The sequence below is a fragment of the Neovison vison genome, chromosome 7 (assembly GCF_020171115.1).
Source record: "Neovison vison isolate M4711 chromosome 7, ASM_NN_V1, whole genome shotgun sequence".
Lineage (NCBI taxonomy): Eukaryota > Metazoa > Chordata > Mammalia > Carnivora > Mustelidae > Neogale > Neogale vison.
The window spans coordinates 152,104,257-152,176,345 of NC_058097.1; the positions used below are offsets into that span (position 1 = coordinate 152,104,257).

At 39.6% G+C, this 72,089-nt stretch overlaps 4 protein-coding genes and 1 pseudogene across 5 annotated transcripts; 1 reads left to right on the forward strand and 4 right to left on the reverse strand.

Moving 5' to 3' along the window:
• Nucleotides 1-3,579: 3,579 nt before the first annotated feature.
• LOC122912651 (olfactory receptor 52R1-like) lies at nucleotides 3,580-21,352 on the reverse strand. 2 transcript variants are annotated; one of them, XM_044258682.1, is made up of 5 exons: nucleotides 21,144-21,352; nucleotides 7,136-7,325; nucleotides 6,710-6,924; nucleotides 6,414-6,472; nucleotides 3,580-4,710 (listed from the first exon to the last, which is right to left on the reverse strand). In XM_044258682.1, the coding sequence occupies exon 5, from the start codon at nucleotides 4,559-4,561 to the stop codon at nucleotides 3,722-3,724; it is 840 nt and encodes a 279-aa protein (XP_044114617.1). In that variant the 5' UTR covers nucleotides 4,562-4,710; nucleotides 6,414-6,472; nucleotides 6,710-6,924; nucleotides 7,136-7,325; nucleotides 21,144-21,352; the 3' UTR covers nucleotides 3,580-3,721. The 2 variants fall into 2 exon arrangements, with proteins under 2 accessions (XP_044114617.1, XP_044114616.1); XM_044258681.1 differs by lacking the exon at nucleotides 6,710-6,924.
• A 5,163-nt stretch (nucleotides 21,353-26,515) lies between these two features.
• Nucleotides 26,516-27,460, reverse strand: LOC122914111 (olfactory receptor 52R1-like). The gene has a single exon (XM_044260748.1). It carries the CDS (start codon nucleotides 27,458-27,460, stop codon nucleotides 26,516-26,518), a length of 945 nt encoding a protein of 314 aa, XP_044116683.1.
• A 5,523-nt stretch (nucleotides 27,461-32,983) lies between these two features.
• On the reverse strand, nucleotides 32,984-33,858 carry LOC122913508 (annotated as a pseudogene).
• An 18,384-nt stretch (nucleotides 33,859-52,242) lies between these two features.
• Nucleotides 52,243-53,196, reverse strand: LOC122914112 (olfactory receptor 52R1-like). Its single transcript, XM_044260749.1, has one exon. It carries the CDS (start codon nucleotides 53,185-53,187, stop codon nucleotides 52,243-52,245), a length of 945 nt encoding a protein of 314 aa, XP_044116684.1. The 5' UTR covers nucleotides 53,188-53,196.
• Nucleotides 53,197-70,306: 17,110 nt separating this feature from the next.
• Nucleotides 70,307-71,257, forward strand: LOC122914113 (olfactory receptor 51F2-like). The gene has a single exon (XM_044260750.1). The coding sequence runs from the start codon at nucleotides 70,307-70,309 to the stop codon at nucleotides 71,255-71,257; it is 951 nt and encodes a 316-aa protein (XP_044116685.1).
• Nucleotides 71,258-72,089: the final 832 nt, after the last annotated feature.

Sequence of the window (72,089 nt, forward strand, 5' to 3'; positions counted from 1 at the left end):
AATAATGCAATGCTTTAAGACTGAAAAGAGTGGTACTTCATTTGGGTGGGATGAGGCTGAAATGGACCTGCACTTGCCATCTTGTGGTCAGCAGTGGAATTGTTGTGACACTGGTACTAGGCACCTGTAAACATTTAATCCTTCATTCCTGAAGTGGATTTTTTGTTGTTGTTGTTGTTGTTTTGTTTGTTTTTTCTTTGTAGTGAGCCTGGTTTGGGGATAGAATAATGAGCACCAAAAACTAATGATGTATTTTATGGTGACTAACATAACACAATCCAAAAGGATTAAAAAAAAAAAGAAAGAAAAAGAAAAAGACAAGAGGAAAAGCACCTGTGCTATACTTTTATAGAAGTTATATTCCAGACAGAGGAACAGATGGCAAATAAGTAATTTAAATAATTGCACATTGTGTTTAGAAGGGGAGGAAATAAAATATTTGTGTTGAATGAAAATTATGGGGGGAGAACTGGTTGAGATTCATAGGTTAAGAAACTCCTTCACTTATTTGTGGAGCATAACAAATAGCATGGAGGACATGGGGAGTTAGAGAGGAGAAGGGAGTTGGGGGAAATTGGAAGGGGGGGTGAACCATGAGAGACTATGGACTTTGAAAAACAATCTGAGAGGTTTGAAGGGGTGGGGGGTGGGAGCTCGGGGTACCATGTGGTGGGTATTATAAAGGGCACGGATTGCATGGAGCACTGGGTGTAATGCAAAAATAATGAATACTGTTATGCTGAAAATTAAAAAAAAATAAAAAAAGAAACACCTCACCCATAAGGAGGCTATTAGTTGAGATGTAAAGGATGTCGAGAGGAATATAGAATGTTCTGGAAAATAACAACTGGGAGAAGTTGGAAGATTTAAAGTAAAGCTGTAGACAGATGAGAAATGGATATGTTTGCAAGAAGGTTAAAAGGGTTGAAGCAAAAGAAAAAGGTAACAATTGGTATGGTATCAATACCTCAATAGGTACACTGAAAAAATAGAATATACTACTCAGCAATAATAGGAAATGACCTACTTATCTTACATGCAACAATAGGGCTCAATCTGAAAAACTATACTGAGTGAAAGACACCAGACTCAATATATTGTTTATTCCTTCATTCATAAATGCGCTAGTGAGAGAAAAGTCATTCTTTAGTGAAAGATGTCAGAATAGGGTTTGCCTGGTTGGGATGGAGAAGGGGATGATTGACTCCAGGGAGGCAAGAGAACCTTTCATGAAGTGAGGGCAATGTCCTATGTCTTAATCAGGCTGGTAGCTACAGGGGCATGCATGTGTCAGGACTCTTCAGAGTGTGTGTGAAAATATTTACATTTTATTGTCACAAGTTAAACAGCAACAGAGCTGATTTTAAAAAGAAAAAGAGACTCACAATTATTAACTGATTTGCCGATAAGAGATCACAGCTCCTTTACATCTCTAATATCTGGGAATCTTGAAAATGCTCCTTCAGAATACCCGTTCATTTTTGGGGAAACTTTTAGGCTGCGTTAGCTGTTTCTGCTGGGAGAAGCAAACATGTTCCCACTTCCTCTTCAAGCACCTTCATCTCATGTTGGTTTTAGTAACATTAGAGCCCAAGTTCTAAAACCTTCCTCACTATTGGCATTGACAACAGAGTGATGAAGGAGGATAAATACATAAATGCAGTAATTGTGATGGATGATTTTACCGTGTTTTTGGTGATGCTATCATGTGTATTTGCATATGTCCAAACTCATCAAAATGAATACATAAACATATGCACGTTTTTGTATAATACACCACAATAAAGTTGAAAAAAATTAGAAAAAATGTGGTTTTCTAAAACAGCCTAACATTTTATTTTTGCAAAGGAAATTAAATATTAACAAATACTCAATCTGCTTATGACTTTTCACTACTTTTAACCATACATTATAGCTATGTTCAGAAGAGAATCTCCTTTTCCATTTGTTTTCCAAAACTTCTTCACTCTGCAATACCTTGTCATCAGGAAATAGGCAATTTCTAGAAGGAGAGACCAACAAATGCTCCCTGTTGCAGTGTCAATACATGATTCTGGCTGCAATTTTCATGGAGATGTTCAGCTTTTCTAGAGTTCAAGCTTTTGCTTTGCTGTATTCTGAAGTCTTTCATCTTCTCAGATTGCCTACTCTATTCCCTTAGGCTTTTGCACTGAATTAACCTTTTCTGTACACTTCTGTTCTTGTCTGCATTATTTTTTTCTCATGTTAAAATGACACTCTCAGTCAAGGGTAATTTTACAGATATATGAAAGTGCAAAAAAGAAAACTAAAATACCATAAATTTCACTACTCTCTGTTATTGTTAGCGTTTCGATGTATTTCGAATCTTTTTCTATGTATATGTATTTCTTTTTAGAATTGGTTTCTGCCTTATGGACAGATGTCATTTTTCTTTTTTATTTAATATTTTATCTTGATCATTCTTCACATTTTTACATGCTCTTTGCAAATATATTAGTTACATGATACATGATATGCAATTGCTCATTCTTCATCCGGATCTTATACATCAATATGTGTAAGTTTCCCTGTTTTTGTTTTTATAAATAATGAATCTCTGCATGCCTTTGTCCTGTTCCCCCACCCCCTCAAATTCTACTTTTACAAAGAGATTCCAAGATGGGAAAAATACATGTATTTTATAACTGTTTTGGTGGAAAGTTGTAATCTGTTTCTTAAAAAAGCATAGGAACCTGGACTTCTCCTGGCAGGGTAAAAATCATTTTCACTGTAGTGGTCTGTGGAAGATGGCATTCTGTTAAAATCTTCACTAATTTGGGCACCTGGGTGGCTCAGTGGTTTAAAGCCTCTGCCTTCGGCTCGGGTCATGATCTCAGGGTCCTGGGATCGAGGCCCGCATCGGGCTTTCTGCGCAGTGGGGAGCCTGCTTCCCCCTCTCTCTCTATCTGCCTCTGTGCCTACTTGTGATTTCTGTCTGTCAAATAAATAAATAAAATCTTAAAAAAAATAAAATAAAATCTTCACTAATTTGAATGGTGGACATACTTTTTACAGTTTTCCTGTGATGATGAAGATTGGTCAACTCAGTATTTATGGCCAGTCACGTCTCTCAGAGAGCTCATGTTCTGGACATTGTGAAACATTTCCCTTTGTTCTGGAGGGTTGCTAACCTCTTGTTCACAGAGATGACTTACTATTATTATTATTATGTTCAGTTAACCAGCATATAGTCCATCATAAGTTTATGTTGTGGTGCTCAGTGATTCATTAGTTGCATATAAAGCCCAGTGCTCATCCCAGCATGTGCCCTCCTTAATACCCATCACTTTGTCACCATATTCCCCCACCTACCTCCCTTCTGTGTCCCTCAGTTAGGTTCCTGGAGTCCAGAGACTTTCATGGTTTGTCTCCCTTGATTTCTTTCCATTCAGTTTTCCCTCCCTTGCCCTGTGGTCCTCCACTCTATTCCTTATGTTCCACATATGAGTGAAACCATAATAATTGTCTTTCTCCACTTCATTTATTTCGCTTAACTTAGTCCCTTCCAGTTCCATCAATGTCAATGGTAGGTATTCATCCTTTCTGATAGATGAAGAATATTCCATTGTATATATGTACCGCATCTTGTTTATCCATTTTTCTCCCAGAGATGACTTTGTGCTAATATGTGAAGATCCCAGACCAGTGGGGTAGTGGGGTTGGTTGTGCCGTGGGGTTGGTTGCTGCCGTGACGTTTGGCTCAGGGATCTTTCCCACAACATCCTTGAATAACCCTGTCCCTGATCTGCTTGGTTCTAACTCCATAGATGATGGGGTTGAGCATGGGAGGTACCAGGAGGTAGAGATTAGCGAACATGACATGTACCACTCGGGGCACATGATGTCCAAAGCGGTGGGTGAGGAAGGTAAAGAGGGCTGGGATATAAAAAGCCAAGATGACACAGATATGGGAAGCACACGTGCCAAAAGCCTTGAGCCAGGCTTCCTCAGAGGGCAACCTCAGAACAGTTCTCGAAATCATCACATAAGATATACTAATGACAATTATGTCAAAGCCAATCACAGAGAAGGCCGCAAAGAGCCCATATGCATGGTTGACTCTAGTATCTGCACACACCAGCTTTAGCACAGCCATGTACTCACAGTATGACTGGGGAATGACATGGTTGGTGCAGAAGGGCATCCTGGACACCATGAAGCAGAAGGGACTCACCCACAGCAACCCTCTCATCATCACAGCTGCCCCCAATTTACCCACCACAGCTGGGGTCAGGACAGTAGAGTGGTGCAGTGGGAAGCAGATAGCCACATAACGGTCCAAGGCCATAGCCATGAGCAACCCAGACTCCACAGAAGAAAAGGCATGGATGAAGAACACCTGGATGAGGCAGGCATGGTACTCAATCTCATGAGCATGAAACCAGAGTATAGCCAGCATTTTAGGTTGGGTGGAAGAGGACAGGGCCAGGTCAGTGACAGCCAGCATGGCTAGGAACAGGTACATGGGCTCATGCAGAGTGTGGTCAGTTCGGACTACATGAAGGACAATGGTATTGCCAACTACAGCCACAAGATACATGGCACAGAGGGGGAAGGCAATCCAAAACTGGTAATTCTCAAGTCCTGGGATCCCAAGTAGGATGAAGGACACAGGATGCAAAGAGTTGTTCCTGAGGCCAGCATCACAGGATGGTTAATTTGTTCTCCATTGTGAAGGTAATCTACTCTCTGTAGGTGATAAGAGTCAAAAAGTAATTATTAATATTCTAAGTATTTGGAATGTTTCAAGTGAATCAAAGGGCATTAGGGCTTAATGGTAAACTGGAAGAATTTCAACTGTTTTAATAAAAAAAATTTTGCAACATAAAGTGATGTTCCTCTTTATTCCTCATTCATATTTATGTCATTCAAAATGGGATCAAAACATACTAACTGCTGGGACGCCTGGGTGGCTCAGTTGGTTGGACGACTGCCTTCCGCTCAGGGCGTGATCCTGGAGTCCCGGGATCGAGTCCCACATCAGGCTCCCAGGTCCATGGGGAGTCTGCTTCGCTCTCTGACCTTTTCCTCACTCATGCTCTCTCTCACTGTCTCTCTCTCTCAAATAAATAAATAAAATCTTAAAAAAAAAAAAACATACTAACTGCAAGTGTGATTTTTGTCAAAGAATCAAATTTTCCTTGAAAGTAGAATCTGCTATAGTAAAACTATCCTGATAATAATCAGTAATAATCAATATTGCCCTTCTATTCTTCAGAACTAACTGATTTGTTTAACCTTTCCCATAGGTTCTTTTCCCTCTGTTTAAGCCACTTAGGTGACTTTTCAGGATAGGAAGCTGGTTTGGAAAACACTTTGTCTTAAAGGCACATAGGAAGAAGTTATATGTGATGTTGAGTTAGCTTTGACTCTAGGAGTTATCCAGAGAATCTGGGTTGGAGGATAGGTCACTGATTATTGTACACGTATAATTAATTCTGTTATTGATTGTGTATGTCCTCTTAGATTAGGTGCCAGCAAGCTCATTTCTGTAAAAGTGTAGATCATACATATTTTAGGTTTTATGTGCTTTACAGTCTGTGTTGCAACTAGACAGTTTAGCCCCTGTAGCCTGAGAACAACCACAGTCAGTACAGCGATATGTGAGTGTGATTACTTCCAAATACAATTCTATTTGTGAAAACAGGGTGCAAGCTGGATTTTGTCTGCAGGCTATGGTTTTCTAAATCTTGTCATGATGATAGATTTTTATGAGATGATCCCTGAATAGTGCACCATCCTAGCAACTCTGTGCTTAGCACAGAATAGGGGTTTGAAAATATTTGCTGGATCAAATAACAAATAAATTGTTCAGTGGCAATAGCCTTTTTAACTAATGAGCCATATCTTAAAATTTTCTGATGAACTTTTTTTTTCTTTTTTTTTTCCAATTTATTTATTTTCAGAAAAACAGTATTCATTATTTTTTCACCACACCCAGTACTCCATGCAAGCTGTGCCCTCTATAATACCCACCACCTGGTACCCCAACCTCCCACCCCCCCGCCACTTCGAACCCCTCAGATTGTTTTTCAGAGTCCATAGTCTCTCATGGTTCATCTCCCCTTCCAATTTACCCAAAAGCACATACCCTCCCCAATGTCCATAACCCTACCCCCCTTCTCCCAACCCCCCTCCCCCCAGCAACCCACAGTTTGTTTCGTGAGATTAAGAGTCACTTATGGTTTGTCTCCCTCCCTATCCCATCTTGTTTCACTGCTTAGGCACCATGGCCGCAAGAGAGTTATACATCGTTCTCATACCATGGTCTGCTGTGCTGGCCAGTGAAAGACCTGAATGTCTTCCTCTACCTCTACTTGTTTTACATGGTGCTCTTCTTTGATCCCTCTGGTGACTAACATCTACCAAGGATTGATGACACAAAAGCTTACCTGATCCTTACTAGGCACCTTTTCACTATTTCATCTCAGCTGATGGAGCCTTTGAGTCTCTGCCATAACAGAAACACACAGATAAGAAGAGTCTTTTCAGATCTCCTATAACAAATCAGTTGTTGGGACTAACGAATGTTTCATTCCACCAGACCTAATGGTTCCTATAAAGGGTTTCTTTGTGATCCCAAAGAAACCTAGCCTCTTTCTGATTTTCCCTAGCTTTATAACATTATGAGAGAAATGGGGCTCAGATTTTATAATCTTGCTCTTCACTGAAAAAATTACTATCCTACCTTGATAATAGGTGTAGGTTTGCTCAAAACAAATACTCCTATCCAGGGTATAGTGGAAATTCAGACAAACACATTATCTGGAGTCCCAGGCTCTCATTTAACCCTTCTTGCCTGGCTTGTTCTTCCATTTATATGTGTTCTTTGAACCAGAGTCTTCTGCGTCCTGAATGTCACTCTCCAGTTGTGAGGACATGGTCACTGAGGCTCATGGGCATCTGGAAAACATCCTTAGATCATCCTCATTCTTGCACTGGGCACTGGTGAAGATGCCGGCTAAACATACAATTTCTCAAAGTGCACAATAATCTCTTTGAGAAATTGTGGAAGACATGGCTATTTTTGTAAATATAACACCAGAAGCATTTACTCTGTATTGTTTTTAACTCTCATAAAGTTTCTTCCGATGAGCCTTAATGAAGAACTCACCTGTTCGCCATATTCCTTTTGCAGTGGTGACTCTTCTCAGGTGGTGACCTGGGGTCCAAGTCTGAAGTAGGGGATGAGAGCTCTTGACAGGTGCCTTTTTTCTTCTTTATACCAACATCTCCTTGGACTCTGGTGTCCTCACTCTCAGCAATTCCCTTGCCTCTTTTCCACTTAGAATTACTCATTCAGCCTGGAAGAGTGAAGGTTACAAGTCATGTAGAATGGACAGGAACTTAACCAATCCTGGATCATTATGTGAAGTATATAAAGTTTTCAATCATATTTTGGAGGGAGGTACAAGTTATCAACTTCCTTCTGGGTGGAATGAGTGATATGTGTATTCCCTCAAGAGTAGGAATAAAAGAGAAATAGAATTTCCCTTCTTGCCTAGCATTCCTTCCCCTTTCCCTGCTTTTATTCATGCCCCTGCCCTGTGTGGACTAGAAATCTTGTGAGGCTATTAGGTACTAAAAAATAAATTAAGTCATATTTTTCAACCTTATAGGTAGGGTGATCACACACTGGATGTCAGAGTCAATTTTTCTGTTCTCCAAAGTATAATCTACTTGTGAGTACTTGGCATAGATTTGAGTTCAGGTAATATTATTACAAGATTGATGTTCTCAGGACACCTTGGAGGCTCAGGCAATTAAGCATCTGCTTTTGGTTCAGGGCATGATCCCAGGGTTCTGTGATCAAGTCTGGCATCAGGAAACTTGCTCAGCGGCCAGCCTGTTTCTCCCGCTGCCTACCGCTTCCTCTGCTTGTGCTCTCTCTCTCTCTCTGACAAATGAATAAATAAAATATTAAAAAAAAGATTGATGTTCTCATAATGATAGAGTTCAAGTTTGAATTCAGTGCCGGTACCACTGGCTCTGTTAGCCTTCAATTACTCCAATCATTATGTAGATATTGTTATGTCTATTAGTTTAATCATGTTGCTGAGGCCTGAAGTGGTAAAGGATAAAATGGGCTGAGGTCTTGCTAAAGAATTGTTTCAGGGATATTTAGACAGTTTTCTCGCTTTGGGGTATCTAAAACCAAGGCATAGAGCAATGATGTTGGAGCAAGGGAGGTTCAGATCCAGAGTATTCATGGAGGGATTGTGTGTGGAGGCAGCCTTCCTACTTTTCTAAAATTTCTCTGAAGGACGCAGTGAGTAGTGAATCTTCTCTCCACCTGAGAAGAAAATCCAGCCATCAGGGATCTCTGGATCTGGAGTCCTCAGTAAGTCAGGTCATTCCTTACAGTGTATTGTCCTGTCTCCCAGTTTCTTGGAGCTTCTGTGAGTCCTACTGTTCTCTAGAGAGGCAGAGATGATTAGGGCACAGGGAAACCACTCACCTTGAGCTCTGCTTCATCTCTGACCATGAGCAGCTCTAACTGGCTCCTGTGATTCAGCTTTTAGCAGAGCCTGTGGATTAGGACCCATTTAAGGACCTGCTTAAGCTTGGCCTTTCCCTTCCCAAAGCATTGATTCACCCTCTCCTTTCAGGCCCCCTGCCTCAATCTCTGGTTTCCTCTGAGACTACAGACTAAAGCTGGAAACATTAACCCCTTATTTGCCTATCTCCTCTGTATACACAAAGTCTGGGGATTTGAGTGCATGGGCAAGAATGTGTGTGGTTAAGAATACCCAATTGTGAACTTATCTGTATGCCCGTTTTCTTTGTTAGTCAAGAGTATTTACAAGTGAAGGGATATTTTATAGAATGTGAGAGTGTGTGGATATGTTTGTTGATGTGTGTATTTGAGAGATGTGTTAATAGACACATGTGTGCAAAGACTGGATTTGAATGTGAATGGTATGTGTGTATAACCTTGCATGTTTGTGAGGTGTGAGTAACCATTTGCATTAAGTATCCCTAATTATTGGAATAACTTGGCTCTGTAAGTACAAGGGCACTGCATACACGTGCTTTGTGAAGGCATATGCTGTGCTACAAAGCTGATAGTTTGAAAAGATACATCAGTGTATATATAGTTGGGTATGTATAGGCTAAATGTGTTGGTTTGAGGAGGTATTGAGAGGGTTCTGAGCCCCTCCCATTTCTTATCAGGAGAGGCAGGAGGACTTCCAGATTGAAGTCTTGTCATAGTTCTTTTTGAAATTTGCTGAAGCTGTGAATCATGGAACACTCATCAAAAACTAATGACGTACTGTATTGTGACTAACATAACATAATAAAAAATATTACAGCACATTAAAAAATAAACAAAATACTGCAATATAATCATTAAATTTCTTTTACACTAAAAAAAAACCCAGACAAACAAACAAACAAACAAAAACCCCCCAAATTTGGTGAAGCTAGAAGGCCCTCCTCATTGAGCCTGAACAGTTAAGCTTATGCAGAACTTCCTCTTACTCCCCATGTAAGTCCTTGCTGGTACTCTCTTCCTTTTTCTCAGCCTTCCCTGATGCATGACATGTCAAATGAAGATTTGAGAAAATTACGTATTTAAAAACAGAAAGTAAGGATTCATTTGTAGAGTTCAGACTTCAGAAACTATGCTTCACACAATCCACAACCCAACATATATTTATAGGGGAACAACTCACACAAAAATTTACCATGACTATTAAGTTTATAGTAATCTGTTTATGGTGAATTGCCATTGTCATGTTCACAAAGGTCAGGATTTATTTTAAGATAACACCATAACAAAAATCTGGGATAGAACTGTTTTTGTTAGGGAGTCCAGGTTTACAGACACAAAGTTTTATTTTGGGGATGAGGTTAATACTGTAATTTTGGATTTGTCTCTTCAATTCTTTTTTCTTTGTCTTCTTGCAGCTTTCATAAGTTAAACATTTGGTATTAATAAAGTAGAAAAAATGTGCCAGGCTCACCTCCTCTCCTTCTTCTTCCTCTTTTTCCTCCTTCTCCCCCTTCCCATCTTGTCCCTATCCCATCTTTCTTTCCTACCTTCCCCTTGTTTTCCTTTTCTTTCTTGTCCTTCTCTTCTCTATGTCCCCTCCTTCCTAGTCATCATTATAGTCATCGTTGTCATCTTCCTCTTTCTCTACTCCTTTTTCTCCTTCTCCTTTTTCTTCCTCTTTCTCTTCCCCTCCTTCTCCTTCTCTTCCTCCTTCTTCTCCTTTTTCTTCCTCTTCCTCCTCTCCTCCTTTTCCTTCTCCTTCTCCACTACTTCCTCCTCCTCCCCATCCTCTGCCTCCTCCACCTCCACATTCTCCCCCTTCCCCTTCTCCTCCTTCTTCCTCTTGCTCTCCCCCCTCTTCTCTCTCCTTCTCCTCCTTCTTCTTCACTGGAAGAACTTTTCTCCCAAAATGAAATGTGACATCTTGGGATATGACCCGAGTTTCCTCATCTCTTGCATCTTCCACAGTCCCTAATGCCATGGTGGCATGACATCCAATCTCCTGTGGACATTACTTGTTAGGCCAACCCCAGTTTTTCAAGTTTAAGTGGGCATAGCTTACTGAAATGAGTGTGCAAGAGGCAGATCAGTCCTTTCCTAATTTACCCTCCTAAATTTCCTAAAGTTCTTCTCATGGTTTGTGTCTTTGAAAAGCTGGTCTCTCTGTAGGATGAATTAAGGACTTCAGCACCTGGTTCACAGCCCTTCTCTAAACTCCAGGCTCCAGTAGAACGTTCAAAGATTTGTGAGCTGTAATGAGAGGCTAGTTAAGGTTGGTTGCTATAGTCTTCTAGCTACATCATTTGATTTGTGTTTTGTAATGTTGTGAAGGGAGAGACAGAGAAAATGTTTGGAAAATTAGTTTTGATGGAAGAAGATGTTGTTGAGAATCATGGGACTCTTTGGTGTAACTATGTCAAAAGCTCACCCACATTCATACCTCATAGCTCCTATCTACTTAGTTGTATTAACCTTTAACTCTATTGTAGACATTCAATCACACATGGACATGGCCTGAAAGCTGCCAAAACTCAGTCCCTGAATTCCTGAGAATCTCACTCTAACTATACCACCATATCTGTGTAGGGTTTTTCACCTCATTCCAGGTTTTTTTTAAAATTTATTTTTTATTTATTTTCAGCATAACAGTATTCATTATTTTTGCACCACACCCAGTGCTCCATGCAATCCATGCCCTCCATAATACCTCCCACTTGGTACCCCAACCTCACACCCCCCCCACCACTTAAAAACCCTCAGATTGTTTTTCAGCGTCCATAGTCTCTCATGGTTCACCTCCCCTTCCAATTTCCCTCAACTCCCTTCTCCTCTCTAACTCCCCATTTCCTCCATGCTATTTGTTATGCTCCACAAATAAGAGAAACCATATGATAATTGACTCTCTCTGCTTGACTGATTTCACTCAGCATAATCTCTTCCAGTCCCGTCCATGTTGCTACAAAAGTTGGGTATTCATCCTTTCTGATGGAGGCATAATCCTCCATAGTGTATATGGACCACATCTTCCTTATCCATTCGTCCATTGAAGGGCATCTTGGTTCTTTCCATAGTTTCGCAACCGTGGCCATTGCTGCAATAAACATTGGGGTATAGATGGCCCTTCTTTTCACGACATCATATCTTTGGGGTAAATACCCAGTAGTGCAATGGCAGGGTCCTAGGGAAGTTCTATTTTTAATTTCTTGAGGAATCTCCACACTGTTCTCCAAAGAGGCTGCACCAACTTGCATTCCCACCAACAGTGTAAGAGGGTTCCCCTTTCTCCACATCCCCTCAAACACATGTTGTTTCCTGTCTTGCTAATTTTGGCCATTCTAAGTGGTGTAAAGTGGTATCTCAATGTGTTTTTATTTTCCAATTTATTTATTTTCAGAAAAACATTATTCATTATTTTTTCACCACACCCAGTGCTCCATGCAAGCCGTGCCCTCTCTAATACCCACCACCTGGTACCCCAACCTCCCACCCCCCGCCACTTCAAACCCCTCAGATTGTTTTTCAGAGTCCATAGTCTCTCATGGTTCACCTCCCCTTCCAATTTACCCAAATTCCCTTCTTCTCTCTAATGCCCCTTGTCCTCTATGCTATTTGTTATGCTCCACAAATAAGTGAAACCATATGAAAATTGAGTCTCTCTGCTTGACTTAAGTCAATGTGGTTTTAATTTGAATCTCCCTGAAGGCTAGTGATGATGAACATTTTTTCATGTGTCTGATAGCCATTTGTATGTCTTCATTGGAGAAGTGTCTGTTCATATCTTCTGCCCATTTTTTGATATGATTGTCTGTTTTGTGTGTGTTGAGTTTGAGGAGTTCTTTATAGATCCCGGATATCAACCTTTTGTCTGTACTGTCGTTAGCAAATATCTACTCCCATTTTGTGGGTTGCCTCTTTGTTTTGTTGACTGTTTCCTTTGCTGTGCAGAAGCTTTTGATTTTGATGAAGTCCCAAATGATTATTTTTGCTTTTGTTTCCTTTGCCTTTGGAGACATATCTTGAAAGAGGTTGCTGTGGCTGATATTGAAGAGATTACTGCCTATGTTTTCCTCTAGAATTCTGATGGATTCCTGCCTCACATTGAGGTCTTTTATCCATTTTGAGTTTATCTTTGTGTACAGTGTAAGAGAATGGTCGAATTTCATTCTTCTACATATAGCTGTCCAGTTTTCCCAGCACCATTTATTGAAGAGACTGCTTTTTTCCCCACTGTATATTTTTTCCTGTTTGGTTGAAGATTATTTGCCCATAGAGTTGAGGGTCCACATCTGGGCTCTCTACTCTGTTCCATTGGTCTATGTATCTGTTTTTATGCCAGTACCATGGTGTCTTGGTGATCTTAGCTTTGTAGTAAAGCTTGAAATCCAGTAATGTGATGCCCCCCCATTTTATTTTTGTTTTTCAACATTTCCTTAGTGATTCGGGGTCTCTTCTGATTCCATACAAATTTTGGATTATTTGCTCCAGCTCTTTGAAGAATACCAGTGGAATTTTGATTGGAATGGCATTAAAAGTATAGATTGCTCTAGGCAGTATAGACATTTTAACAATGTTTACTCTTCTGATCCAGGAGCATGGAATGGTCTTCCATCTTTTTGTGTCTTCTTCAATTTCTTTCATGAGTGTTCTGTAGTTCATCAAGTACAGATCCTTTACCTCTTGGTTAGGTTTATTCCCAGGTATCTTATGGTTCTTGGTGCTATAGTAAATGGAATCGATTCTCTAATTTCCCTTTCTGTATTTTCATTGTTAGTGTATAAGAAAGTCACTGATTTCTGTACATTGACTGACATTCAAAATGGATGGAGTGATAAAGACCTCTGAGGCTTAAAAAACTATGCAACCACCAAGCTGATACTGCAGGAAATGTTAATGGGGGTTCTATAAAAGAGGAAAAATCCTAAGAATAGCATTGAACATAAGTATAGAGACAATCTACAGAAAGAAATACTTCAAAGGCAGCATGATGTTAATAAAAATGTATCTATCAATAATCACTCTCAATGTGAATGGCCTAAATGTGCCCATAAAATGACACAGGGTTGCAGATTGGATAAAACAACAGGACCCATCCATATGTTGTCTACAAGAGACCCATTTTGAACCTAAAGATACACCCAGACTGAAGGTGAAGGGATGGAGAAGCATCTTTCATGTCAATGGGCCTCAAAAGAAGGCTGGGGTAGCAATTCTCATATCAGATAAATTAGATTTTAAACTAAAGACTGTAGTCAGAGATACAGAAGGACACTACATCATTCTTAAAGGGAATATCCACCAAGATGATCTAACAATTGTAAATATCTATGCCCCCAATATGGGAGCAGTCAATTACATAAGAAAACAGTTAAGCAAGATAAAGAGTCATATTGATATGAATACATTAATAGTAGGAAATCTTAACACGCCTCTCTCAGAAATAGACAGATCATTGAAGCAGAAAATCAATAAAGAAACAAGAGCATTGAATGACACACTGGACCAGATGGGCCTCATAGATATATACAGAACATTACACCCTAAAACAACAGAATACTCATTCTTCTCAAGTGCACATGGAACCTTCTCAAGAATAGACCCATACTGGGTCACAAATCAGGACTCAACCGATACCAAAAGGCTGAGATTATTCCCTGCATATTCTCAGATCACAATGCTTTGAAACTGGAGCTCAATCACAAGGAAAAGTTCAGAAGGAACTCAAACTAAAGACCACCTTGATTAAGAATGCTTGGATCAACCAGGACATCAAGGAAGAACTGAAACAAGTCATGGAAACCAATGAGAATGAAGACCCTTCAGTCCAAAATCTATGGGATACAGCAAAGGCGGTCCTAAGGGGGAAATATATAGCCGTCTAAGCCTCTCTCAAAAAAAATTGAAAATTCCAGAACACAGCAGCTGTCTCTACACCTTAAAGAACTGGAGAATCAACAACAAGTCAAACCAACTCCACACATAAGAAGGGAAATAATCAAGATTAGAGCTGAGATCAATGAGGTAGAAACCAGAGATACAGGAGAACGTATCAATGAAACTAGAAGCTGGTTTTTTGAAAGAATCAATAAGATTGATAAACCATTGGGCACTCTAATTCAAAAGAAAAGAGAGAAAGCCCAAATTCTTAAAATTATGAATGAAAAGGGAGAGATCACAACTAACACCTAGGAAGTCGAAACAATCATCAGAAGTTATTATCAACAGTTATATGCCAATAAGCTTAGCAACCTAGATGAAATGGATGCATTCCTGGAAAACTATAAACTCCCAAAATTGAACCAGGAAGAAATTGACAACCTGAATAGACCGATATCTGGTAAGGAGATTGAAGCAGTGATCAAAAATCTCCTAAAAAATAAGAGCCCAGGACCTGACGGATTCCCTGGGGAACTCTACCAAACTTTCAAAGAAGCAATAACACCTATTCTCCCGAAGCTGTTTCAAAAAATTGAAGCAGAAGGAAAACTTCCAGACTCTTTCTATGAAGCCAGCATTACCCTGATCCCCAAACTAGGCAAAGACCACATCAAAAAGGAGAATTTCAGACCAATATCACTGATGAATATGGATGCAAACATTCTTAACAAGATCCTAGCAAACAGGATCCAACAAATTATCCACCATGACCAGGTGGGATTCATCCCTGGGCTACAAGGATCGTTCAACATTCGCAAATCAATCAATGTGATAGAACAAATTAATATGAGAAGAGAGAAACACATGGTCCTCTCGATCAATGCAGAAAAAGCATTTGACAAAATCCAGCATCCGTTCCTAATTAAAAGGCTTCAAAGTATAGGGATGGGGGAACATTTCTGAACTTCATCAAATCTATCTGTGAAAGACCCACAGCAAATATCATCCTCAATGGGAAAAAGCTTGCAGCCTTCCTGTTGAGATCAGGAACATGACAAGGATGCCCACTCTCACCACTCTTCTTCAACATAGTATTAGAAGTCCTAGTAACAGCAATCAGAGAACGAAGAGAAATAAAAGGTATCCAAATTGGCAATGAAGAAGTCAAACTCTTTCTCTTCTCATTTGACATGATTCTTTATATGGAAAACCCTAAAGACTCCACCCCCAAAATACTAGAACTCATACAGCAATTCAGCAACGTGGCAGGATACAAAGTCATTCCATGTTTTTCACATTATCAATTGCTTCAAACCATATATATGTATTTTTTCCAATCCTTTCAGTCCTCTTTTCTTTTATAGTACTTTTCTGGGAAACCTAGTCCTCATAGTTCATCATTTCAACCATATCCATGTGAGTAATCTCAACAACTATCTATCCATCACAACTACTACTCCCAGTGTAATTGTCTCCTGCTACCCCCTTACTACTGACCAACCTCTAGAGGAGTAACACAAATGATCAGATTGGAGCCATTGGAAGTTCATGGTGACTGACTTTACCTGAGCTTTCAAAACAGCTCCAACTATTTTCACATTTCTCTCACTTTCATTGTGCTGAGACATGGTGTTAGGAAACTATAATAATGGACCTCCCTGACTAAGTATACTGTTCAGACTCTGTCCCCTAATTATAGTAAAAATCTTTTATTACTTTCTGCATCTCTTCAGGAAGCAGCACTTCCCACCGTGATGCTGAAGTGGAAACCTCCTTCTATTTTGACTTTAAAAGGTGTAAGAAACACCAGATGGCTTTTTCCTGCCTCATTTCTTACTCACCTGAACAAGGTGCTCTCACTGCCAGTCCCTCCACCACGCAGGGTTCATTACCACATTCAAATAAGGAAATCAAATCTGTGTAAAGGGGAAATAATTGGGTCTATGCTGTGCTTCCTCAAACTTCAGGGAGAATCTTGCTGATGTAAACATTGTAGTGAAGGTCCTAGATACTGCAAAAAGTGACAATGTATGTGCACTGACTGGACAATTGTTAAGAGTTGAATTGCTCCCTCCCCTCCAAATTCATATGTTGAAGTTGTAATCCCCAGTACCTCAGAGTATGACCTTATTTGGAAATAGGGTCATTAAAGATGTAGTTAGTTAAGATGTAGTCATGGTGGAGTAGAGTGGGTCTTACTCCAATATGACTGGTGTCCATATGAAAAGGGCAAATTTGGACATGGGGACATAATCAGAGATGGAATGCCATGAGGACATGAAGGCAGACTCTAGATGATGTGCCTACAAGTCACACTTTCCAGTAAACCAGCAGAAGGCAGGAGAGAGGCACTGAGTAGATTCACCTTCATAGCCAAGAGAAGAAACCAACCTGGCTGATACTTTAATCCCAGCCTTCTAAGCTCCAGAACTATGATACAGTATATTTCTGTTGTTTAAGCTTTTCAGTTTGTGGTACTTTGTGGCAACTTAATACAACAATAAATATATTTCTTATCCATTATCTTAAGTCTTCATCTGTAAATAATTATATTCCATATGAGCCATGGATTTCTAAATTTAATTTTCTTTTCTTTTCTTTTTTATTTTTTAATATTTTATTTATTTGCCAGAGACACAGAGAGAGAGAGAGAGAGGGAACACAAGCAGGGGGCACGGGAGAGGGAGAAGCAGGCTTCCCACCAAACAGGGAGCCCAATGTGCGCCTTGATCCCAGGACCCTGGGATCCTGACCTAAGTCGAAGACAGATGCTTAATGACTGAAGCACCCACTCATTTTAATAAAAAACTACAATTTTAATAATTTTTTTTATCTAGACAGGAATTTTACAGTGTCTTGCATATCTTAGGCATGGTCTTGTATTTATGTAGGTAGATCAATACATTACTGAATAAATGATAAAGAAAGTAAAAATAGCTCCAAGCATAGTAAATTTTCAATGGAGATCCATGCAATTCAGGGACAGAAAAAATGTCATGGCACTAAACTAATTTTAAAACAGAATGAATCTGAACTCTTACTTCCATGTGAAAAATCATTATTTGAATTGTAATACTAGCCTAAATTTGAGAGCTGAAAGTATAAAGATTCTAAAAGAAGAAATAGAATAATATTGTCATGAACTTGAGGAATGCAAAGATTTCTTAGTCTACAAAAATCGTAGCCATAAAAGAAGGAACTCGATGATAAACTTCATCAAAGTAAAAAAATCAATTTGAAAAGATAGCATTATAAATTTGAAAAGGCAAGTCACAGGTGGAGAAAGTATTCATGATGCATATAACTGAAAAATAAAGTCCCACAATCAATTAATGGAAAGACAAGTAACTCATTAAAATTTTTTGCAAATGATTTAAACATTTAACATTTAACATTTAAACATTAAACAAGTACTTCACAAGCACTTCATGAAAGGCAGTAGATGAATGGTAATACAAACATGAAAATGTGCTCTACGTTTATTTCATGAGGAAATAAAAAATCAAATCAGAATGAGATGCCAATACCAACTTCTTAATATAAATAAAGTCAAATACTTTAATAACAGTAAGCAGTGTTGAAATTGGGGCACCTGGGTGGCTCAGACGGTTAAACGTCTGCCTTTGCCTCAGCTAATGATCTCAGGGTCCTGGGATAGAGCCCTGTGTTGGCATCCTTCCTCAGCAAGAATCTGTTTCTGTTCCCACTCCTGCTTTCTCTGTTTCTTTCTCTCTCATACACTCTGTCAAGTAAACCTATAAAATATTTTTTTAAATTATGTTATGTTAGTCACCATAAAATACATCATCAGTTTTGATGCAGTAATCCAAGATTCATTGTTTATGCACCACACCCAGTGCTCCATGCAATATGTGCCCTCCTTAATACCCACCACCAGGTTCAGCCATCCCAACTCTCTCCCCTCCAAAACTCTCAGTTTGTTTCTCGGAGTCGACAGTCTCTCATGTTTTGTCTCCCCTTCCAATTTCCCCCAATTCACTTTTCCTTCCCCTCTATTGTCCTCCACATTGTTTCTTATGCTCAACAAGTAAGTGAAACCATATGATAATTCACTTTCTTGACTTGACTTATTTCACTCAACATGATCTCCTCCAATCCCATCCATACTGATACAAAATTTGGGTATTCATTCTTTCTGATGGCTGTGTAAAATCCATTGTATATATGAACTACATTTTCTTTATCCTTTCATCTGTTGAAGGGCATCTCAGCTTTTCCTCAGTTTGGCTATTGTGGATTGTGCTGCTATGAACACTGGGATGCATATGGCCCTTCTTTTCGTTAATCTGTATCTTTGGGGTAAATACCCAATATGCAATTGCCAGGTCATAGGGTAGCTCTATTCTTAATTTTTTGAGGAATCTCCATAGTGATTTGCAAAGTGGCTACACTGACTTGCATTCCCACCAACAGTGAGAAAGGGTTCCCCTTTCTCCACATCCTCTCCAACATTTGTTATTCTTGCCTTGTTAATTTTTGCCATTCTGACTTGGTTTAAGATGGCATCTCAATGTGGTTTTTTTTTTTTTTTTTTAGTATTTTATTTTCATTTATTTATTTATTTATTTATTTTTCCAATTTATTTATTTTCAGAAAAACAGTATTCATTATTTTTTCACCACACCCAGTGCTCCATGCAAGCTGTGCCCTCTATAATACCCATCACCTGGTACCCCAACCTCCCACCCCCCCGCCACTCAATGTGGTTTTGATTTGAATTTCCCTGATGGCTAATGATGATCAACACTTTTTCATATGTCTGCTTGCCATTTGTATGTCTTCATTGGAGAAGTGTTTGTTCCCCAGAAAAGACCCCGAATTGCTAAGGAAATCTTGAAAAAGAAAAACAAACCTGGGAGTATCATGTTGCCTGATTTCAAGCTTTATTTCAAAGCTGTGATCACCAAGACAGTATGGTACTGGCACAAAAAAGGACAGATAGACCAGTGGAACAGAGTAGAGAGCCCAGAAATGGACCCTCCACTCTATGGTCAAATAATCTTTGACAAAGCAGGAAAAAAATATCCAGTGGAAAAAAGACAGTCTCTTCAATAAATGGTTTGGGGAAAATTGGACAGCTATGAATAGAAGAATGAAACTCAGCCATTCTCTTACACCATACACAAAGATAAACTCAAAATAGATGAAAGACCTCAACGTGAGACAGGAATCCATCAAAATCCTAGAGGAGAACATATGCAGTAACCTTTTCGACATCGGCCACAGCAATTTCTTTCAAGACATGTCTCCAAGGGCAAAGGAGACAAAAGGAAATGTGAAATTTGGGACTTCATCAAGATAAAATGGTTCTACACAGCAAAGGAAACTGTCAACAAAATAAAGAGGCAGCCCACAGAACGGGAGAAGATATTTGCAAACGACACTGCAGAAAAAGGGCTGATATCCAAGATCTGCAAAGAACTTCTCAAACTCAACATACAAAAAACAGGTAATCATTTCATAAAAACTTTTTAAAAAGTATTGGCAAATTGCAGGTCATTAGACACTGAATATACTCATTTCAGGACCCTTTGGCAATTTCTAATAAAGGTGAGCATCTTTTTGACCAAGAAACCCCCTTTCTATTTCATACCAGAATTGTTTTTTATTTATGCACCAAAAATGTCAAGGAATATTTGTAGTAGCTGTCTATATAATAGCTAATATGTGAAAACAACATAAATCTGTCAATTGGATGTAGATCTGCTACATCTATCCAACTGAATACTACTGAGCAAAGAAGGAAAAGGAAAGAAGAACAACAATATAGGTATATATAGAAAAAAATATTGTGGAATTTCAAGGTACCAAGAAAAAAACGTAGAGCATAATGCCTTAGAGCAGGGAAAACACCTATAAAAAAGGCAAGAAAGTTCAGTTTTGTTAACAGAGGCCTGTGAATAGGTGATATTGGTTTCATTGTTTCTATATGCTAAGTTGTATTCTTTTTTTTTTTTTTAAGATTTTATTTATTTGACAGACGGAAATCACAAGCAGGCAGAGAGAGAGGAGGAAGAAGGCTCCCTGTTGAGCAGAGAGCCTTAGGCGGGGCTCGATCCCAGGACTCTGAGATCATGACCTGAGCCAAAGGCAGCGGCCTAACCCACTGAGCCACCCAGGTGCCCCCTAAGTTGTATTCTAATGGTTTGAAAATTACTGAATTACTGATTCTATACAACAACCCAATGAAATAGGTATCAACATTTTACAGGTAGAGAAACCAAGGTGCTCTGGAGTTAAGTTTTACAGTGTAGGAATATAGAACCAAAATCTTATCTCTAGTTTTATTCCCTATATTAAACTAAACCTTAAAAATGTTCAGAGAAAATTACTACAGCCTAACAATTCTGTATATAGTCAATCCATCAATAAAATTGCAAAAGCAATTTTTTTAGGCAGGCAGGAGCAAAGAAAATCTATCATTTTCTGCATCCTCTATTTTCCTGTTAAGATTTTATTATTTTAGTGAGGGTAAGACAGAGAGAGAGAGAGAGAGAGAGAGAGCACTGCAGATGGAAAGTGAGAAGCATAATCCCCACCAAACAGGAAACCTAATGCAGAACTGGATCCCAGGGTCCTGGGATCATGACCTGAGCAAAAGGCAGAGGCTTAACCAACTGAGCCACCCAGGATCCCCTTATCTCTCCTCTTTCAAGTTTGCTAGTTCCATTCACTCACCAACTAGCCAAGCCTTTCAGCACAGTACAGAAGTCCATGTATAACCACATACCTTAGACAACATCTCTTTCTCCACAAAGTTAACAACCACTGTCCACTATGAGAATTGTCTTTCAGCACTTTTTCTTTCTTCTTTTTTTCCTCTTTATGGCCATCCATGTATGAGGCTTTTGTGCCACTGTATTCTCCTTCTAGTTAGTACCAACTTGCCCACCAATCCATCTGTAAACAAAGCCTGAATGTTTTCCTTCTCTTCCAGTTACTTATCAGAACCGTCAGTGAGACCATGAATGTGAAGTAATGGAGATGCATCTATAAGACAGTGATAAATGTCATGGGATTTTGGACATCTGTTCACAAACTTTATTCATGCTTACTTTGACTTTGTACTTTATCTTTCCTACCGTAATGGTTCCAACTTCACAGATGTGGTAACATGAATATTTTACCAGCTCAGGAATGTAATATAACCAATTATATAATTAGGCCTCTGGGGATGAAATCATTAAGATAAAATTTGTCCATAATTCCATGAATCATCTAGCCCCAGTAATCTCATAGGTATGAAAATCATTGTGATTAAATTTGTCCATCATTTCATTAATCATCTTGCCCCAATAATCTCATACTTTAATCAAAAAAGAACATGATGGAATATTTGGTTGCATATTATCAGCGAGAGATGATATACCATGTCTAATAGTCTTCAAGGAATTTGGGTATTCTCCTTTCCTCAATGAAAAAGTACATTTATAAGCGGACAAATTTACTTTTGTAAGTACATTTTAAGCCTGTGAATTTACTAAGGTTTTCATTGGTGAAGCTCACAAAGCCTAATCTGCCCTCTGGGAGTGCCAAGAAAGGTGCCAAGTCTCTGAGCTCTGGGTGCCAGACAAGCTTATGATCGCTGGGCACTGCTGGAACTGGGATATAGAGACAGTGCCTTTTGTAGGACTATAATATATTTCCATGTGAGGCTCAGGTGGGGATAGCTCCAGGCTGCCCTTTTGAGATGCAGATTGGGTGGCCAGTTCACTAGATGGCTAGCCCTGTGCTGCCTTGATTTGTATACACATGCCCAAGGCTAAGGAGAAGAGGTAGGAGATGTTCCCTCAGCTGGAAGCCTGCTACATACTGTCTGGGCCTCTGGTTATGTCCTGTTGTCCCAATGAAGAATAGAGAACGTGTCCAGTGTCTATACTGGAGGAAGCTGTGCACTGCCGGAACTGAGCACTGAAGAAACACATAGTGCCAAGCAATGGAAAAATAGCATGTTCTGTGGGAGTCTGGCCAACAAAGCACACAGAAACCAGGAAGAGAAAGCTCCTCCCTCCAGTGTTCCTCCACTGCCTTCCACTGACGCATCTTAATATTGTATCAGCTGACAGAAGAAAAGCATGTACAGAGTCCCAACTCCGTCATCATAAAACAGGCGAAAAGGAATTTGGAGCTGAGAGATAGCAAATCAGTAATGAGCCAGTCACCTTTACGGGTGGATATGGATCATTCCTGCAGACCCAACTCTGAAACCTTATCAAATACCTCTCATGATAGTCCATCCAGGAAAACAAGGAGGGAACCATTCATCCATTGGATCTCATTTACCGTTGGTCAGTATTTATCCTATGAGTTGTTCATTTCCCCCATACTTCCTCACATGTATGAATACCAAGTGAATACCTGAGAATGTGTCATGCTTCAGTGTCAGCCCTGGGGCAAGAAGGAGGAGGAGCACAATGCAGGCCTAAGGCAAGAGGTTACCATGTTCTCCTTTTGTGGAGCCAGCCAATGAGTGATGCATCTGTTTGTTGCCACCTTGACTAGACAATAAGCCCACAAGATTTGGAGTGGTACACTTCAAATGAAGCTGATTCATGACACAACTCAAACCCTGATGTTCTCACCAGGAGAGGCTGTAGGTTGACAGAAGGCTGGTGCCTCCAAGTAAGGTTTGGGCCATCTCTCCTGTCGAATTGAACAGTAACCTTTGTTCTTTTCTGGTACAAACTTTACTTCCCCATTTACTTCCATAAATCAATTAGGGTGGCTTAGTTATCAACTTCTATTTCTTCACTTTTATTTAACCTCTCAGAAAATGTTCAGAAATATTCAGAAAATGTTTCCGTGGGCCATGCGTTTTAGAAAAGATGGAGGTAGCTCCAGGACAATGGGGAAAGTTCAATAAGCATGTAAAGCCCATAGAAGTGTTCTCAGAGTTGCTGAGAGCAACTCCTTTTATAAGGAATATTTGTCATTGTGAAATTCAGTACTTTTTACATTAAAATTATAATATTCACAATAGATTAAAAAAGGAATAAAGGAAGGGAAGAAATGGAGGAGGAGGAGTTGGGGCAGCAATTTGAACAGGAGAAAGAAAAACAGGAAGAGGATAATGCTAAATTTTATTTAATCTTTTACCTAAATTTTCTTTTTCTTTCTTTTTTTTTTTTTAAAGATTTTATTTATTTATTTGACAGAGAGAGATCACAAGTAGGCAGAGAGGCAGGCAGAGAGAGAGAGAGGAGGAAGCAGGCTCCCTGCTGAGCAGAGAGCCCGATGCGGGACTCGATCCCAGGACCCTTACATCATGACCTGAGCCGAAGGCAGCCGCTTAACCCACTGAGCCACCCAGGCGCCCTTTTACCTAAATTTTCTTAGGTGAATTTGCCTTTTATTAAAATTAACACTTCTACGGGAGGAGTTGTCACTGACTTGCTCCCTGAATATACAAAACAAAACTGAGTACCAGTTTTTTTTTTTTGGTGTGTGTGTATAGTTCTGGTTGCTTTTCCTCCTGGTGACCTTAAAGCCATTTCTGGGATCTAGAGATCAAGGAATGTTCAACTCAGAATGATGCAGATATATGTCAAGGAATGTTGGGATGATGTAGCATAGACATAATTGAGCCATATAATTCTATTATGATCCTAGACAGATGCTGGATTATTATAAGCCACTTTTTTTTCCAGTTTTCTGCCTGAACAGTGCTGATGACCAGCTCTCACCTCTAACACATCTCCTTTTATATTAACCTGAGGACCAAGTGATCATTGTAGGCTTATGTAAATCAGTTCGTCTGTTGTTCCTTTGTTTCAAGCTGAAGGTATTTAAGTAGATCTTATTTTCTATTCTGTCTTTGAAAATTATATGCCCTCCTAAATGTACCACCGGAATTATACTTTTTATTTCCAATTTTCAAAGTTGAGGGCTGAATAAGATTTGGTAATTCTGACATCAGCGGTCTAAGATAACAGAATGCTTCTGATTCTGGCTTGCTTTCTGTTTTAGGAGATGAAATGCCTTCACTGGCCAATAAATGTGAAGGGACTGGATATAAGACCATGAAGAAAAGAGGAATCAATGATAAACCTGAAAGCTTGTGACCTACCTAAATCCACTCACATTTAAAAGAAGGTGTGATGACCAAACAGAGCCCATCTGTGGGGAGAATTCTACATAAAGTCTGTGATAGAAAAAAAAAAGGACTCATAATCATTTACTGTTTTGCTGATAACAGATAACAACCCTTTTATGTCTCTAATATCTGGGAATCTTAAAAATGCTCCTTCAGAATACCCATTCATTTCTGGAGACAATTTTAGGCTCCGTTAGGTGTTTTCCTAGGAGAAGCAAACATGTTCCCGATTCCTCTTCAAGCACTTTCATCTGATGCTGGTTTTAGTAACATAAGAGCCTGAGTTCTAGAACCTTCTTCACTATTGGCATTGACAGGAGAGTGGTGAGGGAGGATAAATACACAAATGCAGTAATTTTGATGGGTGATTTTACTGTGTTTGTGGTGATGCTATCATGTATGTTTGCATATGTCCAAACTTATTAAAATGAATACATTAAATATATGCACTTTTTTCTTGTTTTATTTTTTATGCATGTTTTTGTATAAGTACATCACAATAAAGTTGAAAAAATTAGAATAAATGTGGTTTTCTAAATCAGCTTAACATTTTACTTTTGAAAAGGAAATTAAATATTAACAAATACTCAATCTTCTAATGATTTTCTCACTACCTTTAGCCATACAATATAGCTATGTTCAGAAGAGAATCTCCTTATCCATTTGTTTTCCAAAACTTCTTCACTCTGCAATCCATTGTCATCAGGGAATAGGCAATTTCTTGAAGGAGAGACCAACACTCAGCATACCAAATGCTCACTGTTACCAGTCTCAAAACATTGTGGGAAAAAACCAAAACCCAAAAACCAAACAAACGTTGTGACTGTGGCAGCAATTTTCATGGAGATGTTCAGGCTTTCCTGGAACTTGCTGTATTCTGGAGTCTTTCATCTTCTCAGATTGCCTACTCCATTCCCTTAGGCTTTGGCACCGAATTAACCTTTTCTGCGCACTTCTGTTCTTGTCTGAATTATTTTTTTCTCATATTAAAATTACTTGCTGAATCAAGGATAATTTTAAAAAATACTTTAAAGTGCAAAAAGAAAATTAAAATACCATAAATCTCATGATTGATTTGTAATTATTAGCATTTAGATGTAGTCCCAGAATCTTTTTCTATGCATATGTATTTTTTTCTTAAAGATTTTGGTGGTCTTTTTTTTTTTTTTTTTTTTTTGGTTTGTTTTTTGAGACAGAGAAAGGGAGGGAGAGAGGCAGACAGAGTGCAAGTACAAGCAGGGGGTATGGCAGGCAGGGGAGACGCAGGCTTCCTGCTGAGTAAGGAGCCTGATATGGGGCTTGGTCCCAGTATCCCTGGATACTCGAGCAGAAGGTAACTGCCAAACTGACTGAGTCACCTACGCATCCCTGTATTTCTTTTAGAGTTGGTTTCAGCCTTATGGATGGATGTCATATTATATCTGGAATATTTTTCACATCGTTACGTGCTCTTTGCAAATATATTAGTTACATGAAACATGATGATCTTCAATTGATCATTCTTCATTTAGATTAATATATTTATCTTCCTGTTTTTGTTTCTATAAATAATGGATCTATATATTTCTTTGTGCTTCCCCCCCCCAAATTCTATTTTTATAAAGAGGTTCCAAGATGGGGAAAATACATACTTTATAACTGTTTTGGTGGAAAGTTTTAATCTCTTTTTTAACAAATCATAAGAACTTAGACTTCTCCTGGTAGGGTAAAAATCATTTTCAGTGTAGTGGTTTGTGGAAGATGGTATTCTGTTCAAATCTTCACTAATTTGAATGGTGGACATAATTTTTACTGTTTCCTTGTGATGATGAAGATTGATCAAATCAATATTTATGATCAATCACATGTCATAGAGAGCTCTTGTTCTGGGCATTTTGAAAATTGTTCATTTCATTCTGGAGGTTTGCTAACCTCAGGATCTGTTGTTCATAGAGAAGACTTTGTGTTAATAGGTGATGGTCCCAGATCAGTGGGGCAATGGGGTTGGTTGTGCTGCTGAGACCCTTAGCTCAGGGAATTTTTCCACAACATCCTTGAATAACCCTGTCCCTGATCTGCTTGGTTCTAACTCCATAGATGATGGGGTTGAGCATGGGAGGTACAAGGAGGTAGAGATTAGCGAACATGACATGTATCACTCGGGGCACATGATGTCCAAAGCGGTGGGTGAGGAAGGTAAAGAGGGCTGGGATATAAAAAGCCAAGATGACACAGATATGGGAAGCACATGTGCCAAAAGCCTTGAGCCGGGCCTCCTCAGAGGGCAACCTCAGAACAGTTCTCAAAATCATCACATAAGATATACTAATGACAATTATGTCAAAGGCAGCCAAAGAGAAGGCCACAAAGAGCCCATATGCACGATTGACTCTGGTATCTGCACACACCAGCTTTAGCACAGCCATGTGCTCACAGTATGACTGGGGAATGACATGGTTGGTGCAGAAGGGCATCCTGGACACCATGAAGCAGAAGGGACTCACCCACAGCAACCCTCTCATCATCACAGCTGCCCCCAGTTTACCCACCACAGCTGGGGTCAGGACAGTAGAGTGGTGCAGTGGGAAGCAGATAGCCACATAACGGTCCAAGGCCATAGCCATGAGCAACCCAGACTCCACAGAAGAAAAGGCATGGATGAAGAACACCTGGATGAGGCAGGCATGGTATTCAATCTCATGAGCATGAAACCAGAGTATAGCCAGCATTTTAGGTTGGGTGGAAGAGGACAGGGTCAGGTCAGTGACAGCCAGCATGGCTAGGAACAGGTACATGGGCTCATGCAGAGTGTGGTCAGTTCGGATTATATGAAGAACAACGATATTGCCAACTATAGCCACAAGATACATGGCACAGAGAGGGAAGGCAATCCAAAACTGGTAATTCTCAAGTCCTGGGATCCCAAGTAGGATGAAGGACACAGGATGCAAAGAGCTGTTCCCTGAGGCCAGCATCACAGGATGGTTAGTTTGTTCTCCTTTGCGAAGGTAATCTACTCCTTGTGGGTGATGATGAAATAAGTAACTATTATTATTTTTAATATTTGAAAGTTTCAAGTGAATCAAAGGGCAGTAGGGCTTAATGGTAAACTGGAAGAATTTCAACTGTTTTAATAAAAAATTTTTGCGACATAAAGTGATGCTCCTCTTTATTCCTCATTGATGTTTATGCCATTCAAAATGGGATGGAAACCTACTACAAGTGTGATTTTTGTCAAAGAATCAATATTTTCCTTGAAAGTAGAATCTGCTAAGGGAATCTGTCCTGACAAATAATGTCAGTAATAGTCCTTCCTGCCCTTGTATTCTTCAGAATAAACTAACTTGTTTAACATTTCCCATAGGTTCTTTTCAAGCTTTTGTTTAAGCCCCTTAGGCAAAGGACGTCACATTGGAAAACACTTTGGCCTAAAGTCTCATAGCAAGGCATGTAGTGATGTTGAGTTAGCTTTGATTGTAGGAGTTACTGGGAGAATTGGGCTGGAGAATAGATGACGGATGATTGTACACCTTTAATTAATTCTATTATCTATGATGTATGGCCTCCTAGACTAGGAGCCAACAAACTCATTTGAGTAAAAGGTCAGATCACACATATTTTAGGTTTTATGTGCTGTACAGTCTGTGTTGCAACTAGTCAGTTTAGCCCCTTTAGCCTGAGAACAGCCACAGTCAGTACAGGAATGTGTGAGTGTGACTACATCCCAATACAATTTTATTTGTAAAAAGAGGGTGCAAGCTACACCCTACAGGCTATGGTTTTCTAAATCCTGTCCTGATGATTGATTTTCATGAGGTGATCCTTGAATAGTACACCATCCTAGCACCTCTGTGCTTAGCACAGAATAGAGGTTTAATAAATATTTGCTGGATCAAATAAATTGGAACAATACTTTATTCAGAACAAATAAATTGTTCAGTGGCAATGGACTTTTTAACGGATTAGCCATATCTTAAAATCCTTGGAGGAAAGTTTTATTTTTTATTTTATTTTAAAGATTATATTTATTTATTTGAGAGAAAGTGTGTGTGTGAGAGAGAGAGCAAGAAGAGGGAGCTATATAGGGAGAGGGAGTAGCAGGCTCCTGGATGAGCACAGAGCTCAATGTAGAGCTCAATGTCAGGAACCAGAAATCATGACCTGAGCCAAAGACAGCAGCTTAGCTGACTAAGCCACTCAGATGTCACTGGAGGAACCTTTTAAACACTGCTTTGGCACCATGGCCACAAGAGTGTTATACATAGTTCTCATACTAGTGTCTGCTGTGCTGGCCAGTGAAAGACCTGAATATACTTTTCTGCCTCTACTTGCTTTACGTGGTGCTCTTCTTTGATCCCTCTGGTGACTAACACCTACCCAGGACTGATCACACAAATGCTTACCTGGTTCTTGCTAGGCACCTTTTCACTATTTCCTCACAGTTGACTGAGCCTTTGAGTCTCTGCCATAACAGAAACACACAGAGAAGAAGAGTCTTTTCAGATCTCCCATAACAAATCAGCTGTTGGGACTAACGAATGTTTCATTCCACCAGACCTAATAGTTCCTATAAAGGGTTTCCTTGAGATCCCAAAGAAACCTAATCTCTTTCTGATTTTCCCAAGCTTTATAACATTATGAGAGAAATGGAGCTCAGACTTTACAAATCTTGCTCTTCACTGAAAAAATTACTATGCTACTTTGATAATAGGTGTAGGTTTGCTCAAAACAAATACTCCTATCCAGGTGGTGAAAATTCAGAGAAACACTTATCTGGGGTCCAACCCTCTTTTGTTATCCCCTCCTGCCTGGCTTGTTCTTCCATTTTTATGTTCTTTTTGAACCAGAGTCTTCCTTTCCCTCTCCCTTCTACCTCCTGAATGTCACTCTCCATTTGTGAGGACATGGTCATTGAGGCTCATGGGCATCTGGAAAACATCCTTAGATCATCCTCATTCTTGCACTGGACACTGGTGAAGATGCCGGCTAAATGTACAATTTCTCAAAGTACACAATAATCTCTTTGATCAATTGTGGAAGACATTGCTATTATGTATATATAACACCAGAAGCATTTATACTGTATTGTTTTTAACTCTCACAAAGTTTCTTCCCATGAACCTTAATGACGAACTCACCTGTTTGCCATATTCCTTTTGGAGTGGTGACTCTTCTCACCTTGGTGACCCGGGGTCCAAGTCTGAAGTAGGGGATGGGAGCTCTTGACAGGTGCCTTTATTTCTTTACCTCTTTCTATACCTACAAGCCCATAGAATCTGGTGTCCTCATTCTCATCAATTCCCTTGCCTCTTTTCCACTTAGACTTATGCACTAACCCTGTGCAGAGTGAAGGTTACAAGACATGTGGACTGGACAGGGAGTTGATCAATCTTGGATCATTTTGTGAAGTGTGTGAGGTTTTCTGTAATATTTCTGAGGGAGGCACAGGTTATCAACTTGCTCCTCAGAGATATGACGTAAAGAGTAATTTCTCTTCTTGCCAAACATTCCTTCCCCCTCTCCCTGACTTTAAACATGTCCTGTCCCTGCTGTTTGTGGCCTAGACTTCTTGTGAGAGTACTAGGTACTGAAAGAAGAAATTAAGTCATCTTTTTCAACCTTGTAGATAATGTGATCATATAGTGAACATCAGATCATACAGTGAACATCAGAGTCAATTTTTCTGTTCTCCAAAGTATAATCTACTTGAGAGGACATGGCATAGTTTTGTTGAAGAAAATATGTTTCCAAGAATAATGTTCTCACACTGATGTGGCTCAGCTTTCATCTGTGAGAGTGTGGTTTGAGTCCAGTGCTGGTACCACTGGCTTTTTGGCCTTCAATCACTCCACCATTATGTGGAGATTGTTATGTCTATCAGGTTAACTGTGTTGTTTAAGTCTGAAATTGGAAAGGATAAAATGGGCTGAGATCTTGCTAAAGAATTATTTCAGGTATATTTACCGTTTTCTCACGTTGGGTTATCTAAAACCAAGGGATAGAGCAATCATGCCGGAGCAGGGGAGGGTTCAGATCCAGTGTCCTTCATGGAGGGATTGTGTGTAGAGACTACCTTTGTATTTTTCTAGAATTTCCCTGGAGGACAGAGTGTGAGCTGTGAAACTTCTCTGCATCACAGAAGGAAATCCAGCCATCAGGATCTCTGGATTTGGAGTCCCCAGTAAGTCAAGTCATTCTATACAGTTTATTGCATTGTTTTGTAGCTTCCTGGAGTTTCTGTGAGTCCTGCTGTTCTCTGAGAAGGGCAGAGGTGGCTGGGAGCTGGGAACCATTCAACTTGAGCTCTGCTTCATCTCTGACCCTGAGCATCTCTATCTGGCTCCTGTGATTCAGCTTTTAGCAGAGACTGTAGATTAGGGTCTATTTAAAGACCTGCTTAAGCCTGGCCTTTTCCTTCCCCAGGCATTAATTCTCCCCCTCCTGTTAGGCTGCCTACCCTACCTCAATCTCTGGTTTCCTCTGAGACTACAGACTAAAAGCTGGAAGCATTAACCCCTAACTACCCTCACTCCTCGGTGTACATGAAGGCAAAGGCTGAGGAATTGAGTGCATGGCCAAGATTGTGTGTTGTTGACAATAATCAGTTGTGAGCTTATCTGTATGTATGTATTTTTTGTTAGTCAATGGTATTTACAAGTCAAGAGATATTTTATATAATGTGGAAGTGTGTTAATACGTTTGTTGGTGTGTGTATTTGAGAGCTATGTTAATGAACATGTGTGTAAGGACTGGGTTTAATGTGAATGAGTATATGTGTATAACCTTGTGTGTTTACACAGGTGTGAGTAACCCTTTGCATTAAGTATATATATTTAATATGATAACTTGGCTCTTAGAGTAGAGGGGCACAGCATACATGTGCTTTGTGAAGGCTATGCTGAGCTCCAAAGCAGATCGCGTGAAATGATAAATCAGTGTGTATATAGATTGGTATAATAAACCCCCCCTGGTACTAGGGAGTACCAGAGTTCACTTGCATGTAGATAATTAATATTACATTTCTACTAATTCATCATTTTTCTACCTTCCATTGTTAGTTTCAGTTCATTGTTGCTTTTGAGGAAATTTAACTAAAGAAAAGAAAATCAATAGTATTTACAGGAAGCTCAGAAATGCTGCAATCCTCTTAAACCCAATGAGCTACTCATCACTTGATGATGTCAATTCTTCTAAAAGGTATAATCTAGGACACAAAACTATCTTTCCTTAGTTAAATGCTTCTTACTCTCCTTCCAATTTTGACCATCCCTTCATATATTTTGTATCTTATATCAGAGGATTCTGTGAGGGGAGATGGAGGGTATTTGGAAATTATATTGTTTGGAGGAAAGACTAGTCACTAAACTTTGCTTCAGTTCTGTTTTCTTGAACCTCTTGCAATCTTATGATTTTAGTAATCTGCCTTGGAGGACTTAAGGATCTGAGCTTGTACAAGAAATCTTAGAATCCGTTTCAAGTCTAGAAATAGTAGATCATAATACTGGAAGTAACTCATACATATAAACCAGGACAAATGGAGGAAGACTTATGAGATGCCATTAAGGGAGTGAAGGTTATTATGAGGTAGTCCAAATTTACTCTGGAAGGGTAACAGAAGGCTATAAGGTTTCATAATGACTGTCTTAAATCGGGAATCTAAAGGAAGAAGGCTTCTCTCCAGAACACAGTGGATGTTCCTTAAGAGGGAATCTAAGAAAACTTCCCAACTCAGTTGATTATTCTCTTTTTTTTCAGTTACCACACTTTACTTTATCTAACAAAAATATTACTTTATACTCTCATTAATAACCTTCCTTCTTCTGCCCACACAACACAACCCCTTTACTCTACCTGTACTGATCACATACAATTTCTTGGTGTCTCAGGTGCCGTCATACTTCGTTGCCCTCACAGTGCCATGTTCTGGGTGCCTGGACAGCTCTTTCCACCTTTACTTGTTTCACATGCTTTTTAGTCTAAGTAGTCACTTCCTCTAAGGACTTTTTGAGTCTCCACTATGATTAGGATATTTTCTTTAGTGACCATATAGTTTTGTGATACTAGTACTTTTTTAAAAAATTTTATTTGTTTATTTATTTGAGAGAGAGAGAGAGAGAGGGAGAATGAGTGAGAAAGGGCAGAGAGAGAGGGAGAGGGAGAGAATCTCCAGCAGGCTGAGGACAGAGCCCCATGAGGGTCCCAGTCTCACGACCCTGAGATCATCACCTGAAGCAGAAGGCAAGAGTTAGATGCCTAACTGACTGAGCCACCCAGGTGCCCCTGTGATACTACTTTTTATTCATTATTGCTATTTTATTTAGTTTCATGTGCTGGCCACTAGACTATATAAACTAATTGAGAGGCCAAGGATATTTCTTGGGGGACCTTGTGCTACCACGACTAAGGAAAGCCCAGTATTACTAATATTATTTATTAAAATATTGCAGAAAGGAAGGAAGAAAGACTAACTTTATCCATGTGTTGCATAGTCAGACTGGCTAGTCTGTGTTTGGAAGAAGCCTCAGGAAAGCTTTGCAGATTTGTTTGGTTTTCACACTATGTACGGTGGGGCTCAGCCCTGGGGGAAATAGGAAATGGAAATTTTACATCAGTAGATGGACATAGGGAGGAGCATTATGACCAAAGCGATGGACCAAAGCCAAAATGATCCAAGGGATGTAGAAAATGACATGCTGGGGATGGACTTGATTATGTTGAGCACATTGGAGAGAAAAATGGAGGGGATATTTATATCTGATGTCGGAATGAGAACAACAAAGCCACAGATGCTATTAATCTTGATACTTGAGCAAGAACACTTAATTACATCAGGTTGGTAGCAATAGGACTGGGAAAGCACATTAGGACTGCAGAAGGAGCAGGAGCAAGGGCATCAGGTAGACCAGCATTTGTACAAAAATCAATAGGCCAGCTTTGATGGTTCTAGAGTTGGTCAGAACCATAGCATACCTTAGGGTGTTGCAGATAGCAGTAAGGCAGTCAAAAGCCATGGCCAAAAGTACAGAGGATTCCATGAAGGTAAATCCAAGGCAAAAAGAACATCTGCACAATGCAGTCTTCTTGGCTGATGATCCTGATATTGAACCAGGGGATGCTCAGTGTTGTGGGAAAAGAAGAAATAGTGATACCCAAGTCAGTGTTGGAGAGCATAGAGAGGAAATAGTACATGGGCTCGTGAAGGCTGGAGTCTGATCACCACACACAGGATAGTGCTGTTTCCCAAGAGGGCAACCACACAGAGGCAGCAAAAAGGGATGGAAAGCCAGATGTGAAAATCTTCTAGTCCTGGAACACCAGTCAAGAAGAAAGTTGGGGGAGTGGGGTTATCAATGGATAGCTTGCTGGACTGCATGAGGTGGCACTCGCCTTCAGTACATTCCTGCAATGACACGTTTTGCTGAGTCAAAGCTACTGTCTGTCAGGCCTCTGAATACTTGTTTTAATTATTCTATATCATGTAATCCTTACAGCTACTTTAGAGTCTGCTCTTATCTATCATCTTCATTTTACAGATAAGCAGACAGAAAGGTTCAGCCAAGCTAAGTTAATTCATTGAATACACGGAAAGGGTAAGTCTTTCTGACACAAAGCTGTCACTTTTCCTACTATACCATGCTTATCACATGCTAGGAGCATCAGGGCTGAAACTAGGGTGAGGTAAGTAAGACATTTGTCTTGGGCATGTTGAAGAGACTGTCTTTATTTCATTGGATATTCTTTCCTGCTTTGTCGAAGATTAGTTGACCATAGAGCTGAGGGTCTATTTCTGGGCTCTCTATTCTGTTCCATTGATCTATGTGTCTGTTTTTGTGCCAGTACCATACTGTCTTGATGATGACAGTTTTGTAATAGAGCTTAAAGTCTGGAATTGTGATGCCACCAACTTTGGCTTTCTTTTTCAATATTCCTCTGACTCTTCAAGGTCTTTTCTGGTTCCATACAAATTTTAGGATTATTTGTTCCATTTCTTTGAAAAAAAAAATGGATGGGATTTTGATAGGGATTGCAAGTGTGTAGATTGCTTTTTTTTTCAATTTATTTATTTTCAGAAAACAGTATTCATTATTTTTTCACCACACCCAGTGCTCCATGCAATCCGTGACCTCTATAATACCCAACACCTGGTACCCCAACCTCCCACCCCCCCCCCCGCCACTTCAAAAACAATCTGAGGGGTTTGTAGATTGCTTTAGGACATGTTCACCATATTTGTTCTTCCAATCCATGAGCATGGAACATTTTTCCTTTTCTTTGTGTCGTCCTCAATTTCTTTCATGAGTACTATAAGTTTTCTGAGTACAGATTCTTTGCCTCTTTGGTTAGGTTTATTCCTAGGTATCTTATGGATTTTGGGTGCAATTGTAAATGGGATTGACTCCTTAATTTCTCTTTCTTATATCTTGTTGTTGGTGTAAAGAAATGCAACTGATTTCTGTGCATTGATTTTATATCCTGACACTTTACTGAATTCCTGTACACATTCTAGCAGATTTAGAATGGAGTCCTTTGGGTTTTCCACATATAGTATCATATCATCTGCAAAGAGTGATAATTTGATTTCTTCTTTGCTGATTTGGATGCCTTTGATTTCTTTCTGTTGTCTGATTGCTGAGGCTAGGACTTCTAGTACTATGTTGAATAGCAGTGGTGATAATGGACATCCCTGCCATGACACAGGAACATTCTTGCTAGGACATTAGCCACATCTTCCCTGCTGGGGACAAAGCCTACTGAAGGGAAAGGAAGCAGTGTAACTGAGTGAAACAAAGGCCAGCACAGGGACAGATTTGTTACATACATCATCTAATATTCTTAATTTAGCACCTTGTTCCCATTGTTCTGTATTAAAAGGAGGACTCAGTAAACAGAAGGAAGTAAGCACATAGTAAATATTTTTCCATAAATTAAGGAAGGAAAAAAAAATCGAAGACCAAAGGAAAGCATGAAAGCAAGTCTTCAATAAATAGAATTTTTTGGCATTTGCCAAAGAACTATCATTGTTGTATTTTTTATATTTTTGAGCACCTACCGTATACTGTATTTTATGGCTTACTTCTTCCACTTGTGGCTGTTTTAATTAACAAATTTATTTTAAAGAATTATGCTGGGTATTTACCCTGTACTACCCTGTTCTGACACTGAGGCTTAATAATGAGGCCAACAGATACCCTAAATATACTTAAAGGTACTTGGTCTTGGACCTGAAAGTAAACAGGAAATAAATGAGAGAGTTGGAGGAAGAGAGGAGGTGCAAGCGAAAGGTGTGCTTGGTCAAGACTCTGAAGGCGAAGGAACTGAAAGAAGGCCTGTGGCTGGAGCCTAGGAAAGCACGCATTTCATCTTTATTCTACAACAATAGAGAACAGCAGAGGGATTTAATCACAAAGATCATGAACGAAACTGCAAGCTAAAATGCTCATTGTTGTTTTTTGGATAACAAATGAGAACGCAGAGGGTTAAGCATGGCATATCTCTCTCACCACTTTCTTATAGCACAAATTGAAGCTCAGGTTACTATTAATTTTTTCAGGGTTGTTGGAGAAATGCTTGACACCTGTCACTGCATTAAGTTTAGGGTATATAGCATGATGGTTTGACTTACATACATTGTGAAATGACTATAATGGGTTTTGTTAACATGCACCATCTCATATAGATACAATAAAAAGAAGAACATATGCTCCTTTGGGTGAGATCTCTTAGGATTGACTCTTTCAGAACTTTTTTACGTAGCATTTGGCAGTGTTAGCTATAGTCATCATGTCATGTATGACATCCTAGTAGTTCCTTATCTTATAATTGGAAGTTTGTGCTTTTGACGACCTTCCCCCAGTCCCTCCTCCCCATACCTCATATAATCTGGCAACCACGAATCTCACCTATTTTTCTAGGAGGGGAATAAAGCAAAAGATCATGATTCTTAGAGATATATTTAAAAATTTTTTAAATGGAAAAAGTTATCATACCATTTTTCTACTTAATGTTTGTGTTTATTTCAATGCCATTGGTACTTGATTTTAATGAGATGACTTATAAGAAACACATTGATTTATTAATATGGTTTACGAAAAGAAAAATCATACAATGGTTGTATATGTTAATTATGAAATACATTCTTAATTCATACACTTTAAATGTAAAAGCAAATTCAGGTGAACGTTTTAGAAATAAAGATACTCTTCTTTGTTTGCAAATGAAGAAATGGTCCTTTATCTAAATTCGATAATAACTGCCCTGACACTTGAAGATGCAGTAATCTTCACTCCTCACTGCACATTAGCATCCACTGGGAGGCTGGGACTTTTGGGCTTGAGCTCTACGTGATTTTGATGTAGGAAGGATAGACAATTCCTCTTGAAGGTAACAGTCCTAGGATAGAATTCTAGGGACATCCCATCCTGATTTAAAAAAAAAAAAAAATCAGGATTTAGAATTCCTTATTAGGAATTTCTGGAAAACTCAATAAACCTCTCTTGCTCCCCCATTCTTTTTTTTTCTTTTTTCTTTTTTTTAAAATTAATTTATTTATTTTCAGAAAAACAGTATTCATTATTTTTTCACCACACCCAGTGCTCCATGCAATCCATGCCCTCTATAATACCCACCACCTGGTACCCCAAACTCCCACCCCCTGCCACTTCAAACCCTCAGATTGTTTTTCAGAGTCCATAGTCTCTCATGATTCACCTCCCCTTCCAATTTACCCCAACTCCCTTCTCCTCTCTAACTCCCCTTGTCCTCCATGATATTTGTTATGCTCCACAAATAAGTGAAACCATATGATAATTGACTCTCTCTGCTTGACTTATTTCACTCAGCATAATCTCTTCCAGTCCGGTACATGTTGCTACAAAAGTTGGGTATTCATCCTTTCTGATGGAGGCATAATACTCCATAGTGTATATGGACCACATCTTCCTTATCCATTCATCTGTTGAAGGGCATCTTGGTTCTTTCCCTAGTTTGGCGACCGTGGCCATTGCTGGTATAAACATTGGGGTACAGATGGCCCTTCTTTTCACGACATCTGTATCTTTGGGGTAAATACCCAGGAGTGCAATTGCAGGGTCATAGGGAAGCTCTATTTTTAATTTCTTGAGGAATCTCCACACTGTTCTCCAAAGAGGCTGCACCAACTTGCATTCTGGTGGATTATTTTAAATAACGTTTTATTTGTTAATTTGGCACCTATGTTAATGAGAGATTTGATTTCATTTTTTCTTGTTTTGCAGTACCCTTTTAAGGTTTTGGGCCTCACAAAATTTAGGAAATGTTCTTTCTTCTCTCACTCTAGAGCCCTCATTTAAATCTCTGCCTTAGTGTTCATCTGTTCTCTGTGTGTATGCATATCTCTGTGTTCAGATTTCCATGTTTTATATTCCTTTACTAGTCATTTTGGATTAGGGCTCACCAGAATGACCTCATTTAAAGTGGACTACCTCTGTAAAAACAGTATCTGCAAGTGAAATCACATTCTGAGGTACTCCAACACATCTTTATCTAGGGCATGGGGTTCACCACTCAACTGATGACATGAAATGGTTTTGAAATGGAAGGCACCAGTAGGGGTACTGAGCAATGAGAGTGAAGCCATTCTGGGTGTATGGTATGAAAGCAATGGGAGAAGAAGCAGAGCACTGAGATTCCAGGGACAGAATGACACAAATGTGAGAGGCATGTGTGCCAACTACTTTGGGCAGGACTTCTCTCCAGGGCAGCTACTGCATGGCCTACAGTATCATAACACATGGTGTAGTAACGACTAATCTATCCAATCCAACCACGGAGGCCGTAAGAGCCCACAGGTATGGTCCGGTGTCAGCATTTGCCAGTTTTAGCAGAGCCACATGCTCACAGTGGGTCTTAGGGGATGATGTGGCTGAGGCAGAAGGGCAACCAGGACATCAGGAAGAATCGGGGCTCTTGAGGAGTATGCTTTGTGGTATCATAGTTTTTCCCCGTTTAGCTGCCAATGACTGGAACAAAACGAACATGGCGGGTTTGAAACCAGATTGGCACATCTATTAGACAAATGCATGTGGCTGCCACTGACCGGCAGAGGGAAAAATGGCTGAAGCAGACCAGCATAGTAGAGGCAGTTGTAGTAGTTCATTTTATGGGCTTGCAACCAATAAAATGGACAACCTCTTAGGTGAGGATGAAATAAGAGGACCTCTTATCATGGAAGCTAGCGATACCTGATGTGCAAGTCACATCAAAGAAGGGAGTTGTTTTTCACAACAGCAATAGTATAGCTGATAGAGATCAGGAAAGAGATACAGAACTGAGAATCCTCCTGCCTTGGAAAGTCGCAGAAAGTGGGTGGGAGCCAGCCCCTAGTGGTGGCTCCTGAAGGTAACGCTGTTGGGGAAGGGACCTACCTTCTGATGGGACTAACCAAGTCATAATCACATGCTGTTTCTGAGAAGTCTGGGAACTGTGAGAGCCGAGTGATCAGAAAATTGTCTTAATAAGAACCCATATATCATATGTGATAAATATACTTATTCCTCTGAAACTAAGTTAAAAAACATTGAGTTATAATGAGTTTGGCCTGATGGCAGTGGTTATAAATCACAGGCCCAGATTTATAGAATGAAGAATAAACATCACAAACATTAAGGTTCCAAATGGAAGGGGGTCACAGTAAAAGCTGTGTTGATCCTCATCCTTTTCTTCTCAGAAAAGTCAATTGCATCTAAAGAAAGAAATAATTTTTTCATAATCCTTATGGGTGTATCTGAAATTCTGACCTTTATACAGATTTAATTAAGGTAACTTTGAAAAATGAAGAGAATGGGTAAAAGGAAGGAGGTTGTGAGGTTATGATTTATACTGAGAAATAAATATGTATTAGTTCTTTGACCCCTTTTCTGACACAGAGCTCCTAAAACTGTTGGAATTTCCTAGATGATAAGAGCAATTAGATGTCTTTTGTGATGTTAATGGGATGACCTTAGGTCCCCACCCAAGGACAGAGGCTGATTGTCAGAAGAACCAACCTTGGATTAGAGAATTGGAACTTTTAGTTCCACCCAGACCTCCAGAAAGCAAGAAGGGTGAGGGGCAGGAGGTCGAACCTGTTGCCAGGGGCCAGTGACTTAAGCAATCAATCATGGGTATGTAATGGAGCCTCCATAAAAATCCCTTGTCCTTGGAGGACAAGGTTCCCAGAGATTCTCTGTTGGTGAACAACATATGGAGACTGGGGAGCACGGCATAAAGGAGAGGGCATAAAAGTTCCATGCCCTTTCCCAATCCCTTGCCCTAGGTATTTCTTCCACTGGCTGTTCCTGCATTATATCCTTATAATAAACTGATAATGTAAGAAGTAAAATGTTTCCCTGAGTTCTTTGTGTTGCCCTAGTAAATTAATCAAGCCCAAGGAGAGGGTCATGGGAACCTCTGATTTATAGCCAGTTGGTTAGGAGCATGGGTAACAAGGACCTGTTATTGTGACAGGTGTCTGAAGTGGGGTGGGAGGTCTACTCTTGTGGGATTGAACCCTTAAATTGTGGAATCTGATGCTAGCTCCTGAAGGGAACTGTAGGTTATACCAGGTTGGGTCCCAAGAATTGCTCTTTGGTGTGGAGTATCCCCATACACATAGGAGTTTTGTCTCAGAATACTCATTTGGAGGGAGAGAGACAGACAAAGAAGGAGAGAGACCTAGTTCATCAGAGTCTTGCCCATCCTTCTCCTTGTGTTGCATGGTAGACTGGGCAGGACTCTGCCCAACCCATCACAAGGACATTGCAGAGCTGGTGGGAGTCAGGGTGTTGGAGGAGTGAAGGAGGCTTAGTCTTATTACAGGAAAAGAATTCAAGGACTGAGCAGACACAGTGGTTGTTTGGTGTTTAAGTGAAGAGTTTATGAAAGAGAGAGCACACTCTGGAGCTGTGAGAGTGGGAAGTTCAAGGGACAGGTGTGCAACTCAGGGTTTTGTTTTCTGTCTTTTATTGAGAGTTGTTGACTAGGGGGTGGAATACTTATTTCTTGGGGTGGGGGTTAGTGCCTTTTCTCCCTTAGTTTGTCAGGGTCTCTGGCCTTCTTTTCTTGGGCCTGCCTGGTTTGATCTGACTTGGCAGGCCTCTGACTTTTCCCATAGTGGCTATGATTTGTCCTTTGCTGGCCTCTAGGTATCCTTTTAAAGCTTAACTAACTACTCTAGAACTGACCCCAGACACCATAGCTTGGCTCTGAGTAATGTTTAAAACCCAGGAGAAGTTGAGCTGCTTTTTTCAGTTCTGCCTGGCCTCTCCTAGTCAGTAGGTCACCTAGAGGTGCGTGCTCCCCAAGAGAAGAGAGGCCCTGTGATGACTGTCCATCTCACAGAGGGAAATCCAATTCCTCACTCAAAGTACTCCCTTGATAGTTTTGGGAAATGAGTACAGACATGCTGGAGTTACTTACAGAACTGATGTCCTGGACCCACTGCTCACTGGTTCTTTAGGTTGTAGTGAAGGCAATCGTCTTTTTTCAGTGATTAAGAATATTGAAGGATACTTCTAATCATGACAGAGCTGCTTGGCTTAAGGAATCAGTTTTCCTATTGGAGGTGGGATTGTAGGTATCCAGTGTGCTTCTTTTGCTGATTTCTTACTAACTAGGTTCTCTGATTGCCAGTCTGTCTTGTTCTCTATGCTATTCCCATCCTCTTAGAGAATATTTGTAGCAACATAGTTGCCTAATAGATATTTCTTGAATAGCAATGTCTAATGTTCCAAATATTTTCTATTTATTAATAAAAAGAAGTGAATGAGGGATGAATTATTGCTTATGTATGAAATTTATCTTCTTTGACAAACATCCTCCAGAGTTCCTATGGGTAAAATGCAATGCTTTAGGACTGAAAAGTGTGGTATTTTATTTGCATGGAATGAGGCTGAAATGGACCTGCACTTGCCATCTTGTGGTCAGCAGTGGAATTATTGTGACAATGGTACTAAGCACATCTAATCATTTAATCCTTCATTCCTGAAGTTTTTTTTGTTTGTTTGTTTTTCTTTGTAGTGAGCCTGGTTTGGGGACAGAATAATGAGCACCAAAAACTAATGATATATTTTATGGTGACTAACATAACACAATACAAAAAAAAAAAAAAAGAAAAAGAAAAAAAGAAAGAAAAGAATAAGGAGCACTTGTGCTGTACTTTTTTTTTTTTTTTAAGGTTAAGAGAAGCAGTTTTTATTTAGCTTATTATCCCATTAATGAATATCAAGTTCAGGAACAAAGTTAAACATGACTCTTCATTTCCCCAAAACTCAGGAGCACTAGTGGTTATGCACTTGGAAAGATGTAATTTTTGGACACGAACCCTGTCTCTAAGATACATAAATATCCTTTAACTCACTGAGAGACTTAATGTGCTTCCGTCAAAGACCCTCAGACCCTCGGTGCCAAACTCACTCACTGGAAGTAAGTAAACTTCCAGTGAGTGAGTTTGGCACCGAGGGTCTGAGACCGTCTAGAATAAGAAAAGGAGAGAGTAGTTCACTAAACTGCTCTTGCTTCTAATTCTCAGCCCCATTCTTCACCAACACTGCTTCTTTAGATAATGGCAAACTGGAGCTGTCATTCATTTGAAAGGTGGAGAGCCTCCCCCTCCCTTCATAGAGGTAGAGCATAGTCAGGTTGATGGAGATTGCTTGGCCTGTTAGGAACAGAAAAAAGTATCCATGTGATGAGTCTTGAGATGGCAGCATCAGTGTGACTGGGCCACGAGCCACTGTCAATCATTTGGCCCATCTGCAGGAACCATCTAGATTGATAAGAAGAGGAAAATCTTTTTTTTTTTTTAATTTTTACTGTCTGTTTTCTTTTTTTTAAAATTTTTTTTCCAATTTATTTATTTTCAGAAAAACAGTATTCATTATTTTTTCACCACACCCAGTGCTCCATGCAAGCCGTGCCCTCTATAATACCCACCACCTGGTACCCCAACCTCCCACCCCCCCGCCACTTCAAACCCCTCAGATTGTTTTTCAGAGTCCATAGTCTCTCATGGTTCATCTCCCCTTCCAATTTACCCAAAAGCACATACCCTCCCCAATGTCCATAACCCTACCCCCCTTCTCCCAACCCCCCCTCCCCCCAGCAACCCACAGTTTGTTTCGTGAGATTAAGAGTCACTTATGGTTTGTCTCCCTCCCTATCCCATCTTGTTTCATGGATTCTTCTCCTACCCACTTAAGCCCCCATGTTGCATCACCACTTCCTCATATCAGGGAGATCATATGATAGTTGTCTTTCTCTGCTTGACTTATTTCGCTAAGCATGATATGCTCTAGTTCCATCCATGTTGTCGCAAATGGCAAGATTTCGTTTCTTTTGATGGCTGCATAGAATTCCATTGTGTATATATACCACATCTTCTTTATCCATTCATCTGTTGATGGACATCTAGGTTCTTTCCATAGTTTGGCTATTGTGGACATTGCTGCTATAAACATTCGGGTGCACGTTCCCCTTTGGATCACTTCGTTTGTATCTTTAGGGTAAATACCCAGTAGTGCAATTGCTGGGTCATAGAGCAGTTCTATTTTCAACATTTTGAGGAACCTCCATGCTGTTTTCCAGAGTGGTTGCACCAGCTTGCATTCCCACCAACAGTGTAGGAGGGTTCCCCTTTCTCCGCATCCTCGCCAGCATCTGTCATTTCCTGACTTGTTGATTTTAGCCATTCTGACTGGTGTGAGGTGATATCTCATTGTGGTTTTGATTTGTATTTCCCTGATGCCGAGTGATATGGAGCACTTTTTCATGTGTCTGTTGGCCATCTGGATGTCTTCTTTGCAGAAACGTCTGTTCATGTCCTCTGCCCATTTCTTGATTGGATTATTTGTTCTTTGGGTGTTGAGTTTGTTAAGTTCTTTATAGATTTTGGACACTAGTCCTTTATCTGATATGTCGTTTGCAAATATCTTCTCCCATTCTGTCAGTTGTCTTTTGATTTTGTTAACTGTTTCCTTTGCTGTGCAAAAGCTTTTGATCTTGATGAAATCCCAAGAGTTCATTTTTGCCTTTGCTTCCCTTGCCTTTGGCGATGTTCCTAGGAAGATGTTGCTGCGGTTGAGGTTGAAGAGGTTGCTGCCTGTGTTCTCCTCAAGGATTTTGATGGATTCCTTTCTCACATTGAGGTCCTTCTTCCATTTTGAGTCTATCTATTTTTGTGTGTGGTGTAAGGAAATGGTCCAATTTCATTTTTCTGCATGTGGCTGTCCAATTTTCCCAACACCATTTATTAAAGAGGCTGTCTTTTTTCCATTGGACATTCTTTCCTGCTTTGTCAAAGATTAGTTGACCATAGAGTTGAGGGTCTATTTCTGGGCTCTCTATTCTGTTCCATTGATCTATGTGTCTGTTTTTGTGCCAGTACCATGCTGTCTTGATGATGACAGCTTTGTAATAGAGCTTGAAGTCCGGAATTGTGATGCCACCAACTTTGGCTTTCTTTTTCAATATCCCTTTGGCTATTCGAGGTCTTTTCTGGTTCCATATAAATTTTAAAATTATTTGTTCCATTACTTTGAAAAAGATGGATGGTACTTTGATAGGAATTGCATTAAATGTGTAGATTGCTTTAGGTAGCATAGATATTTTCACAATATTTATTCTTCCAATCCAGGAGCATGGAACATTTTTCCACTTCTTTGTGTCTTCCTCAATTTCTTTCATGAGTACTTTATAGTTTTCTGAGTATAGATTCTTAGCCTCTTTGGTTAGGTTTATTCCTAGGTATCTTATGGTTTGGGGTGCAATTGTAAATGGGATTGACTCCTTAATTTCTCTTTCTTCTGTCTTGTTGTTGGTGTAGAGAAATGCAACTGATTTCTGTGCATTGATCTTATATCCTGACACTTTACTGAATTCCTGTACAAGTTCTAGCAGTTTTGTTTAGTGATAATTTGACTTCTTCTTTGCCGATTTCGATGCCTTTAATTTCCTTTTGTTGTCTGATTGCTGAGGCTAGGAATTCTAGTACTGTGTTGAATAGCAGTGGTGATAATGGACATCCCTGCCGTGTTCCTGACCTTAGTGGAAAAGCTTTCAATTTTCTCCATTGAGAATGATATTTGCGGTGGGTTTTTCATAGATGGCTTTGATGATATTGAGGTATGTGCCCTCTATCCCTACACTTTGAAGAGTTTTGATCAGGAAGGGATGCTGTACTTTGTCAAATGCTTTTTCAGCATCTATTGAGAGTATCATATGGTTCTTGTTCTTTCTTTTACTGATGTGTTTTATCACATGACTGATTTGCGGATGTTGAACCAACCTTGCAGCCCTGGGATAAATCCCACTTGGTCGTGGTGAATAATCCTTTTAATGTACTGTTGAATCCTATTGGCTAGTATTTTGGTGAGAATTTTCGCATCTGTGTTCATCAAGGATATTGGTCTATAGCTCTCTTTTTTGATGGGATCCTTGTCTGCTTTGGGGATCAAGGTGAGGCTGGCCTCATAAAATGAGTTTGGAAGTTTTCCTTCCATTTATATTTTTTGGAACAGTTTCAGGAGAATAGAAATTAGTTCTTCTTTAAATGTTTGGTAGAATTCCCCCGGGAAGCCGTCTGGCCCTGGGCTTTTGTTTGTTTGGAGATTTTTAATGACTATTTCAATCTCCTTACTTGTTATGGGTCTGTTTTAGGCTTTCTATTTCTTCCTGGTTCAATTTTGGTAGTTTATATGTTTCTAGGAATGCATCCATTTCTTCCAGATTGTCATATTTGTTGGCATAGAGTTGCTCATAGTATGTTCTTATAATAGTTTGTATTTCTTTGGTGTTGGTTGTGATCTCTCCTCTTTCATTCATGATTTTATTTATTTGGGTCCTTTCTCTTTTCTTTTTGATAAGTCTGGCCAGGGGTTTATCAATTTTATTAATTCTTTCAAAGAACCAGCTCCTAGTTTCGTTGATTGGTTCTATTGTTTTTGTTTTTTTTTTTTGGTTTCTATTTCATTGATTTCTGCTCTGATCTTTATGATTTCTCTTCTCCTGCTGGGCTTAGGGTTTCTTTCTTGTTCTTTCTCCAGCTCCTTTAGGTTTAGGGTTAGGTTGTGTACCTGAGACTTTTCTTGTTTCTTGAGAAAAGCTTGTACCGCTATATATTTTCCTCTCAGGACTGCCTTTGTTGTTTCCCACAGATTTTGAACCGTTGTATTTTCATTATCATTTGTTTCCATGATTTTTTTCAATTCTTCTTTAATTTCCTGGTTGACCCATTCATTCTTTAGAAGGATGCTGTTTAGTCTCCATGTCTTTGGGTTCTTTCCAAACTTCCTCTTGTGGTTGAGTTCTAGCTTCAGAGCATTGTGGTCTGAAAATATGCAGGGAATGATCCCAATCTTTTGATACCAGTTGAGTCCTGGTTTAGGACCGAGGATGTGATCTATTCTGGAGAATGTTCCATGTGCACTAGAGAAGAATGTGTATTCTGTTGCTTTGGGATGAAATGTTCTGAATATATCTGTGATGTCCATCTCATCCAGTGTGTCATTTAAGGCCTTTATTTCCCTGTTGATCTTTTGCTTGGATGATCTTTCCATTTCTTTGATTTTGTTATTAATTGGTTTATATAGTTGGCTACTCCCATGTTGGTGGCATATATCTTTAAAATTGTTAGATCTTCTTGTTGGACAGACCCTTTGAGTATGATATAGTGTCCTTCCTCATCTCTTATTATAGTCTTTGGCTTAAAATCTAATTGATCTGATATAAGGATTGCCACTCCTGCTTTTTTCTGATGTCCATTAGCATGGTAAATTCTTTTCCACCCCCTCACTTTAAGTCTGGAGGTGTCTTCGGGTTTAAAATGAATTTCTTGGAGGCAACATATAGATGGGTTTTGTTTTTTTATCCATTCTGATACCCTGTGTCTTTTGATTGGGGCATTTAGCCCATTAACATTCAGGGTAACTATTGAGAGGTATGATTTTAGTGCCATTGTATTGCCTGTAAGGTGACTGTTACTGTATATTGTCTCTGTTCCTTTCTGATCTACCACTTGTAGGCTCTCTCTTTGCTTAGAGGACCCCTTTCAGTATTTCCTGTAGAGCTGGTTTGGTGTTTGCAAATTCTTTCAGTTTTTGTTTGTCCTGGAAGCTTTTAATCTCTCCTTCTATTTTCAATGATAGCCTAGCTGGATATAGTATTCTTGGCTGCATGTTTTTCTCGTTTAGTGCTCTGAAAATATCATGCCAGCTCTTTCTGGCCTGCCAGGTCTCTGTGGATAAGTCAGCTGCCAATCTAATACTTTTACCATTGTATGTTACAGACTTCTTTTCCCGGGATGCTTTCAGGATTTTCTCTTTGTCACTAAGGCTTGTAAATTTTACTATTAGGTAATGGGGTGTGGGCCTATTCTTATTGATTTTGAGGGGTGTTCTCTGAAACTCCTGAATTTTTTTTTAAAGATTTTATTTATTTATCAGAGAGAGAGAGGGGGAGAGAGCGAGCACAGGCAGACAGAATGGCAGACAGAGGCAGAGGGAGAGGCTGGCTCCCCGCTGAGCAAGGAGCCCGATGTGGGACTCGATCCCAGGATGCTGGGATCATCACCTGAGCCGAAGGCAGCTGCTTAACCAACTGAGCCACCCAGGCGTCCCTGAACCTCCTGAATTTTGATGCTCGTTCCCTTTGCCATATTGGGGAAATTCTCCCCAATAATTCTCTCCAGTATACCTTCTGCCCCCCTCTCTCTTTCTTCTTCTTCTGGAATCCCAATTATTCTAATGTTGTTTCGTCTTATGGTGTCACTTATCTTTCGAATTCTCCCCTCATGGTCCAGTAGCTGTTTGTCCCTCTTTTGCTCAGCTTCTTTATTCTCTGTCATTTGGTCTTCTATATCGCTAATTCTTTCTTCTGCCTCATTTATCCTAGCAGTGAGAGCCTCCATTTTTTATTGAACCTCATTAATAGCTTTTTTGATTTCAACTTGGTTAGATTTTAGTTCTTTTATTTCTCCAGATAGGGCTTTTATATCTCTGGAGAAGGTTTCTCTAATATCTTCCATGCCTTTTTCAAGCCCGGCTAGAACCTTGAGAATTGTCATTTTGAACTCTAGATCTGACATATTACCAATGTCTTTATTGATTAGGTCCCTAGGCTTCGGTACTGCCTCTTGTTCTTTTTTTTGTTGTGAATTTTTCCGCCTTGTCATTTTGTCCAGCTAAGAGTATATGAAGGAGCAAGTAAAACACTAAAAGGGTGGCAACAATCCCAGGAAAATATGCTTTAACCAAATCAGAAGAGATCCCAAATCGTGAGGGGGGAGAAATCCCCCCTCACGATTGGGTGAGGGATCTCCTCTGATTGGGATCTCCCAATCTCTTCTGATTGGGGTCTCTTCTGATTTGGGGATAAAAAGAGGTTCAAAAAGAAAGAAAGAAAAAAAGAAAAAAGAATTAAAAAAAAGAAAATGAATAAAGAAAAGTATAAAAAAGAAAAAATATATATATATTAGATAAACTAGTTAAAAAGTGTTAAAAAGAAAAGGGTAAAAGTTAAAAAAAATTTTAGCAGAAGAAGAGAAAAAAAAATGAAAAAGAAAAAAATTAAATTAACTGCAAGACTAAAAAATCACAGGGAGAAAGCCATGAGTTCCGTGGTTTGTTTTCTCCTCCTCTGGAATTCTGTTGCTCTCCTTGGTATTGAAACTGCACTCCTTGGTAGGTGAACTTGGTCTTGCCTGGATTTCTTGTTGATCTTCTAGGGGAGGGGCCTGTTGTAGTGATTCTCAAGTGTTTTAGCCCCAGGCGGAATTGCACTGCCCTTACCAGGGGCCGGGCCGAGTGATCTGCTTGGCTTTGCTTTCAGGAGCTTTTGTTCCCTGAGCGCTTTCCGTAGAGTTCTGGAGGACGGGAATACAAATGGCAGCCTCCTGGTCTCCGGCCCTGAGGAGCCGAGAGCCCAGGGCCCCGCTCGCCAGTGCGCCCTCAGCGAACAGTTCCTAGTAACTCCCGTCTGCCTGACCTCCGGCCACGCTCCGAGCTCACTGAGTCTGCGACTGGTTCAAGGCAACACCGAGCTGTGAGCTCACTGTCGGCTCTGTCTCTGTAGCCGGCTTTCCCGTTCCAATATCCGCAAGCTCTGCGACACTCAGACACCCCCGATCCTTCTGTGACCCTGCAAGACCTGAGGCCACGCCGACCCCGCATGGGCTTCACCCCGGTTTAGCCTCTGGGGTGGTGTCCCTCAGCGGAACAGACTTTTAAAAGTCCTGATTTTGTGCTCCGTTGCTCCGCCACTTGCCGGGAGCTGGCCCCTCCCCCGGGGGTCTATCTTCCCGTCTCTTTGGATTCACTTCTCCACCAGTTCTACCTTTCAGAAAGTGGTTGTTTTTCTGTTTCTAGAATTGCTGTTCTTCTTCTCTTCGATCTGCCGATGGATTTGCAGGTGTTTGCAATCTTTAGATAAGCTATCTAGCTGATCTCCTGCTAGCTGAAGTAGTCTCAGCCTGCTAGTTCTCCACCATCTTGACTCCTCCTGTGCTGTACTTTTATGGAAGTTATATTCCAGACAGAGGAACAGATGGTGAATAAGTAATTTAAATAATTACACATTGTGTTTAGAGAGGGAGGAAATAAAATATTTGTGTTGAGTGAAAATTATAGGGGGAGAACTGGTTGAGATTCCTAGGTTAAGAAACACCTCACCCGGGCGCCTGGGTGGCTCAGTGGGTTAAGCCGCTGCCTTCGGCTCAGGTCATGATCTCAGGGTCCTGGGATCGAGTCCCGCATCAGGCTCTCTGCTCAGCAGGGGGCCTGCTTCCCTTCCCCTCTCTCCGCCTGCCTCTCTGCCTACTGTGATCTCTCTCTGTCAAATAAATAAAATCTTAAAAAAAAAAAAGAAAAGAAACACCTCACCCATAAGGAGGTTATTAGTTGAAATGTAAAGGATGTCAAGAGGAATATAGAATGTTCTAGAAAATAACAACTGGGGGAAGTGGGAAGATTTAGAGTAAAGCTCTACACAGATGAGAAGTGGATATGTTTGGAAGAAAGCTAAAAGGGTTGACGCAAAAGAAAAAGGTAACAATTGGTATGGTACCAATACCTCAATAGGTACACTGAAAAAATAGAATATACTACTCAGCAATAATAGGAAATGACCTGCTTATCTTACATGCAACAGTAGAGCTCAATCTGAAAAACTATACTGAGTGAAAGACACCAGACTCAATGTATTATTTATTCCTTCATTCATAAACGCGCTAGTGAGAGAAAAGTCAGTCTATAGTGGAAGATGTCAGAACAGGGTTTGCCTGGTTGGGATGGAGAGGAGGATGATTGACTCCAGGGAGGCAAGACCTTTCATGAAGTGAGGGCAATGTTCTATGTCTTAATCAGGCTGGTAGCTACAGAGGCATGCATCTGTCAGAACTCTTCAAGTGTGTGTGAAAACACGTTTTATTGTCACAAGTTATACAGCAACAGAGCTGATTTTAAAAAGAAAAAGAGGGGCTCACAATAATTAACTGATTTGCTGACAACAGATCACAGCCCCTTTACGTATCTAATATCTGGGAATCTTGAAAATGCTCCTTCAGAATACCCATACATTTCTTGGGACACTTTTAGACTCCTTTCGCTGTTTCTACTGAGAGAATCAAACACGTTCCCAATTCTCTTCAAGCATCTTCTTCTGATGTTGGTTTTAGTAACATTTGAGCCCGAGTTCTAGAACCTTCTTCACTATTGGCATTGACAGGAGCGTGGTGGAGAACGATACATACACAAATGCAGTAATTGTGATGGACGATTTTACTGTGTTTGTGGTGATGCTATCATGTGTGTTTTTCCAAACTCATCAAAATGAATACATTAAATATATGCCAGTTTTTGTATAAGTATACCATGATAAAGTAGAAAAAATCAGAAAAATTGTGGCTTTCTAAAACACCTTAACAATTTACTTTTGCAAAGGAAATTAAATATTAACAAATACTCAATCTTCTAATGACTTTCTCACTACTTTTAACCATACAATATAGCTATGTTCAGAAGAGAATCTCCTTTTCCATTTGTTTTCCAAAACTTCTTCACTCTGCAATCCATTGTCATCAGGAAATAGGCAATTTCTGGAAGGAGAGACCAACAAATGCTCCCTGTTACCAGTGTCAATACATGATTCTGGAAGCAATTTTCATGGAGAGATGTTCAAACTTTTCTGGGACATGCTATATTCTGGAGTCCTTCATCTCTTCAGATTGCCTACTCCATTCCCCTAGGCTTTGGCACTGAATTAACCTTTCCTGTACACTTCTGTTCTTGTCTGAGTTACTTTATTCTTATATTAAAATGACGTGCTCAATCAAGGGTAATTTTTACAAATATGTGAAAGTGCAAAAAGAAAACTAAAATACCATAAATCTGAGTACTCTCTGTTGCTATTGTTAGCATTTTGATGTATTCCGAATCTTTTTCTATGTATATGTATTTCTTTTTAGAATTGGTTTCAGCCTTATGGACAGATGTCACTTTTCTTTTTTATTTATTATTTTATCTTGATCATTCTTCACATCGTTACATGCTTTTTGCAAATATATTAGTTACATGATACATGATATGCAACTGCTCATTCTTCATCTGGGTCTTATACATCAATATGTGTAAGTTTCCCTGTTTTTTTTTTAAGATTTATTTATTTATCTGACAGAGATCACAAGTAGGCAGAGAGGCAGGCAAAGAGGGGTGGGGGGGGAGCAGGCTCCCTGATGAGCAGAGAGCCAGATGTGGGGCTCGATCCCAGGACTCTGGGATCATGACCCGATCTGAAGGCAGAGGCCTCAACCCACTGAGCCACCCAGGTGCCCCCCTGTTTTTGTTTTTATAAATAATGAGTCTCTGCATGCCATGTTTTTCTTCCCCTCAAATTCTACTGGTACAAAGAGATTCCAAGATGGGAAAAATACATGTATTTTATAACTGTTTTGGGGGAAGTTGTAATCTGCTTTTAAAAAAAGCATAGGAACTTAGACTTCTCCTATCAGGGTAAAAATCATTTTCACTGTAGTGGTCTGTGGAAGATCTTCACTAATTTGAATGGTGGACATATTTTTTACAGTTTTCTTGTGATGAAGAAGATTAGTCAAGTCAGTATTTATGACCAGTCACATCTCTCAGAGAGCTCATGTTCTGGGCATCTTGAAAATTGTTCCTTTTGTTCTGGAGGGTTGCTAACCTCTTATTCACAGAGATGACTTATTATTATTATTATGTTCAGTTAGCCAGCATATAGTACATCATAAGTTTTTGTTGTGTTGCTCAGTGATTCATTAGTTGCATATAACACCCAGTGCTCATCCCAGCATGTGCCCTCCTTAATACCCATCACTTTGTCACCATATTCCCCCACCTACCTCCCTTCTGTATCCCTCAGTTAGGTTCCTGGAGTCCAGAGCCTTTCATGGTTTGTCTCTCCCGATTTCTTCCCTTTCAGATTTCCCTCCTTTACCCTGTGGTCCTCCATTCTATTCCTTGTGTTCCATGTATGAGTGAAACCATGTGATAATTGTCTTTCCCTGCTTGATTTATTTCACTTAGCATAATTCCTTCCATTTCCATCAATGTCAATGGTAGGTATTCATCCTTTCTGACAGATGAAGAATATTCTATTGTATATATGTATCACATCTTGTTTATCCATTTGTCTCCCAGAGATGACTTTGTGATAATATGCGATGATCCCAGATCAGTGGAGCAGTGGGGTTGGTTGTGATGCCATGACCCTTAGCTCAGGGATCTTTTCCACAACATCCTTGAATAACCCTGTCCCTGATCTGCTTGGTTCTAACTCCATAGATGATGGGGTTGAGCATGGGAGGTACCAGGAGATAGAGATTAGCGAACATGACATGTACCACTTGGGGCACATGATGTCCAAAGCGGTGGGTGAGGAAGGTAAAGAGGGCTGGGATATAAAGAGCCAAGATGACACAGATATGGGAAGCACACGTGCCAAAAGCCTTGAGCCGGGCTTCATCAGAGGGCAACTTCAGAACAGTTCTCAAAATCATTACATAAGATATACTAATGACAGTTATGTCAAAGCAAATCACAGAGAAGGCCACAAAGAGCCCATATGCACGATTGACTCTGGTATCTGCACACACCAGCTTTAGCACAGCCATGTGCTCACAGTATGACTGGGGAATGACATGGTTGGTGCAGAAGGGCATCCTGGACACCATGAAGCAGAAGGGACTCACCCACAGCAACCCTCTCATCATCACAGCTGCCCCCAATTTACCCACCACAGCTGGGGTCAGGACAGTAGAGTGGTGCAGTGGGAAGCAGATAGCCACATAACGGTCCAAGGCCATAGCCACGAGCAACCCAGACTCCACAGAAGAAAAGGCATGGATGAAGAACACCTGGATGAGGCAGGCATGGTATTCAATCTCATGAGCATGAAACCAGAGTATAGCCAGCATTTTAGGTTGGGTGGAAGAGGACAGGGCCAGGTCAGTGACAGCCAGCATGGCTAGGAACAGGTACATGGGCTCATGCAGCGTGTGGTCAGTTCGGATTACATGAAGGACAATGATATTGCCAACTACAGCCACAAGATACATGGCACAGAGAGGGAAGGCAATCCAAAATTGGTAATTCTCAAGTCCTGGGATCCCGAGTAGGATGAAGGACACAGGATGCAAAGTGTTGTTCCCTGAGGCCAGCATCACGGGATGGTTAACTTATTCTCCATTGTGAAGGTAATCTACTCTCTAGTTGATAGGAATCAAGAAGTAATTATTAATATTTTAAATATTTTGAAAGTTTCAACTGAATCACTGTAGGGCTTAATAGTAAACTGGAAGAATTTCAACTGTTTTAATAAAAATTTTTTGCAACATAAAGTGATGCTCCTTTTTATTCCTCATTCATATTTATGTCATTCAAAATGGGATCAAAACATACTAGCTGCAAATGTGATTTTTGTTGAAGAATCAGTATTTTCCTTGAAAGTAGAATCTGCTAAGGTAAAACTATCCTGACAATAATGTCAGTAATAATCAATTTTGCCCTTCTATTTCTTCAGAACTAACTGATTTGATTAATCTTTCCCATAGGTTCCATTCAGCCCTCTGTTTAAGCCACTTAGGTGACTTTTCAGGATACAAAGCTGGTTTGGAAAACACTTTGGGATAAAGGCTCATAGGAAGGTATGCGTGATGTTGAGTTAGCTTTGACTCTGGGAGTTACCCAGAGAGTCTGGGATGGTGGTTAGGTGACTGACGATTATACACCTGTAATTAATTCTACTATCTATGGTGCATTTTCTCTTAGATCAGGGGTCAGCAAACTCATTTCTTACCGTAACGTGGAAGATCATACATATTTTAGGCTTTATATGCTGTATGGTCTGTTGAAACTAGTCTGCTTAACCCCTGTAGCCTGAGAGCAGCCACAGTCACTACAGGAATGTATGAGTGTAACAACATCCCAATACAATTTTATTTGTAAAAAGAGGATGCAAGCTGGATTTTGTCTGCAGGCTATGGTTTTCTAAATCCTGTCCTGATGATTGATTTTCTTTCTTTTTTTCTTTCTTTTTTTATAAGATTTTATTTATTTATTTGACAGAGACAGAGAGTTCACAAGTAGTCAGAGAGGCAGGCAGACGGGGAGCAGAGAGCTCCCTGCTGAGCAGAGAGCCAGATGCAGGGCTCCATCCCAGGACCCTGAGATCATGACCCAAGCCGAAGGCAGAGGCTTAACCCACTGAGCCACCCAGGCACCCCCTGATGAAAGATTTTTATGAGGTGAACCCTGAATAGTGTACCATCCTAGCAATTCTGTGCTTAGCACAGAATAGGGGTTTAATAAATTTTTGCTGGATTGAATAACAGTGGCAATGGACTTTTTAACTAATGAGCCATATCTTAAAATCCTCCAATGAACTTTTTAAACACTTTTTTGGCACCGTGGCACAAGAGAGTTAAACATCGTTCTCATACCATGGTATGCTGTGCTGGCTGGTTAAAGACTTGAATGTCCTCCTTTAACTCTACTTGCTTTACATGGAGATCTTGTTGATCCCTCTGGTGACTAACGCCTACCCAGGACTGATGACACAAATGCTTACCTGGTTCTCACTAGGCAACTTTTCACTATTTCATCTCAGTTGACTGAGACTTTGAGTCTCTGCCATAACAGAAACACACAGACAATAAGAGTATCTTTTCAAATCTCCCATAACAAATCAGCTGTTGGGACTAAGAGATGTTTCATTCCACCAGACCTAATGGTTCCTAAAAATGGTTTCTTTGAGATCCCAAAGAAACCTAACCTCTTTCTGATTTTCCCTAGCTTTACAACATTATGAGAGAAATGGGGCTCAGAATTTATAAATCTTGCTCTGCATTGGAATATTAACTATCCTTTCTCTTGATAATAGGTGTAGGTTTGCTCAAAATAAATACTCCTATCCAGGGTATGGTGAATATGGAAACAAATACATTTTCTGGGGTCCCAGGCTCTTGTTTTATCCCCTTCTGCCTGGCTTGTTCTTCCACTTATATGTGGTCTTTGAACCAGAGTCTTCCTTTCCCTCTCCCTTCTGCCTCCTGAATGTCACTCTCCATTTGTGAGGACATAGCTCATGGGCACCTGGAAAACATCCTTAGATCACCCTCATTCTTGCACTGGGCACTGGTGAAGATGCCGGCTAAACGTACAATTTCTCAAAGTGCATGATAAACTCTTTGATTAATTGTGGAAGACATTTTTGTAAATATAACACCAGAAGCATTTACACTGTATTGTTTTTAACTCTCACGAAGTTTCTTCCCATGAGCCTTAATGGGGAACTCACCTGTTCGCCATATTCCTTTTGGAGTGGTGACTCTTCTCAGGTGGTGACCGGGGTCTGAGTCTGAAGTAGGGGATAGGAGCTCGGTCTTTCTTTCTTTCTTTCTTTCTTTCTTTCTTTCTTTCTTTCTTTCTTTCTTTCCTTCCTTCTTTCCTTCTTTCCTTCCCTCCTTCCTTCCTTCCTTCCTTCCTTCCTTCCTTCCTTTCTTTCTTTCTTTCTTTCTTCTCTATACCTAAAACTCCATGGAATCTGGTGTCCTCACTCTCAGCAATTCCCTTGCCTCTTTTCCTCTTAGACATACACACTCACCCTGTGCAGACTGAAGTTTACAAGACATGTGGAGGGGACAGGGAGTTAACCATTCCTGGATCATTATGTAAAGTGTGTTAACATTTTCAATCATATTTTGGAGGGAGGTATGAGTTATCAACTTCCTTCTGGGTGGAACGAATGATAAGTGCATTCCTCAAGAGTAGGAAAAAAAGAGAAATAGAGTTTCCCTTCTTATGCAATATTCCTTCCCCTTTCCCTGCTTTTATTTATGTCCCTGCCCTCTGTGGACTAGAAATCTTGTGAAGCTATTAGGTACTGAAAAATAAATTAAGTCATCTTCCTCAACTTTATAGGTAGGGTAATCACACACTGGACGTCAGAGTCAATTTTTCTGTTCTCCAAAGTATAATCTACTTGTGAGTACTTGGCATAGATTTAGGTTCAGGAAATACGATTATAAGATTGATGTTCTTAGGACACCTGGGTGGCTCAGTGGGTTAAGCATCTACATCTCCCAGGGTTCTGTGATCAAGTCTAGCATCAGAATCCTTGCTCAGTGGCAAGCCTGCTTTTCCCTCTGACTGCCACTCCCTCTACTTGTGCTCTGTCTCTCACCCTCTGACAAATGAATAAATAAAATCTTTAAAAAAAAAAAAAGTACGTGCATACACATGCCTTGTGAAGGCATATGCTGAGCTCCATAGCTGATAGTTTGAAATGATACATCAGTGTGTATATAGATGGGTATGTATAGGCAAAATGTGTGGGTTTGTGGAGATACTGACAATCTGTTGGTGCTTTTATATGTATTTAGGTAGCTCTCACAATGATGAAGCTCAATTTTCATCTATAATTGTGGGTTTGAATTCAGTGCTGGTACCACTGGCTCTGGTAGCTTTCAGTTACTCCAGTCATTATGTGGAGATTGTTATGTCTTTCAGTTTAATCATGTTGCTGAGGCGTGAAGCAGTAAAGATTAAAATGGGCTGAGGTCTTGCTAAGGAATTATTTCAGGGATGTTTTGACAGTTTTCTCACTTTGGGGTATCTAAAACCAAGGCATAGAGTAATAATGTTGGAGCAAGGGCGGGTTCAGATCCAGTCTCCTTCATGGAGGGATTGTGTGTGGAGGCAGCCTTCCTACTTTTCTAAAATTTCTTGGAGGACACAGTGAGTAGTGAATCTTCTTGCCACCTGAGAAGGAAATCCAGCCATCAGGGATCTCTGAATCTGGAGACCTCAGTAGTTCAGGTCATTCTGTACTGTGTATTGTCTTGTCTCCCAGCTTCTTGGAGCTTCCGTGAGTCTTACTGTTCTCTCGGAGTGGCAGAAATGGTTAGGGCACAGGGAAACCACTCACCTTGAGCTCTGCTTCATCTCTGACCATGAGCAGCTCTAACTGGCTCCTGTGATTCAGCTTTTAGCAGAGCCTGTGGGTTAGGACCTATTTAAAGACCTGCTTAAACTTGGCCTTTCCCTTCCCAAAGCATTGACTCACCCTCTCCTCTAAGGCCCCTTGCCTCAGTCTCTGGTTTCCTCTGAGACTAGAGACTAAAGCTGGAAACATTAACCCCTAATTTGCCTCTCTCCTCTGTACACACAAATGCAAAGTCTGGGGAATTGACTGCATGAGCAAGAATGTGTGTTGTTAAGAATATTCAATTGTGAGCTTATCTGTATGCACGTATTCTTTGTTAGTCAAGAGTATTTACAATTTAAGAGATATTTTTTACAATGTGAAAGTGTGTGGATATGTTTGTGGATGTGTGTATTTGAGAGATGTGTTAATAGACATATGTGTGCAAGGACTGGATTTGAATATGAATGGTAAGTGTGTATAACCTTGCATGTTTGTGAGGTGTGAGTAACCATTTGCATTAAGTATCTCTATTTATTGGAATAACTTGGCTCTGTAAGTACAAGGGCACTGCATACACATGCTTGTGAAGGCATATGCTGTGCTACAAAGATGATAGCTTGAAATGATACATCAGTGTGTATATAGATGGGTATGTACAGGCAAAATGTGTGGGTTTGAGGAGGTATTGACAATCTGTTGGTGCTTTTGTATGTACCTAGGTAGCTCTGGTTCTGAGGCCCTCCCAGTCCTTATCAGGAGAGGCAGGAAGACTTCTGGATTGAGGTCTTGCCACAGTTTTTTTGAAATTTGGTTGAAGCTGTGAATCATGGAGCACTCATCAAAAGCTAATGATGTACTGTATGGTGACTAACATAATAAAAAATATTACAACACATTAAAAAAATGAACAAAATACTGTAATATAATCATTACTTTTTTTTACACTCAAAAAAAGAAAAAGAAAATGAGAAAAGAAATTTGTTGAAGCTGGAAGGCCCTCCTCACTCAGTCTGAACAGTTAAGCTTATGCAGAACTTCCTCTCACTCCTCATGTAGGTCCTTGCTGGTATTCTCTCCCCGCCACCCCTCAGGCTTCCTTGATGCATGACACATCAAATAAAGATTTGAGAAAATTAAGTATTTAAAAACAGAAAATAAGGATTTATTTGTAGAGTTCAGACCCTAGAAGTTATGTCTCACAGAAACCACAATCCAATATATATTTATAGGGGAACAAATCACACAAAAGTTTACTGTGACTATTAAGTTTACAGTAATTTGTTTATGGTGAATTGCCATTATCATGTTCACAAAGGTCAGGATTTATTTTAAGATAACACCATAACAAAAATCTGGGCTAGAACTGTTTTTGTTAGGGAGTCCAGGTTTACAGACACAAAGTTTTATTTTGGAAATGAGGTTAATACTGTAATTTTGGATTTGTCTCTTCAATTCTTTTTTCTTTGTCTTCTTTCAGCTTTCATAAGTTAAACATTTGATATTAATAAAGTAGAAAAAACGTGCCAGGCTCACCTCCTTCCCTCTTCTTCCTCTTTTTCCTCCTTCTCCCCCTTCCCATCTTGTCCCTATCCCGTCTTTCTTTCCTACCTTCCCCTTGTTTTCCTCTTCTTCCTCGTCCTTCCCTTCTCTACCTCCTCTACCTCCTAATCATCATCATAGTCATCATCATCTTCTTCTTCTTTCTCTTCTCCTTCTCCTTCCTCTTCCTTCTCCCCTCTTTCTCCTCTTCTTTCTTCTTCTCCTTCTTCTTCCTCTTCCTCCTCCCCTCCTTTTCCTTCTCCTCCTTCTACTCCTCCTCCTTCTACTCTTCTTCCTCCTCCTCCTCCTCCACCTCTTCTGCTTCCTCCTCCTCCACCTTCCCCCCCCCCTCCTCTTTTTCCTTCCTCTTTCTCTCCCTCCACTTCTCTCTTCTTCTCTGCCTTCTTCTTCACTGAAAGAAATTTTCTCCTCAAATGAAATGTCATATCTTGGTTTAGGACCTGAGTTTCTTGATCTCTTGCATCTTCTGCAGTCCCCAGTGCCATAGTGGCATGACATCCAATCTCTTAGGGACATTACTTGTTAGGCCAACCCCAGTTTTTCAAGTTTATGTGGGTGTAGCTTACTGAAATGAGTGTGCAGGAGGAAGGTCAGTCCTTTCTTAATTTACCCTCCTATTTCCTAAAGTTCTCCTCATGGTTTGTGTCTTTGAAAAGCTGGTCTCTCTGTAGGATGAATTGAGGACTTGGGCACCTGGTTCACAGCCCTTCTCTAAACTCCAGGCTCCAGTAGAAGGTTCAAAGATTTGTGAGCTATATTGAGAGGCTAGGTAAGATTGGTTGCTATAGTCTTCTAGCTACACCATTTGATTTGTGTTTTGTAATGTTGTGAGTGGAGAGACAGAGAAAATGTTTGAAAAATTAGTTTTGATGGAAGAACACATTATTGAGAATCATGGGACACTTCAGTGTAACTATGTCGATAGCTCATCCATATTCATACCTCATAGCTCCTATCTACTCAGTTGTATTAACCTTTAACTCCATTGTAGACATTCAGTCAATCACACATGGACATGGCCTGAACCTTGCTATATCCCTGAATTCTTGAGAATCTCACTCTAACTATACTACCGTATCTCTCTAGTGTTTCTTTTTTTTTTAACTTATTCCATGTTTTCTACATTATCAATTACTTCAAACCATATATATATATTTTTTTTTCCCAATCCTTTCAGTCCTCTTTTCTTTTACAGTTCTTTTCTGTGAAACCTAGTCCTCATAGTTCATCATTTCAACCATACCCATATGAATAACCTCAACAACAATCTATCCATCACAAATACTACTCCCAGTGTAATTGTCTCCTGCTACCCTCTTACCACTGACCAACCTCAAGAGGAGTAACACAAATGATCAGATTGGAGCCATTGGAAGTTCATGGTGACTGACTTTACCTGAGCTTTCAAAACAGCTCCAACTATTTTCACATTTCTCTCACTTTCATTGTGCTGAGACATGGTGTTAGGAAACTATAATAATGGACCTCCCTGATAAAGTATACTGTTCAGATGTTGTCCCCTAATTATAGTGAAAATCTTTTATTACTTTCTGCATCTCTTCAGGAAGCAGCACTTCCCACCGTGATGCTGAAGTGGAAACCTCCTTCTATTTTGACTTTAGAAGGTGTAAGAAACACCAGATGGCTTTTTCCTGCCTCATTTCTTGCTCACCTGAACAAGGTGCTCTCACTTCCAGTCCCTCCACCATGCAGGGTTCATTACCACATTCAAATAAGGAAATCAAATCTGTATAAAGGGGAAATAATTAGGTCTATGCTGTGCTTCCTCAAACTTCAGGGACAACCTTGCTGATGTCAACATTGTAGTGAAGGTACTAGATACTGCAAAAAAGCGTGACAATGTATGTGCACTGACTGGACAGTTGTTAAGAGTTGAATCGTTCTCTCCCCTCCAAATTCATATGTTGAAGTTGTAATCCCCAGTACCTCAGAGTATGACCTTATTTGGAAATAGGGTCATTAAAGATGTAGTTAGTTAAGATGTAGTCATGGTGGAGTAGAGTGGGTCTTACTCCAATATGACTGGTGTCCATATGAAAAGGGCAAATTTGGACATGGGGACATAATCAGAGATGGAATGCCATGAGGACATGAAGGCAGACTCTAGATGATGTGCCTACAAGTCACACTTTCCAGTAAACCAGCAGAAGGCAGGAGAGAGGCACTGAGTAGATTCACCTTCATAGCCAAGAGAAGAAACCAACCTGGCTGATACTTTAATCCCAGCCTTCTAAGCTCCAGAACTATGATACAGTATATTTCTGTTGTTTAAGCTTTTCAGTTTGTGGTACTTTGTTATGGCAGCCTTAGTAACCTAATACAACAATAAATATATTTCTTATCCTTTATCTTAAGTCTTCATCTGTAAATAATTGTATTCCATATGAGCCATGGATTTTTAAATATCATTTTCTTTTTTGTTTTTTAAGATTTTGTTTATATGTCAGAGACACGGGGTGGGGGGAACACGAGCAGGTGGCTTGGGAGAGGGAGAAGCAGGCTTCCCACCAAACAGGGAGCTCAGTGTGGGCCTTGATCCCAGGACCCTTACCTGAGTTGAAGGAAAGTGCTTAATGACTAAGTCACCCAGGTGCCCTATGTATAATTTAAAAAACTTTTTTATCTAGACAGGGATTCTACAGTGTCTTTCAGCCCACAGAAAGGATATGAAATATCCTTTCATATTTATGTAAGGATAGATCAATACATTATTGAAAAAATGTTAGAGCAGAAATAGCTCTGAGCACAGTTAATTTTCAATGGAGTTCAATGCAGTTCAGGGACTGAAAACGGTCATGGCGCTAAACTAATTGTATAAAACAGAATGAATCTGAACAATTAGTTCAATGTGAAAAATAATTATTTGAATTGTAATATCAGCCTAAATTTGAGAGTTGAAAGTATAAAGATTCTAAGAGAAGAAATAGAATAATATTGTCATGAACTTGAGGAAAGCAAAGATTTCTTAGTCTACAAAAATCATAGGTATAAAAGAAGAAAATCAATGATGAACTTCATCAGAGTAAAAAAAATCATTTTGAAAAGAATAGCATTATAAATTATTTTTTTTAAAAGATTTTATTTATGTATTGACACACAAAGAGAGAAGTCACAAGTAGGAAGAGAGGCAGGCAGAGAGACAGAGGGAAGCAGGCTCCCTGCTGAGCAGAGAGCCTGATGCAGGACTAGGTCCAGGACCCTGAGATCATGACCAGAGCCCGAAGGCTGAGGCTTAACCCACTGATCCACCCTGGCGCCCAAAAAAGGATAGCATTATAAATTTGAAAAGGCAAGTTACAGGTGGAGAGAGTATTCATGATGCATATTACTGAAAAATAAAGTCCCACAATCAATTATTCAAAAGACAAGTAACTCATTAAAATTTTATGCAAATGATTTAAACAAGCACTTCACAAGCACTTCATGAAAGGCAGTAGATGAATGGTAATACAAACATGAAAATGTGCTCTACGTTTATTTCATGAGGAAATAAAAAATCAAATCAGAATGAGATACCAATACCAACTTATTAATATAACTAAAATCAAATACTTTAATAATAGTAAGTGTGTTGAAATTGGGGCACCTGGGTGGCTCAGATGGTTAAATGTCTGGACAGATAGACCAGTGGAACAGAGTAGAGAGCCCAGAAATGGACCCTCCACTCTATGGTCAAATAATCTTTGACAAAGCAGGAAAGAAATATCCAGTGGAAAAAAGACAGTCTCTTCAATAAATGGTTTGGGGAAAATTGGACAGCTATGAATAGAAGAATGAAACTCAGCCATTCTCTTACACCATACACAAAGATAAACTCAAAATAGATGAAAGACCTCAACGTGAGACAGGAATCCATCAAAATCCTAGAGGAGAACATATGCAGTAATCTCTTTGACATCGGCCTCAGCAATTTCTTTCAAGACATGTCTCCAAGGGCAAAGGAGACAAAAGGAAATGTGAAATTTGGGACTTCTTCAAGATAAAATGGTTCTGCACAGCAAAGGAAACTGTCAACAAAATAAAGAGGCAGCCCACAGAATGGGAGAAGATGTTTGCAAATGAACTGAAAGAAAAGGGCTGATATCCAAGATCTATAAAGAACTTCTCAAATTCAACATCCAAAAAAAAGGTAGTACTTCATAAAATCCTTAAAAAAAAGGTATTGGCAAAATTATGGGTCATTAGACACTGAATATAGCCATTTCAGGACCCTTTGGCAATTTCTAATAAAGGTGAACATCTTTTTGACCAAGCAACCCCCTTTATATTTCATACCAGAATTTTTTTTATTTATGCACCAAAAATGTCAAGGAATGTTTGGAGTAGCTATCTATATAATAGCTAATATGTGAAACCAACTTAATTTTGTCAATTGGATGTTAAAAAAAATTTGCTACATCTATCTAACTGAATACTACTGAGAAGAGAAGGAAAAAGAAAGAACAAGAAACTAGGTATATATAGAAACAATATTGTGGAATTTGAAGGTACCAAGAAAAAAATGTAGAGCCTAATGCCTTAGAGCAGGGAAAAGACCTACAAAAAAGGCAAGAAAGACAAACCATAAGTGACTCTTAATCTCACGAAACAAACTGTGGGTTGCTGGGGGGAGGGGGGTTGGGAGAAGGGGGGAAGGTTATGGACATTGGGGAGGGTATGTGCTTTTGGGTAAATTGGAAGGGGAGATGAACCATGAGAGACTATGGACTCTGAAAAACAATCTGAGGGGTTTGAAGTGACGGGGGGGTGGGAGGTTGGGGTACCAGGTGGTGGGTATTATAGAGGGCACAGCTTGCATGGAGCACTGGGTGTGGTGAAAAAATAATGAATACTGTTTTTCTGAAAATAAATAAATTGGAAAAAAAAAAGGCAAGAAAGCTCAGTTTTGGCTTATAGTGGCCTATATGTGATAGGTGAGATTGGTTTCATTGTTTCTATATGCTGAGTTGTATTCTAATGGTATAAAAATTACTGAATTACTGATTCTATGCAACAACCCAATGAAATAGGTATCAACATTTTACAGGTAGAGAAACCAAGGCTCTGCGGAGTTAAGTTTTTAGAGTATAGGCATATAGAACCAAAATCTTATCTCTAGTTTTATTCACTGTCTTAAAATAAACCTTAAAAATGTTCAGAGAAAATTATTACAGCCTAACAATTCTACATACAGCCAATCCATTAATAAAATGTAAAAGCAAAAAGTAACTTGTTTTAGACAGGCAGGAGCAAAGAAAACTTATCATTTTCCCCTTCCTTTTTTTTTTTTCTTTAGAGATTTTATTATTTGAGACAGAGAGAGACAGAGCAGCAGCAGCAGAGGGAGAAGGAAAAGCAGACTCCCCACTGAGCAGGGAGCCTAATGCAGAACTGGATCCCAGGATCCTGGGGTCACAACCTGAGCAAAAGGCAGAGGCTTAACTGACTGAGCCACCCAGGTCCCCTGCATTCTTTTCTTTTCATTTTTTCCTTCCTTTTTCTTAGTAAAACCAGAGTGTGTCCTTCAGCAAAATAAAGTAAATATCCAATTGCCAACCAAGTACAAGTGAAAATCATTCAGGGGTGCCGTGTAACTTAATCCCAGGAAAGCAGCAATCTGATATGCCTTTAAAAAGTGCAGAATGTATTAAAGCCTTGTGAAATGGCAGATGATTTGAATTTCAGAGAAACAGAAAGTTGACCTAGAAAACAAAGGTATGGCGTGAAGTCAATGGAAATTTGACATAATTATGGCAACTGAATCAGTGGGAAAAAAAAGAATTGATTTTATGTTGATGAATATGTGCTGGTGACGTAAGATGCTATGACATTCTTTTTTAGACACACAATGTAGTCTAGATTCTGTGTTGAATAATGTGTATTTAATCTTTTCAACCAGAATTTATTTGTTTTAAGGTTCAAACAACTGAAATGTGAATATGTAATATTTATTCACAGCTCTAAGACTGTATAAATGTATAAATGTAAATTTATATAGCTTATCCAGGCAAGGATTATGCTGTAGGTGACTGAATTCAGGAATGGAGAAGGGATAGAAGGAGGAAGTGTGCGAGTGTATTTCTTGCCCTCAACCTACATGGCAGTAAATAGGATCTAAAGGTAATGCTTATGCTAAGTGAAGTAAGTCAAGTAGAGAAAGACAAGTATCAGATGGTTTCACTCATATGTGGAACACAAGGAATAGTGTAGAGATCCATAGGGGAAGGGAGGGAAAACTGCACGGGAAGAAATCAGAGAGGGAGACAAACCGTGAGAGACTCTGGACTGTGGGAAAGGAACTGAGGGTAACAGAGGTAGGGGGTAGGGAATGGGGTAACTGGCTGATGGGTGTAAGGAGGACACATGTTGTGATGAGCACTTGGTGTTATGAATTGTTGAACACTACATCGAAAAAAGATGCCCTTCAACGGACGAATGGATAAGGAAGTTGTGGTCCATATACACGAGGGAGTATTATGCCTCCATCAGAAAGGATGAATACCCAACTTTTGTAGCAATATGGACGGGACTGGAAGAGATTATGCTGAGTGAAATCAGTCAAGCAGAGAGAGTCAATTATCATATGGTTTCACTTATTTGTGGAGCATAACAAATAGCATGGAGGACATGGATTTGAGAGGAGAAGGGAGTTGGGGTAAATTGGAAGGGGAGGTGAACCATGAGAGACTATGGACTCTGAAAAACAATCTGAGGGGTTTGAAGTAGCAGCGGGGTGGGAGGTTGGGGTACCAGGTGGTGGGTATTATAGAGGACACGGATTGCATGGAGCACTGGGTGTGGTGAAAAAATAATGAATACTGTTTTTCTGAAAATAAATAAATTAATTAAAAAAAACTAATGATGTTTGCTAATTGAGCATAGTAACAAAAAATAAAATACAGGTAATGGAGAAAAAAGAATGTTTATGTTTATTGAAAATATTATAAATATTTAAATAATTAAAAGTTAACTTAAGTAATTAAACATAACAAATAATTTTAAAAATAATTACAAGAGACGGTAAACATATTATTTTGACCTGCTTCAGTCTAGTGTGATGAGCCTCCTAAGACAGCCTAGTCTGCACAGCTAGAATCATGCTGCTCATCTGATTATAGTATCTCAAAGCCCCAGGGGTCTCTGGCAGCAGGGCTGGCTTACATGCTGAGCTCCTTATAGAAGCCCAGGTCCATGAGTAATCCACATGCATGCATGGCTGGGCAGTGAGGGAGAAGGGGAACTCTCCCTCTGCTGGGAGCCAGGTAAGATGCCAGGAGCAGAAAGAGCAGCCCAGGGAGAGGGAGGGACTGTTGAGAGCTAATCTGGAGGGCCAGGAGGGAAAGGAGCAGTGGGAGGCATGGGCTGGGCAGGTACTGAGGAGAATAGGACTGCAAATCAGAGGCACAAGAGTACAGAAAATGGGAAGAGCAGTGCGGAGTGGCAGCTGCAAGCTGAATGTTGAGGAAATTAGGTGAGATATCAGCAACAAGTTTGCAAACAAATAGTTACTCCCTGGAGAAAAACACTCAGTTAGGTCAAGGAAATGGAGTGAATTGTGATTCTGTGTGTCCCCAATTTGACATTTATTATAAATTTTATTGTTTCAATCAGCTTTTGCATTTGACTGATTTCTATATCCCGGTTTGCTAGAAAATAAGCTTTTTGAGTTATTTCACTTAACATCATCTCCTCCCTTTTACAGGACCCTGGTAGTCTGAGGTTTCTAATGGCTGTCTTCACAGAAGCCATTTATATTGAGAAAGAAGTACTTCAGATACAATTTGACCAATCATCACGGACAGATGGGAAATAGGCAGATCAGGGTTTAGCTTTAAATAAAGTTCAAGGTTTACGGATGAGGGATCTTAAATGGGGATGGGTCACCAAGGTCTTACCTCCCATCAATGCTGGAGTCAGGACACCTAGTTTCACCTTTATGCTACTGCGCCAGAATAACACATCCTCATGTCCACCATGTCCTCCATGACCAAAACCTCTGGACACAGAAATCTACTTAATGTCATGTTTGCTATTCCCAACTCCCTCACCACTGATCAAACCACAGACTGTCTTCAGACAAACAACAGACACACAATCTAGTTTGATGAACAGGCAGCAGCATTCTTTGGTTTTGGCTTTCTAATGCATGTATGATACACCATACTTTTCATTTTGTTCACGGGCATCTTTTGCAATCAATAGCATTAAAATCTGGTGCAGTGTTCCTTGTTAATACTTTACTTAATGCTTTGATTTTTTTCTCTTATTTATTTTCATATTATTGTAAGGCTTTTGTCTTTCCTTGAAGTTCTTAATCCAAATGCAGAGATCTGTGTACAATAGGGATATTTTAATATTTTTATGATTCGTTAGCCAATTGACCAATCATCATGTATCACATATCAGTTCTTTTTTCTAGTGATGTAGGAGGCCCTTGTCATCCTATTTTTTATCCTCATTCACACATTTTTTTGAAATGCTATTTTTTTCTGGGGATGTATATTTTTAAACATTTGACCATATTATGTTTTGTTATTATAATAACTTTATAATACATTTTAACGTATCAAAGAACAAGTCACCTCTCCTTGTCATTTTCAATATTATACTGAATTTATTTGCATATTTATTGTACCTAATACATTTTAGGATGCATTTGTCACTACGCATTAGAAACTCTTGTGTGTTATTGATTGAGAATGGTTTAATTTATGAGAATATTCATGGGAGAATTCACATCTTTTCACTACTGAACATTCCTATCTTCAAGAAAGAAACAAAGGACTTTCTATACGTTCTTCAATAAATTTTTAGAGACCTCTTCTGTCCCTGCCAGACACAGACATTTGTTATACCAGTATGGTTATAGTTTCATGGCTATTGCAAATAAACCCTTATTTTTACAAAATTTCCTCAGTAGTTAATTCTTTGAACAGGAATAGCTATTAATTTCTGATAGTAATCTATATAGTCACTTGGGCGAACTCTATTTTTAGAGTTTGTGGTCCATTCTTTTAGATTTTTGAGGTAAAGAATCAATGAAAAATTAAATAAAGTCTTTGAAAAATTTCTTTTCAAAAGTAACACTTGGCTTTACTTGTCTTTTCTCATTTACTAAGACTTTTCTGTAGAATGTTGAATAGTAGTTGTGATAGTAGAAATGTTTATCTTTTATTGATTTTCATAGAAATGTTTTTATTAGGTCACCAGTAAATATGTTTGCTCCAAATTTCTAGAAGGTGTCTTTCATTCAGGAACACATTTCCTTTCTAAATATTAAGAAGTTTATCTTGTATTGCCATTGAATTTTCTGTTGTTTTCCTCATTTCTTGATCAGGTTTTTCCCTGCATTAATCTTTTTTACAGCCATACCATTAATAGTTTTCTTAAGTTGAATAATTCTTTCATTCCTAAGACAAAGTCCACTGTTTCAAAGTGCAGTATTCTTTAAAAGCACAGTTACATCTGACCTGCTAAAAAGTTATTTATAATGTGTGCATGTGCCATCCTAAGTAATTAGATGACTAGCTTTCCATCTGTTTATGTGTTCGAGAATAGGGCTTTTGAACCTCAGCCCTGTTAACATCGTGGGCTGGATAGTTCTTTGTCGACTTGTGTATTTTAGGATGTAAGCATCCCTAGCATCAACCCACTAGATGCCACTGGCACTGGCTTCCCAGTTGTGATGACCAAAACTATCTGCCGGCATTGCCAAATGCTCCTTGCTGGAGGACCAGAATTCCCTCTTCGGAACTGGGAAAGATGTAAATGTACAGAACAAGTCTCAGAGTTCTGATTTAGAAAATTGGTTAATTTTTATGAAAATTATAACTTTATCCAGAATATGTAGGAGTAAGAACAGCTATAGGGGAAAATGATTAATTTGATTTTAAAATACTGAATTTGATTTACTCATGAGAAACACGTATGACAACTTTTGGAAGGAAGTTCTAATCTTTAAGAACCTGGAAACCACAGCTGCCTTCAGATATCTATTTGAATTTTTTGATTAGATAGGTGAAAGATGAAACTGTGAAAATGGGCAAGATAATTATTTAAAAGACTCAAGAATGGGCAAAGGGCAGATGTCTGAAGGATTCCAAAGTTAAGGTTCTTTGGGTGCAGGGTGGAAATTCAGAGAGAGAAATTGCTGAGTGGTGGGAGACGAGTAATAGAGACTAGTGCCAATACGTGAGGAGAGAAAGTTTCCAGGAAGAAAGTATCCTCAGCATAATATGTGAACGTGTCACAAAAATGAGTCAATCGAATCTGGCAATTCTATTTTGCTGTTATTTTCCATAGTGGGTGTAGACTCGGCGCCTGATTCTCTGGCCTTCAGCACACAGAGACGATCAGTGATAAAATTCCTTGCCCCAGAAGCCTAAGGAGATTTGTGTTTATGTAATTCATAGGGAATTACCCTGAAACTTAAGACTCTACTCCAGAGATGCCACACTGACCAAAATGTGTCTCTGGAAGGCACAAATCTGAAAAATGTTTGGCAGGGACATTTTGTCAGACTGATGTAGAGGTTCCTCCTATGTTTCTTCAGCATTACTGAATGAAGGCCTTGGAGTCAGATATGCAGGTTCTGACTGCAGCTTTTCTGATTATTTAGGAAAATTACTTAATTCCTTTGACCATCAGTTTCCTCAGAAAAATATTAGGGATAACAACTTTTTGTATTTCATTGGATGATTATGATGATTTGATGAGGTTACACATATGAAGAAGGATGCATCTGGCACATGGCATGTGTTCAAGAAGTGATGGCTGTTATGTATGGTTCTTTGTGTTTGAGGAACAACCTATACCATACATCAAAATGCAGTGCTTACTGCACTACTTTAAAATAATGGTAATGTTTGCATTTCTATCTCTTTCTTCCTTCCTTTCCTCCTTTCCTCTCCTCACTGTCTCTCAACTTCTCCCCTCTCCCTTCATGCCTTCCTTCTTTCCTCTTTCCTTTCTTTCCCTCTCTCTTTTTTTTCTTTCTGCACCTTTGTGTTATATATGGTTTCTCTCAATGATTAGGTAGTGCTTTATAAAGTTAACCTTGGGCAATTAATTTCTGGGTCTGTTTTCTCATATGCAAAATATACTCATATCTACCTACTAGAGTTGGTGTTTGGATGAAATTACATAATGCATATAAAATACCAATAGCACAGAGAATTTTCAACAAATGGGTGTTATAATTATTTTTGTTAGGGTGGTAGTTTGGACCACCTTGCCTTCACGTTTATAAACATGTGTGTTGGGGATGTTTTTGGCATTCTTCTGAGTGCCCAGGAAAACTAATAATACCCACATTTCAAATGTGACTTGATTTTTCACAGATTTATTTCAGGATTAATAATTTATTTTAAAAAATTAGTGAAAATCATTGTTATTATATTGTACATCTGAAACTATTACAACACTGTAGGCTATTTATACTTCAGTGAAAAAGTACTGGAAACCAATTTTCTCATATTGTTTAAGTATTCTACTATGAACTTTTACATGCAGAGATGACTTAATTGTAATGTTTATGGTCACCAAAGAGAATTACAGACCTAAGAACATCTGATATGGCATAACTCTGGAAATCCTCTCTTTTCAATGCATGATGTGAGGCATGGAGAGAAGCATCCAATGCTGGAAATCTCAGAAAAAAACAAAATTCTTAGAGAATCAGCAGTAGTAATTCATTGAATGTGAGAGTGCCAGGAAGATATTCTAAATGATAGCTATGAATTTCTTACATGTTATGTTTGATTATTCAAATATCCCTGTCTTCTCAGTCCCTCAATATGTTGGCCCTCAATAAAACCGATGTCCAATCTGTGACCTTCTTCCTGACGGGCATCCCAGGCCTGAGAACAGCCCAGGTTTGGATCTCCATCCCTTTTTGTCTCCTGTATGTCATCGCCCTCTCTGGGAACAGCATGATCCTATTTGTGGTCCTCCGTGAGCAAAACCTCCATGAACCCATGTATTATTTCCTCTCTATGCTTTCAGCCACAGACCTGAGCTTATCCCTGTGCACCCTTTCCACTACCCTCGGTGTCTTCTGGTTTGAAGCTCGAGAAATCACCTTAAATGCCTGCATTGCCCAGATGTTCTTTCTCCATGGATTTACTTTCATGGAGTCTGGGGTTCTGCTGGCCATGGCCTTTGATCGTTTTCTAGCCATCTGTAATCCACTGAGATACACCACCGTTCTCACCAATGCCAGGATTGCCCAGATTGGGATGAGCATATTGATAAGAAACATTGCTGTCATGTTACCTGTGGTGCTCTTTGTTAAAAAGCTGTCTTTCTGCAGTGCTGTGGTCCTTTCACATTCTTACTGCTACCATGTTGATCTCATTCAACTCTCATGCACAGACAATAGAATCAACAATATCCTTGGTCTATTTGCAATTTTCTCCACAACAGGGTTTGACTGCCCTTGCATCTTGCTGTCCTATGTACTGATCATCCGATCTGTTCTCAGCATTGCCTCCTCAGAGGGGCAGCAAAAAGCCTTCAACACCTGCATATCCCATATTAGTGCTGTTGCCATCTTCTATATCCCTCTTATTGGCTTGTCTCTTGTCCGTCGCTATGGCCATTCAGCACCTGCATTTGTCCACACCATCATGGCAAATGTCTTCCTTCTCATTCCACCTGTGCTCAACCCTATCATCTACAGTGTGAAGACTAAGCAGATTCGAAAGGCTATTACCAAGGTCTTAATTCAGAAGCAGCAACAAATCTAATCACTAGTTATCTCACAGTAGAGAGAAATCCATTTATGAATGAGTGCTTTGGTGGAATGGGGTGATTGTCCCACAGGCCTACATATTGTTCCAACAATGTTAAAGTAAGTAACTTACAAGTTATGGGGATATTTGCTTAGTTTCCTTGTCAGTAAGAGTATAAGTTATATTTGTTTTCAAGGTAAAGTGAGATAATGTATGTAAACAACTATTCATATGTGTAAGTAGAATGAACCTGAATAAAGTATTCATTCAGACTGCATGCAATTCAAAACGTCCAGATTTAATGTAGGAAAATTTGTTAATAAACTGTTCTTTTCTGAATGATATCCAATGGGCACTTTGATATTTTCTTCTTAAAATTCTTCCTTAACTCTAAAAATAGTCATTCTACAGAGTGTATCTTACTAGCATATCAATGTAGTTCAACACTGGATTGTATACAGGTAGTTATTTTGCCCTTTCTTACGTGTAGGGTCATATATGATGTGCATATAAAATGCCATATCAAATGCTCAGGATCAGTCCTGCTGCTGTTAGCGGAATGTTAAAAGTGGATAATAACATTATTAACAACCCAGAAATGAAGATTACACAATTTTTCCTAAAATTAACCTTGATAAATGGGAATTGATACTTTTGACTCCTGATTTATCTCTCTCTCTTCCATTTTGACTCCATCTGTGAGCCCACTGGACCAGGAGTAGTATAACGAAGCCTGCTGAAACTTACATGTAGTTTCTTTCTGTTTTATTATTGTTTCTCCTTTGAGGTGGGTACAGATTTGTGGATGTTAGCATGAGATACAAGGATTTTCACCCTCTGTGTCCAC

Excerpts from the sequence above, each read along its gene's own strand:
- LOC122912651 (XM_044258681.1), bottom strand. The coding sequence starts at position 4,561 with ATGTATCTTGTGGCTGTAGTTGGCAATACCATTGTCCTTCATGTAGTC.
- LOC122914111 (XM_044260748.1), bottom strand. The coding sequence starts at position 27,460 with ATGCTGGCCTCAGGGAACAGCTCTTTGCATCCTGTGTCCTTCATCCTA.
- LOC122914112 (XM_044260749.1), bottom strand. The coding sequence starts at position 53,187 with ATGCTGGCCTCAGGGAACAACACTTTGCATCCTGTGTCCTTCATCCTA.
- LOC122914113 (XM_044260750.1), top strand. The coding sequence starts at position 70,307 with ATGTTGGCCCTCAATAAAACCGATGTCCAATCTGTGACCTTCTTCCTG.